Source organism: Euprymna scolopes, chromosome 46 (genome assembly GCF_053919585.1).
Source record: "Euprymna scolopes isolate OS-2025 chromosome 46, ASM5391958v1, whole genome shotgun sequence".
Classification (NCBI taxonomy): domain Eukaryota; kingdom Metazoa; phylum Mollusca; class Cephalopoda; order Sepiida; family Sepiolidae; genus Euprymna; species Euprymna scolopes.
Genome location: NC_136527.1, coordinates 61,074,130 through 61,143,910, shown reverse-complemented (window position 1 = coordinate 61,143,910; position 69,781 = coordinate 61,074,130). Strand labels below are relative to the sequence as shown.

At 33.5% G+C, this 69,781-nt stretch overlaps 1 protein-coding gene across 3 annotated transcripts; it reads right to left on the bottom strand.

The window, feature by feature from the left end:
• Positions 1–24,379: 24,379 nt before the first annotated feature.
• LOC145271018 (uncharacterized) lies at positions 24,380–60,976 on the bottom strand. 3 transcript variants are annotated; one of them, XR_013865656.1, is made up of 3 exons: positions 60,762–60,976; positions 27,357–30,812; positions 24,380–26,039 (listed from the first exon to the last, which is right to left on the bottom strand). XR_013865656.1 is itself a non-coding variant. In XM_080126579.1 (3 exons), exon 3 carries the CDS (start codon positions 29,900–29,902, stop codon positions 27,893–27,895), a length of 2,010 nt encoding a protein of 669 aa, XP_079982705.1. In that variant the 5' UTR covers positions 29,903–30,812; positions 43,180–43,268; positions 60,762–60,976; the 3' UTR covers positions 27,164–27,892. The 3 variants fall into 3 exon arrangements, 2 of the variants coding, with proteins under 2 accessions (XP_079982705.1, XP_079982704.1); XM_080126579.1 differs by lacking the exon at positions 24,380–26,039 and adding an exon at positions 43,180–43,268 and having other exon boundaries at positions 27,164–30,812; XM_080126578.1 differs by lacking the exon at positions 24,380–26,039 and having other exon boundaries at positions 27,164–30,812.
• Between the last annotated feature and the right edge of the window lie 8,805 nt (positions 60,977–69,781).

The window sequence follows — 69,781 nt, the reverse complement described above, 5'->3', positions numbered from 1 at the left end:
TTCCCCACAAAAATTGGCCACTAACAGAACTCCCGTCATATATTAGCTACATCATTTCATAAAGTAGTAAACTCCTACATTTCATTCAGTATTTGAAACGTTGAAATTATGAATTCAGCTTTTCCATATAATAAAAACGAAACTGATTCAAAGCTATGCATCGTTCGCGGCCGGATCGCCGGGAAGAAGTAAACAAATGCCAAAACACTGCCCTGCCCTGCATTAAATAAAAAACTACCATGTCATCGTAATGGACTTTTTAACCCTTTATTTTACATGCTTCTCAATTCATCTTGTGGTGGAGATGGTTAGATGGTTGGCTTTTTTTTACCTTTTGTTTCCACCTTCGCGTCAAGGCTTCAGGGTTCAATCCCACCTTCCTACTAAAACTTTTTTTCCTTTTAACGTCTTTTTTTTACACACACACCTACAAACACCGTGGCAACGTCGAGTACGCCCCGCTAGTTAGTCAATAAAATGTTCCCTTTTTTTCTTAATGATATTATCAACCAAATCAATTATTGTTTTTTTTAATCAATAAAATGATCTCCTTTTTTTAATAACATTAATAAAAATTCATAGATTAATCATTGTCTTTTTTCAATCAAGAAAAAATTTTCTCCTTTACAATAATAATGTCAATTATCAGTCAATAAAATGTGCTTTTGTTTTTCAATATTATCAATAAAATTAAAAAAATCAATCAGTAAAATGTTTTTCTCTATTCGGGGTAGTCAGTGCCCTCTCTTTATTGAACTAGCCTATCTTTCTCTCACCTTAACTGGTCACCATCAGAGCTCTCCTTGGTCCATCCATGGGCCGTTGCTCTGCGAAAAAAATCAAAAGGACAGAGAAGAAGGAGAGATCAAAGGCACTCTCAATGGCTCCACAACTCGTCTTCTGGGTAGATTACAACATGCACGGTGTCTTCCTCTGTTCTCTTATCGTCAGGAATTTGTTTATCTTCAGGTGGGGTCACATTGGCTGCAACCAATCTTGAGATTGCATCAATAACATGGTTATCATCACTGTCACTTTACGGAAGTTCCTGGTCCGTAATTTTCTTAAATCTACCTTACTTCTCTGAAGGCCTTTGCCAACCAGAACCGGGTCCAAAGTGGCTATTGGCAGACTAGGGGGTCTCAAAGTGTAGTGAGTTTTGCTCAGTTGGGCGTTTACCCATTCCACATTAGGCAATCTCAGCAGATACTCTTCCTCAGCCTGGTAATACATGGGCAACCCTATGCCCCTACCATCCCTTGTCTAATTCTACCATAGTCAAAGGTGGCATCACCTTAATTTTTTCAGTAGCTGCGTTGCCACACACCCTGAATAATTCCAACTTCTGTTGGGCGGATATCAACCATGTAGCCTCCACTACTGTCACTGCCAAAGGCACTGACTTCGCGTTCATAACCGCGACTACATTTGTGATTTACCACCCTATCATCCCTCGTAAACAGTCCCAACATGCACAACTCATGATCTTCTGTTACATATATCGGATGTTGGGATTGACAGATCCTCAGGCCATTATTTCAACATCTTCCCACTGGGTCAACAGCATGAATTTATCTCTAACCATATTGAATGCTATAGATTCTGGGTCTTCAGAGTCTGGAAGTATTGCTGTAGGAAAACTTGCCCCCTTGAGAATTCCGTCTCGATTCTACTGCAAAATTTCCTATTTTCCTGCATCTCTACCCTGGTAATATTCAATATCAACAGTCCTTCCTTTTTAACTTGTATTAACCTCTTCTGTCCCCTTTCTAGGTCTTCTACCCGTGACTTGATTAACCTGATGTGTTCTTCGGTGACCACTCTGAATAGGGTTTCTAGGGTCTTACCGATTATGGGAAGAACCACTCTCTTGCGTCTAATCTCTAGTTCTCCTTACCTTAGTAAATAGTTCCATTGCCCAGTCTACTGGTGGCGTAGTACTCGCAATTAATCCTCTAATGGATTTAATATTCGGTAATATTATTATACTCCTTTGTAAGTGCTAATTGATATTTAGTCTCATCAACCTTGTTGATTCCCCTCTGATGTCTACTAATTACTCTTTCATAAGGTGTTAAGTCATTCACCAGTGTCACTAGCCGATTTGATTGCGTTATCATTACTTCACTGGCTTTCTTAAGTATAGTACCCCTCCCCACTGTCAGTGCTCTGGCTATCCAAATCAACCCGAACAGATACACTATCCTGACCGTGTCCATTCCTGCAATGACATGAAGGAATCTTATTATTGCCTGATTTTACTTATTGGTCACCCTTTAACTATTACTTGCTTTAGCAGTTCTAGTTAATTAACGAACATACATAACCTCAGTACCAACAATCTAAGTGGCCCTACTAACGTTAATAGGGTTAACAGAAACCAGCCATTCCACCTCCACGCCTTGGGTGAATTATGACAGGGCCCTTTGCCGAAAACACCCAACATTAGCGTATAGCAGAATGACCAACACACAGCCCCACACTGGGATATTAATTCTCACGTTTCTATATTTTTTTCTTAAAGGCTTTGATTCACTTCCTTTTTCTTTTTTAAAACAATAATATTTTCCAAACTGTGAGACTAACCGTAGCCCTCGGCGCAAGAGGGTCCGTGTGTGCCTGGCGTGCGGGGTGGTGGCTGATCCTGTGGTCGGGGCAGCGGAAGAAAGAGTTCCAAGATGGCGCCTGCCTGCTTTTATTAGAGACGGAATCTCGCAGGATCGCAAATTAGCTAGGCCATCTTGAGGAATAAAAATCGGTCCATTGGAGGTGCGAGGCGTTCGTGGCGATCAGTTCTGACGTTCGTGGCGATCAGTACAGTGACCGTTGGGTTCCGTTTCTATTCGTGCAGTCAGCTGAGCTTTGTTAATTACCTTCGCGCCGTGGCTGTCATTGTTTGTTGGTTCGCTGTGTGTTGCCGTGGTTCTTCAGTGAAACACTTCGTTGCCCACGACGAGACTCCCCGTCTCCTACACGTCGGAAACTACACAAGATACTCTTTCAAGCTATTTCGGCCCCCCACTCCGAACTTGGTTTTCTTTTCTTCAATGGCGGATAGGTTCGATCTAAAGTTGATACCGGAATTCGACGGATCCGACCCGGTACTCAGCTGGGTTGAGAAGGTCGAGTTACATTGTCAGTTGTCCGGCGTGAAAAATATCGAGCGCATGATTCCTCTGCGGCTGACCGACGGGGCCTTCGCTGTATATCAGCAACTCAGCGCTGAGGAGAAGTGTGACTACTCGAGTATCAAGGTGGCGTTGTACAGGGCGTTCGCCACTGACCCTGCCACTGCATGGGAGCAGTTTGAGACGAGGTCTATACGCTTGGGCGAAACTGTGGACGTGTATCTCGCCGAGCTTAAGAAGCTGACGGTGTTGTTCGGCGGTCTTCCCGAGAGGGCCCTAGCCTACAAATTCCTGTCAGGACTCCCAGCTGGAGCAAAGCAGCTCCTGCGAGCAACCTCTACCATGTCCTCACTACCGCTGAGTGACCTAATGGACAGAGCCAGGACAATAATGAAGGATGACTCGATGGTGCAGGAACCGGTAGTCGCCGTCGCACAGGCCCCACCAAGTGGCGAAGGACCATCTCAGGGACCCAGCCCGCAAGGTGATGTCATCTGCTACAGATGCAACGGGCGGGGCCACATGGCAAGAAATTGTAGAAGGTGGTCGACGGCTGTTCGCTGCTACCGCTGTAACAAGACTGGGCACATGGCCCGAGACTGTGCGGGAAACGGGGACGGGGACAAGGTGCCAGTGCCGACCTCTTCCCCGAACAGAAAATAAACAAGGTGCTCCCTGTCATTCAGGTCCGAGTTAATGACACGTTATGTTCAGCCCTCCTTGATTCCGGTTGCTCCCGCACCATAGTGTGTGCGGACTTCTGTCGGGCGTGGAAAAAGAAGAACGTCAGGATAACTACCATTACTGGAAAAATACGAATGTGTTGCGGCGTGGGTGTGGTACACATTCGCACAAGAACTGGAAACTCGGCCAACGTCGAAGCGCTGGTGACACGCGAAAAGCCGCTGAGTTTCGACCTGTTGCTAGGCTACGATGCCATCAAAGCCCTGGGCGGCGTGCGCATAACGCGCACTGGCGTTGTAGAGTTTCAGAATAGGCCCCCGGTGTGCGCAGCACTAAGAGTCGACCAGCCGGACTTCAGTGCGGAGTTCGACGACCAACAGAAGGCGTAGACCGCCACTTGGAGGTGGTCAGAAGACAAGGAACCGGCCAAACTACAAAACAAAGTGGCAGAGTACCGTATGCCCGACCAGATAAGGCCTGCATACGAAAGCGAGCTCCGTGAATGGATTAAGAATGGTTGGCTGATTCCATACCCCTACAACAAACTTGGACCCCCCAAGGGCCTGATACCGCTGATGGCAGTTGCCCAACCTAACAAGTCAAAGGTGAGGCCGATAATGGACTACCGCGAGTTGAATGCGCACGTTGATGCGTTCACAGCGGATGCCGACGTCTGTGCCAGCAAGCTGTGAGAGTGGCGCCGGCAGGGGTCCAATGTGTCCCTACTGGACTTGAGAAAAGCATACTTGCAGGTCCGGATCGGCGAGGCGATGTGGCCTTTCCAGACAGTGATGTTTTCCGGGAAGAGATACTGTCTTACGCGACTCGGATTTGGGCTAAACGTAGCACCCCAGATAATGAAGGCTATCGTCAATGCCGTGTTGTCACAAGAAGAATGGATCAGAAAGGGAACATTAGCGTACATTGACGATATATACATGAACGAAGATATCGTGTCATCTTCGTGCGTAAGATCCAAACTTGCCGAGTTTGGTCTAAACTGCAAGGACTCTGAGCGGCTTGAGGATGGCGCCCGCGTATTGGGCTTGAGCGTTCAAGAGGAGCGAGGGATCCTGAAGTGGAGGCGTGGAACCGCAGTTCCCGACGTACCCGACGTTTACACAAGACGTGCCGTGTTCTCCCTGTGCGGAAAACTTGTGGGGCACCTTCCAGTATGCGGATGGGTTCGTGCGGCGACAGGCGTCATAAAAAGGAGGGCAAATGCGGTCACCAAAGGCTTGGGACGATGAGATAACCAACGAACTATTGGTTCGAATGTTAAAGGAGACCGTCACTAGTGTGAAAAAGAATGACCCCGCCACAGGGGACTGGTGCGTGCAGGGAGACGAACTAAGCGTGTGGGTGGACGCAAGTTCTCTAGCGATCGGTGTAGTTTTGGAGAAAGATGGGGCCGTAGTTGAGGATGCCTGCTGGCTGCGACTGGCGAATGATGCTGCCCATATCAACCTGGCAGAACTCGACGCTGTAATAAAGGGCATTAACCTGGCACTTCAATGGGAAGTGAAGAAACTGCGTGTGCACACTGACTCACTTTGCGTGCACCACTGGGTGTCGGACACACGCACGAGCAAGGCCAGGGCACGCACCAAGGCAGCCAGCGAAATGCTGATAAGACGGAGGCTGGAGACTGTGAAAAAACTGGTGACGGAATACAACCTGTCCGTAGACGTAGTGCTCGTCACCTCGGACTACAACCTCGCCGACAAGCTCACTCGGGTACCACGGAGATGGTATGAGGCTATGAAGAAAGAAGCTAAGCCATTGCCTCTGTGTGCTGCCTCCGTCGAGGAGGACGGAATCAGGAAGATACATCACGACAGTGGGCACCCCGGAGTACAACGGACCTACTACTTTGTGAAGTTGGCTAGACCATCAATACCAAAAAGCGCAGTAAGAGCAGTGGTCAGGGAGTGCCAAACGTGCCAGTCCATCGACCCCGCCCAAGCCAGATGACGGAAAGGACAGCTGGGAGTGGACGCGACCTGGAGTCGGTTGGGTATGGATATAACCCACTACGGCAGCCAACACTTCCTCACGCTGATAGACTGCGGGCCAACGAGGTTCGCGATTTGGCGCCAATTAGCGAGGCAGGATTCCACCAGTGTTATCCACGAATTGGAATCCATATTCTACGAAAGGGGGCCGCCTGAGGAGATCCTCACGGATAACGACACGGCGTTCTGCAGCAGGGAATTCAGGTATTTTATGGACAACTGGGGGATCTGCCTTCGACACCGATGCGCGTATGTGCCGAGCGGCAACGGCATAGCGGAGCGGTGCCACCGAACCGTGAAGAGGATCGCGGCCAGGAAGAAGTGTACGATCGCGGAGGCGGTTTACAGATACAACACAACGCCTAAGGACGCCGTGACTGGCGGCAGTGCGCCCGCTGATGCGATTCATCACTACCACGTGCGCGTCAAGGACGTTGAAGTGTGTCTACCCGACCAACGAGAACCCCAGGGGACGTACCAAATGGGAGACACCGTCTGGGTGAAGCCACCCGGCGGCTGGTGCACCAGCAGCTTTTGGAGGGGGCGGGTCACCGGCGTCATCAGTGAACAGGCCATACTAGTCGATGATACTCCGCGCCACGTAAGGGATGTCCGGCCCACTCTAAGCGCTGACCAATCGGCGAGCAGTGGAAGTAGCGAGTCATCCGACGATGAGCGATGGATCCAACCCGTGCCCCACGAACCTGGTGACTCAACTGCGAGCAGTGGAAGGAGCGAGTCATCCGACGATGAGCGATGGATCCAACCTGTGCCCCACGAACCTGATGACTCAACTGCGAGCTCTAATGCTGATGCTGATGCTTCCGATGCCACTTCTGAGAGCTCCGATGAGGAAGTCCCGGCAATGCCCCTCCGCAGGAGTGCTCGAATCAAACGGCCACGTCCGCCGTGTCACGTATGTGATCTGGAGACCAGGGGGGAGTGTGAGACTAACCGTAGCCCTCGGCACAAGAGGGTCCGTGTGTGCCTGGCGTGCGGGGTGGTGGCTGATCCTGTGGTCGGGGCAGCGGAAGAAAGAGTTCCAAGATGGCGCCTGCCTGCTTTTATTAGAGACGGAATCTCACAGGATCGCAAATTAGCTAGGCCATCTTGAGGAATAAAAATTGGTCCATTGGAGGTGCGAGGCAGTCGGGTTCTGATGTTCGTGGCGATCAGTACAGTGACCGTTGGGTTCCGTTTCTATTCGTGCAGTCAGCTGAGCTTTGTTAATTACCTTCGCGCCGTGGCTGTCATTGTTTGTTGGTTCGCTGTGTGTTGCCGTGGTTCTTCAGTGAAACGCTTCATCGCCCATGACGAGACTCCCCGTCTCCTACACGTCAGAAACTACACAAGATACTCTTTCACAAACCCTTTTTTCTTTTTCCTAAGAATCCTCTTAAATAACCTTTAATTCGATATACATTTTAGAAGAACACATTTTATTCATACTGTATCCATAAACCCAAGGAATCACTTTCCTAAAACAAATCATTCTTTTTAGTTTGTACAAAACATCTGTTCACTGTTATCGATATATACATGCACGGTGACTTCTCCTCTTTCCCTTTCTCTCTTCTGTTGCTCCGATTCTGTTTCCATATTACACACATTTTCACATGACATTTTCACATGACAACAGCAAAAAATTCACTAATCATTCAAAAACAATTAAAAACAAGTTTTTTTTTGTTTTTCACTTTCAAACACAAGTTTAAAAAACGATTCTTCAAACACAACTCATAGATTTTTTTTTCACACCAGAAAACAAATCTAGAACCTCTATCATACGCAATATCCTTGTGCGTGTCCACAAAGCTTTGTATGCACATATGCACCCATGAATGTACTTGACTTGCAAAGATCTCTTACCCTTTCTTTCTCTCCCTTGCCACTCACACGTGCCAAAATATTCGTTCCTTTCTTCCCTTTTCTATCTCAACATATGCAACTTTGTTTTAAGTTATCCACCTTTGCTAAAATCATAATGACAAACAAATCCTACCAAACTGAGGCAGCTTTTTTTTTTCAAGGGACACACAAAATTATGTTAAATTCATACAGAAAACTATCTCTCACAAACATAAGGGCTTATTTGAATAATCTCCATTATAATTTAATAACACAGAACAATTCAACTATTTTTCCATAGGGGAAAATACTATTCCTCTCTCCAAGGGCTAATTAACAGCCAATAGTTTTGTTATATATTCAATTCCTAATTTCTTATGTCTCGCCATCATTGGCACGTTCGAAAAAAAATTATCGCTGCCTCTTTACCGACTGTCCTACCCAGGTGCAAACATTACACTAAACGATCCACGCCTCAAATCCTCATCTAAAAAGAAAGTTTAATAAAAAAAAACGAAAATTTTAAACAAATGAACCATATTCCCACCATTATTCTCTTTCTGTCCCCCAAAACCGGAACATTCCTTAGCATTATCTCTACCTCGCATGAGAAACATCATGTGGATTTCTCCTCCCCTCGGAGTTAATTAAACTATAGTTTTTTTTTTGTTTTTCAAATCATGAACTTCAACAACTTATAATCAGGTCAATCGAGTATGCAGTTTTTTTTTCTGTTTAATTCGAAATCACAAATGTGAACGTCTTCAATGTAAAAACTTTTTTTTGTTTAAATTTAATTCCAAGTCACAGACTAAACACATTCTCCATAGAAATTTTTTTTAACTCAATTCACTCGCCCCCCCCCCCAATCACAGTCCCGATCAGCAAGTTCCAGGTAATTCTCGCTTTTTCACTAGTAATCTAGGTCTGACAGGTCTTCCTCACAACTCATCCACTGGGAGTTAAGCCGAGGCCGCCGATATATTATTAACATTAAGGCCAATCCATTCAAACATGACGTCATCATAAGAGTATCATTCTAATTAACGTTAAGTTGAAGGGAGATAATTTAAAGGGGAGGTAACTCAAGATACTAAAATGCTGTTAACAAAAGCAAAAAGATAAAACAAGTGTATAAAAAAACACAATAACAAATGATAATTTTAGTGAAAGGTTTGTAATTTTCTTTTATTTGAAGAATTTATTTTATTGTTTTCCACGCCACAAACATTTTTTAAGAGAGAATTTGTTGATGACCATAGGAACATTTTTTCTAGTTTTCTTATTTGATGATTTTCATAACAAATGTCAAATTCAAACAGAAGTCCATTATCCGACAAAACCTCTAATGTTGTTGTAACTGCTGCCTTTGGTGCATAGACTGTAGAAAAGAAGAGTTTTCTAGTAATTTTTTTTAACAACATAATTATAAAGAACAAGATTTGCAGTAGTGTCATTCGGATGAAATAAAGCACCTCTATTAATCCCTTGGAAATAATTATTCATTTCAGGTTTTTGTTCCATATCATCTGTTAGTGTACCTGTCATTAGATTTTTGCAGCTGTTACATTTTATTTTTTTGAAAACTGCATGGCAACAATAACCCGATAAATATATTATAATCGGGAAAACTACATTTATTAAGATCATCATCTGTTATATTGATGTCATATTTATGGTCTACTATTTGTACCTCATCCATTCCTTCCCAGTTAGTGTCTCCTATATCTGTAAGATCGATACTTTTGTTGTGTATTGGTAAATTTAATTTCAATACTGACATCATTCTAATTTTCTTTTCGCATTCGAAAACTTGACGTACACTTATATTATATGGTCCACCAGAAAATTGCCGATACTGTCCAAATCTTGACTCAAGATGATCTGTCTGGAATTTGCCTGGTAAAATATATTTCATGTTTAAGTCTTCTATGCAATAATCAGTTAGTTCTAAAATTGCATGAGTGGCGTGATGTAAGGCTGTATATGTTTCCTTAGTTAGTTTTTCAGAATTTCCTGAAATATTGTTCCAACGTTCTAACCAATTATAGAATTTTTTGAGAAATATATAACTCATCATATTTTGTGTTTGTAAGTGGATATGCATATTGTTAAGTCGATGGCCTTTAAATGGTGTTTTTACATTTAATATTGTTCACCCAGTATTAATAATATTTATGTATTCTGCAACTTTTTCAAATTTAGATATACTTTTCTCTTTACCTAAGGTTAACAATCCTTGAATTGTGTAGTCATTAAAAATTTGTATTACTAATTTTACATTTTGTTTTTCTAGATTTGTAGGTGAAAGAGCCTTTGTAGTTAATTTGTAGCAATATTTTAAGAGTGATTGTGCTTCAAATTTTTGAATGTCTTGCAAAGTTGTAAATGGGGCTTCTAAAATATCATTTGTTTGATTTCATTAAAGCTAGGAAATATCATGCATTTGTTGGCATCTTTTTGACCGAGCCAGTTATTTCTTATACATCTTAAAATGTGCACAGAATCAAATATAAAGAAAAGACTTCAAAACTGGATGTGCATATACTATTGACAGTCTTGGTGGATAAGTGAATAATGACATGGCTTTCTTATTAATAGCATTGGTATCTGTTATAACAGATATTACTCTCCTCTAATCCAATTATAATTTCTTTTAGAATTTCAAATAACGATTGTGCTTTTAGGCATTTAGTAGGCATAATATGCACAACGTCTTTATATTTTGAACAGATACTGCTCACCATGAAAGCAAAAGCACTTTTTGCAGCCTCACAAGTATTATACGCTGATCCAACAATATTCCCTCCTTTAAAGTCAAAGTATGGCTTTAAATGAATTTCATCAACAAGTAACGATACTGTCTCATCTTGTGATAACAATTTAAATTTATTCTTAATATACATAAAAAATTTGTCATGTTGCTCAACTACAGGATCCATGTATTTTGATAAAGTTAACCTCCTGATGGTAGAAGGACAGGTTAAGATGAGTTTATTGCTGTCTCTTAAAAGTTTGTATCCTTTTGGAGAGCAGTTGTAAAATAGTGAACAAAATATCAACATTTCTGCAGAATAATCAAACCTATTCTGTGTCAGCAGTTGTAACTGCTCACATATAAATTTTAATACTTCACAATATTTTTCAGTTACATTTAAAAGGTTGGTTCTGTGTTCCTCTATATCCAGTTTTTCCATGTTTTTGAGGACATTTTCTAAGGTGATGATGTCACTTACATGAGTAGGAATTTTATCTTGCCCTATCATATGCATTTCCACATCATTACAGAAAACCTGTATTGAACAATCATGCTCAATCACTATAGAAAGAGTTATTTTGGGATTGGGTGATTTGTGACATATCATGAGTGTTTTGTCATGTTTAACTACAGTCCAATACATCTGGTCCAGAAATGTAATTTTTCCTTCTAATTCTTCAAGGCTTTCAAACTTAATATTCTTTTTATATGCCACATCGTCGCCAATGCTTTCAGCCAAAGCATGTTTTACGGCCTCATTTTCTAGCCGCATTCTTTTGGCATTATGAGACTCTCTGTTAGATGATGACGGTTGGGTTACACATACTTGTGGAATTGCATCTTTCCGCAAGCGTGGATATTTTAATTTTGCAGTAAGAGTCACTCCAGTTTTGGGGTCGTAACATGAGGTTTCATGCATTATATCACATTGAATGAAAAAATATAAAATAAAAGTGATAAGTTATACAGTAAATGAGTATACCATTAAATTAGGTAAAATAATAAATTTAAAACTGATGGGAATGTAAAAAATGTTTAGTCATATTAAAATTTCAAGATTAAGAATTAATAAACTCTATTTAAAAAAAAATTCTTATGCAGTTATACTATTTTGTACTTATGCACAGAAGGTAAGGTCCGGAAATAATGTTATTATTTAGAAATATATTCTTAATATGAAGAAGTAGAATGTGTTTTGTAACTATTTTATACTTTCACCAAACAATGCAATAAACAAAGGTACCATAAAACGTGGACTTAAAAATACTATTTAACAAATAGCATGGTATCTTCTCTGAATAACCAGTTTAATATATATATACATATATATTAAGGTATATATATATATATATATATATATATATCTTCCTTGTGCCATGGATTTTTTTAAAGCCTCTTCTTTTCAGATCACTTTAACGATTAAAGTTCACAATGGAATTTATATACTGGATAGGGTCCGTAATCCTGGTCACAGCACCAAAGTGTGACCTCTGATCTCGTCCAAGTCAAAATCCTGATCGACAATGACCAGATGTGATCTTTTCAATGCAATAGGACCCGTTGGTTGCACTGGTCAGTCTTCAATTCATGGCCAGTGCTTGTTAGTTCCTCTCGCATCAGGATTGATATGCTGTCATCTCGCTGGTCAGACGCATGCTGTTATAACTCGGCTATCTCCATGGGGAACTGTAGAGATATGATCGCAACGATAATAAAAAAGATAATTTTTTTTTCTTCTGGGATTAAAATGTAAATAAGTAAATGCGGGAAGGGATTATCCAAATTCTTCAGAGACAACGGTAAAACATAAGACAGAAAAACACAACTGAAACAACAAACAAAAATAAAAATAAATAAATAAAAATGCCATTATTTTGATAATTTAAAGAAGTAATGCATGAAAGAAAATAAATTGTCTTGATCGAGAGAGAATGTTCAAGAAAAATGCCAGATCTTAATACATTTTCATACTGGTTATTGTCGTCTGCTCAGTTCAAACAAAGAGAGAGTAAGAGAGAGAGAGAGAGAGAGAGAGAGAGATTTTGCTTCACTCACTGTCTTAGCGACTTTGCTTCGTTCTTCTTATCCGATTTCCTTTGAAAAAAAAACTGGCTCCAAATATATCAAATAGATTCCTTTTCCAATGTTTATTAAGCGCACCTCCTCGACTTTTATCCACTACAGTATTACTGCTAATCATATATCTGTTCTCAGTGTCGCTGTTGTCGGCTGCTTCCCTCAGCAGCGAGAAGCAGACTGTCTCTTATGTCCTTCATAAGTGCGCAGGTTAAAACACCCCCCTCTCTATACAGCCTGCCAGCATTCGCTAGCTGGTTTCTTTCTTTTTTTCTTTCTTTCTCCTCTACTGTCAGCACTCGTTAGCTATTCTTTCTTTTCTTTTCTTTTTTTTCTTTTTTTTTTGACCCCTATTCATATCCTCTCTCATGATTGTTTTCTTTTTTTTTTTGACTGAACGTAGACGACAATACAATTGATGAAAATAAAACAAAAACAAACAAACTCCTATTCTATCTCGATTTTGAGCAGCATATAAAAGAATAATTACATTTTTTTTACTAAAAATGTAACAACGCTAAGGAAAAAGAAGCAATAATTTACAATTCGCCTTCTGGCAGGAAAACAACTCAATTCACAGGAAAAAATAAACACAAACTCAGCTTTTTTCTTGTCCACTGATTAATTTTCAAAAAAAGATATGTAAGTACAAATTGTTCTTTACAGTTCACAAGTAATGAGTCTGTAAAAGTCGACAATTAATCTTTATGCTTTCTCTCTTTCTTTTTTTAGCAATACGGTGATACGGGGCATCGTGGAGAAGGGGGAAAGGGATAATTTAGTTCTCAAACTCGATCAATCTCAATTCTAACTCTAAACTCCAAACTGACGTTTCTTGGCTCTGCACATAATTATATATGTCAGGGCAGTGTCAACTTCTGCCATGTTTTGATTGGTCCCCTAAGAATTTTCACACGAATTGCACCTGCAAGGTTGCAAGCGGTTTATCAGGCCTCCAGGGTCACACTCGTGATCCCAGGTCAGGTGAGCTGTCCTCGAGGTGTAAACATTCATTCTTCAAAATATGAATTCTAATTATTTGCACCGAATATGTTTTCACTCAATCTTTAAAATGACTTTTTTGTTGATGTATTAAACAAAGTTATTTAGTATTTTTTCTTTTCCCTCATTTTTGTTGTCGCCTGGCGCACCATATTTAATAAAGAGCCACGTTTGCCCATTTTCTCTATTGACTTCATCACTTCCAGAACTCCGGATTTCTATGCTAATTGGATAAATAAACTTGTGTCGATTTTGATGGTTCTTATTTCGATTTTTAAAGTTTCTTATGAAACTATATTTTGAAGCTGAACGTCAAAAAACGACATTATTTTTGCACCGGCCTAATACCTTAAAAAAAACTTGTTTTTGGGTGGTCAGAAAACAAATATCACATTTAAATTTTCCACAAATAAGAAGTTTTCTGGATTTTCAGCATTTTTTTCGAAGCCGTCTGTGATCATTCAAAGAATAAAATTTTATATAAGAACTCATCATCTGGGCGAGTCGATCACAGATTGATCTGATCGAATTAAGTACTTGTAGAAAGAGACAGATTTCAAAGTAAACTATTTGCATAGAGGGACACAATCACCTTTGACAAGGACCTAAATATAGCGGATAACATGGCGTCTGCTTTCAAACATTTACACGACATTCAAACAAAAACAATGGAAGAAAAAAAATTTCCGCACCGCTGTGTAGGTGAACTGAAAAAATAAAACAGGAGCTTGTCACGCTGTGTTTGCTCGTGTTGTGTGGTTGGTTAATAGAGAGAAACGAAAAGACGCGTGTTGTTAGTTTTAAATATAAAACATGGAGGCCTTTATTTCCAGTGCGCATGTGTGGTTGTTACAAAACAAGGATTGTCATGAAACGAAATGATAACGTTGTTACAAAACTAGGATTGTAACGAAATGAAACGATCACATCGTTACATCCCCCCTTTACCAATATGAAGATTATGATATTGAGCATATTCAATATATGAGAAAAGGTAAGGGCTAATTCAGGGTAGACTGCCTGAATAGCTACAGTGAAGCAGGGGATTATTCTGCCCCATGAATTGCTTGCTATACTTCTCTAGAAAATGTTCACAAGTTCATTTTTGATGGTGGTCGTACCATCCTGCCACTGCAAGTGTATTGTTGGGAGTCTCTTTGTGGAGACTGAGTTGTACATGCAGGTTGTTCTGCAAATGTTACATGCTTTGGCGTTTGTGGTGGTGTTGGCCTTATTGGAGCACTCCTAATATGCTGCCGGTTTCTCCGTATCATATATCCGTTTGCAGTTTGTAGGAGATATGATCGGGGACCATCTGCTTGAGAAGCTACGGTTGCTAAGTCCCAGTTTCCGTGTGTAGGGTTTTGTGCTCTTACCCTCTGGCCAGGATATAAAGGTGGTAGGTCTTCCTTGAGCGCATGCTGGTCAAAATATTTCTTTTGCTTGTGTTGTTTGTGAATCCAATCCCCAATCGCAACAAAAATAGAAAACAACCACCAAGATCAGGATCAAATATATGATGCTTTTAAACAAATTTAAAAGCATCATATATTTGATCCTGATCTTGGTGGTTGTTTTCTATTTTTGTTGCGATTGGGGATTGGATTCGTCTACCCATGAGTAGCTGTGCGGGGCTGGGTATGGCGTTTGAGATAGGTGTGCAGCGCCAGTGCAATAATGCAATTTCGGGTGTTGTCCTAGATTGCTTGGCCTTTTTGAGGATGGTCTTGATGGTCCTTATCTGGCGCTCTATGAAACCATTTCCCTGTGGTCTTCGAGGTGAGGTGGTCTGATGGTTGAAACCCCATTCTGTGGCAAATTCGTGGTAAAGGGCGCTTGAGAAGTGCGGCCCGTTGTCACTAACCACTTTTGACGGTATGCCAAACTCCGCGAAGGTTTGTTGCGTTATTTTTATGACAACACTGCTTGGTGAGTGGGCAGGTAACTGTTTGATAACAGGGTACTTGGAGTAGTAGTCTGCTATGATCAGCCATTGATGTCCATGGAGCTCGAAAAGGTCTGTTCCAACTACGTCCCATGGCTTTGTCAGAATGTCGTGCTGCAGAAGAGGCTCTGACATTTGTGATGGCTGATGTTGTTGACAGATGCTACATGAGCTTGTCAATTGTTCGATGTCTCTGTTTATATTTTTCCAATAGACAGTGTCTTTGGCTAGGAGTTTGGTTTTCTCCTGTCCTAAGTGAGCAGTGTGGAGTTGCTTTAGGATATCTTCTTGGAGGGTCTGAGGAATGACAATTTGTTGTCCTTTAAGGATAAGGCCGTCATCAATTGATAGCTGATCTCTTAGGCTCCAGAATTCTCTGATATCGGTAGGCAGTTGCTTGTCTCAGGCCATCCCATGACAATGGTATCTCTTAGCTGGTTAAGCAGAGGGTCAGCTGTTGTGCAGTCTCTCAGTTTTTCAATGCGGTCAGCAGAGAAACGAATGGTGTCAACTCGAACATCCAGATCAGTAGGGTCCGAATTACCAGGTGATGGCAGGCGTGATAACCCATCAGCCAATATGTTTTCGGATCCCTTGTTGTAGGATAATCTGAAATTATATCCCTGTAGCTGGATGAGCATTCGTTGTAGGCGAGCTGGAGCTGAGGTGAGAGGTTTGTCAATGATCATGACAAGAGGTTTGTGGTCAGTGACAATTTGGAAACCATGACCGTATAAATATGTGTGGAATCTATGTGTGCCAAACACGATTGCCAGTAGTTCCCGCTCGATACATGCGTATCGTTGTTCTGTTTGTGTCAGATTCTTGCTTGCGTATAAGACAGGCATTAAATTGCCAGCTGAGTCTGGTTGTAGAAGCTCTGCTCCTATTCCATGAAGACTTGCGTCACAATGTAAGTAGATTGGGCGCTTGGGGTCAAAGTAGTGAAGCAGGGACGTTTCAGACACTTCACTCTTCAGGTTTTTGAAAACCGTCTGGTGGTGTGGCTCCCATTGGAATTCTGACTCTTTGTGAAGTAAGTCACGTAATACAGTGGTTTTTGAGCTGAAATCCTTAATAAAGCGGGATAGGTATGTCATTACACCTAGAAACTGTTGCAGTTCTGTTTTATTGCGTGGTTCTGGCATTTCCTGTAGGTCTCGTACCTTTGCTGGGTCAGGTTTCATTTCAGAATGGGTGTATATATTTCCGAAGAAGGAGATTTCCTGGCGTTTTATCTCGCATTTCTTGGAATTCATTGTGAGGCCCTCTTGTGTGGCGACTTCCATGAGGTGCCTTAGGTTGTTGTCATGTTCACGTTCTGTTGAGCCATATACAACAATATCATCCGCTATACCGCATGCTCCTGTGCACTTCTCAAGTATTCTGTCCATCTCGAGCTGGTAGATGTCTTGGCTCACGTTTAAACCAAATGGAAGTCGTTGGAAGCAGTACCTTCCAAATGGTGTTTGAAAAGTGGTCAGGATCTGGCTTTCCTGGTCAAGCTTTATAGACCAGTATCCTGCCTTAGCATCCAGTTTTGAGAAGTATTTTGCACCTACAAACCGGTGATTGAGTTCCTCAACTGTTGGGATTTGATGATACGGCCGCATTAGGGCTTTGTTTAGTGCCCTTGGGTCTAAGCAGACCCTTATTGTGTTGTCGCGTTTGGTTACATATGTAAGGGAGCTTACCCAGTCAGTTGGCTCCTTAATACGACGAATGACATTCTGTGACTCCATCTTGTCTAGTTCAGCCTTGATCTTCTCCCGCATGGCTATTGGCGTTCTTCTTGGTGCGTCTATGTGGATGTGTTAGGGTTGAGAGCTTGTGTGTTTTCTTGAACTCGCCAATGCGGTCGAATCTGTCGAGGTATAAACGCATCAGATCATCTATGCTGTTGATAGGTTGTTGCTGAACGGATATGGCACAGTTCATTGTCACAACGTTGAAGGCTACAGATGTTGGCAGGCCCAGTATAGCTGGTCCTGGAGTGTTGACCACATAAAATTGAGTGTTGAGCCATGAAGAGTCCTTGTATTTGCACCTGATGTTTGTGGTGCCATGGCATTTTATTTCAGTGTTGTTGTATGCTGTCAGTACGCATTTCGTTGGGTTTAGTGATCCAGGTATTGGGTTTCCGTCTTCGTTTATGGCGGAGGGGCACATACTGCGGAATATGCGTAAAGGTAGTGTGTTTGCCTGTGCACCCGTGTCTACCTTCAGTTTGAGGCTGTGCGTACCTGGGTGGTCTGTCAATATAACGTTGATATTGACAAACGCTTCATTTTGTGTTGTTTTTTGTTTGTGCAGTGGATGTTCACTGTTAATAGTGCTGAATGTGAGGTGCTCCATCGCCGCATGTAGTTTTGTTGTGGTTCGGTCGTCATGTTCAGCAACGCTGTCGACTTTTCGGCCTGTTCCATGTTGTCTGTGCCTTGGCTGGCTGTGGCTTTTGTGCCAGGGTTTTTCTTGTTTCCTGGGTCTGAGTCTCGCTGAGAAGCACAATTTGGCCCAATGGCCCATTTTCTCGCAGGAGCTGCATATGTCGTTCTTGGCAGGGCAATGCTCCTTGCCAAAACGGTGGTCCCGTCCACAATTTTTACACAAGTTGCTGGTATTTCTGTTGCCTTCCTGGCGTTCGCGACCACCGCGATTTATGGTGTCTATCTTTGACAGGCCATGTAGTTGGTGTATTTTGTTTATATACACGGCTGAAGCCTCATATGTGCGTGCTAATTTCACAGCCTCTTCTATTGTGTAGCCCTTCGGCTTGTTCAACAGTTCTTTTTGTAAGTCCGGTATGGGCGTGTTGGCTATCAGTATTTCTACTAAACGTTCGTTCATTTCATGGGCTGTGAAATCGCATTTCTTCGCCTGTAAGCGACACCTGTTTAGAAATATGTCTGTCGTCTCGGTAGGTTTTTGTTGGTATCTTCTGAGTTCGAGCCTACATATACGGTGGTTGGTTGCCGGTTCCAGCTGCTCCAAAAATGCGTTGAAAATTTTGTTGGCGTCTCTCCGGTCTTCGTTTGACATAGACCAACTGTTGTATCTACGAATTCCTTCCTCGCCAGTTGCGAGTAGAATGATAGGCACTTTCTCTTCTTCTTTAGTTCCCTTCGCTGTGAAATAAAGTTCCAAACGTTGTTGGAATATCTTGAATGACTCTGCAGTGTTAGGCGAGTCCCAGTCGAGAATGGGAACTGGTATCGATATATTAGCCATAGTAGTAGCAGTGTTGTTGCGAGCTTCAACGAGCGTGTGTGTGTGTGTGTGTGTGTGTGTGTGTGTGTGAGTTTTACGAAGTTTTGGTTCGAAAAGAAAAGAGAAAAAAAAATATATAATGTCTTACTTTTATCGTTGTTTTATTTTATTTTTCCCTTTATCTCGCCGCTGTCACCATGTCACGCTGTGTTTGCTCGTGTTGTGTGGTTGGTTAATAGAGAGAAACGAAAAGACGCGTGTTGTTAGTTTTAAATATAAAACATGGAGGCCTTTATTTCCAGTGCGCCTGCGTGGTTGTTACAAAACAGGGATTGTCATGAAACGAAATGATAACGTTGTTACAAAACTAGGATTGTAACGAAACGAAACGATAACATCGTTACAGAGTTCAGACTGGGGGAAGGGTCGGAAGAAAAGTATACCGATTGTATATAAGCAAATAAGTGTCCTTTTAGATATGCCACGGATCATTACTCTAAGAGACAAGGACACATAGCGGATAAATGTTTTAAATTGAACATGAAAAAAATAAAAACGCCGATATTGTTTAAAAAAAAAGAAAGAATTTGGTGAGGTAAATAGAAGCGGGGGGGTGCAGAAGTTTACATCTATTTAGAACTAGAGCGCCACTGTAAAAAGTGGACCCCTCAATATTTGTGACAAGTGGACCCCTCAATATTTGTGACAAGGTGTCTATGGAGTAACGATAATGAGACTGAAATCGTGGGATAAAACTAACAAAATTAACAAATTTAAAAAATAAATAAAAAAATTAAAAAATTAAAAATAAAAAAATTATTTTTAAATTAAAAATTTAAAAAATTAAAAATTTTAAAAAATTTAAATTTAAAAAATTTAAAAAATTAAAAATTAAAAAAAAATAAAAATTTAAAAAATTAAAAAAAAATAAAATAATTAAAAAAAAATAACGTTGCTGGAGGCCACAAAAGTATGTCTCAAGTCTTATGCAGGAAATTGCATTCATGTAATTTGACAAATAAAAGTTCCAGTGCAGTTGGGCAGTCGTTGCTGAGAACTACCATTAATTGTGATGCAGGGGGATTCGTCCAATACTCCTGGGCAGAAACTGGCTGCAATACGTGAAGTTGCTGTGGAAGAATATTTTTAAGGTGCAGACAGTGACGAAGGCAGACCAAGATAAACTAAAAACATGTTAGCAAATTTTGAGGCTGTATTTATCGGAAGTGAAATGAAGCGAACTCATGTGCCATTTTGTATGTCGAGACAAAAGATGCAAAACGATTTCTGATGAATCTGTATTTGTGATACAAATTATGAAAATAAAGCCAGTCACTAATTTGGATAATTATCCAATATCGAAAACGGAAGATCCGCATACAACATTGGGAGGAGGTGAAGTTAGATTCAAGTTAAGCTTACCAGCAATTATTGCTGGACGATACAATCAAGGAAATTAACTACCATCAATACTCATAAAGGCCTTTTCATGTACAATAGGTTGTGCTTTGAGTTGAAATCAACCTCAGGAATATTTCAAAGAACTATGGAAAACATTTTGCAAGGAATTGAAAATGTAATTATTAGAATTGATGGTATTCTACTGTTGTGGGGGCCGGTCGTCCGGAGACAATCGACCGAACAACTAACAAAATAGACACAGGCAAAAGGCAAACAGCAAAAAAAGGCAAAGAAGAATGACAGACACAGGTTGTTTGGTTTAAAGACGAGGGTTCGCCTTTTATTTTGAATATAAACAAAAATCGTTCAAGCCGGGTGCTGGTCGCACGTCACTGGAGGCAAGGTCTGGAGGTCCGGACTGGTATTCTGGACGTAGTGTGGTTCAGAGGGTGCTCGCTTGGTATGGAATGGTCAGCTGGGCTGGGCGTCAGGGTGATCCGGAACGCAAGGTGAACACTGAGAGCTCGGGGATCAGTGTTCGGAACGGACGGCAAGTAGGGAGCCAGATAGCGGACCAGAGGTGCAAGTGAGGTAGCGGACCGGAGGTACGAGGTAGCGGACCAGAGGTGCGAGCGAGGTAGCGGACCGGAGGTGCTAGGTAGCGGACCAGAGGTGCGAGCGAGGTAGCGGACCGGAGGTGCAAGCGAGGTAGCAGACCGGAGGTACAAGGTAGCGGACCAGAGGTGCGAGGTAACGGAACGGTGCAGGAAGCTGAGGGTGCAGTGCAGGAAACTGAGGCTGCAGGCAGGAAATGCAGGTGCAGTGCAGGAAGCTGCTGGCAGGAGATGCAGGAAGCTGGATGCTGCTGGCAGGAGCTGCAGGAAGCTGCTGGCAGAAGCTGCAGGAGGTGCTAACAGAGTAAACAAAGGGGTAGGTCTTTCGTAGGAACCTAGCCCTGAAAAGGGCTCTTTGAATACTGCTGTAGCTGCATCGGCGCTGGTCCTGGAGTGGTTCTGAGGAGGGCTAACAGAGTAAACAAAGTGGTAGGTCTTTCGTAGGAACCTAGCCCTGAAAAGGGCTCTTAGAATACTGCTGTTGCTGCTTCGGCACTGGTTTGGCGCTTTATTTGTGGAGACAGGGTGTTACAACTGGCGTCGGTCTCGGAAAAAGGATAAATGAAAGTCACTAATTCCAGACGAAATGTTTACAAGTCAAACTTAGTTTGGCAGTTTGAGAGTTGTATTTAACTTTATTCCGTCTGAAACAAAAAGACAATCATTTAGCTATTAATCGTAGACAAAAAGACAATCATTTAGCTATTAATCGTAGATTAATTTTTATGAGTCCCTTTAACAGCTAAGATGCTGGGGGGAAGGGAGACATAAGTAGGTCAGCTGCTGGCCTTGCCTTAGGTGAGGCTATTCGTCCATTCGCCTCTCTTTTCTTCCGTCGCTCATGCTAGAGATGACGCGTGCTTAAAAACGGTGGAGTGGGGGAAGGTAGTTTTCTTGCCCCCCACGACACTACTGACAGGCAAAACCAAGAAAAAATACTTAGAGATTCTGGAGGAAGTTTTGAACTGGCTGGAAATATATGGAATTCGGTTAGACCGGGAAAAATGCAAATTTTTAGTTCTCAAGGCCACACAGTAAACAGGGAAGGCATAAAACTTGCAGAAGAGAAAGTGAAATTTATCAACAAATCGCCACGACTAACATTGGCTACATTTTGTGGTGTGCCATTTGTACTGCAATCAGGAATGCCCCAAGCATCTCTTCTACCTTGGGTGGGAAATTTCACAGTCAAAAAATCAGGTACAAAATGAAAAGGGTGATACAGCCTGAATCCACTGGGCATATATCAGACGCTTGGCCCATCGACCGCCACACCTATGCAGTAGACTCCCACTTTCCCGCCATGTACCAACCACCAAAATCATACCACACAGCAGCCGTCAAATGACCCAGCACTAACTCACGACATACATCCTACAACAGTACAGGATGGCAATACAGACAGAATTCCACCCCCAGCAAGAATGAGAGGAAAACTCCCTGCCTGCTTCAAGGACTTTATCATAAACTAAAGACATTCCACAAATGTAGATTACAAATCTGATTGAGACCTGACAAGCAGGACCGACACTATATATATAAAAGATCAATCACTCAATTACTGTATTATCCACTCTGTTAAGAAAAAAGTTCAATTGCGCGCATTTCACCTCACATTAAAATTTCAGTCACGTACACAATTTTGATTACGCCTAAGCATACTATGTGAAGAACAAAAACAAAACTGCTATGTCCAGGCGACATACCATGTGATCAGAAAACACAACTTACTAACCAATCAGAGACACAAAAAATGAAATATTTTTTGGATCCGATTCAAGACAAAAACCGATTATAAAAGGAATCCTTCGACCATAAGGCAGTCTTACCGTCCGTGGGGATCATCTCGGCATCATCATTAATGACATCAACACACTACAAATACATTGCTGATGACGACGACACCAACCTACTGTGAATATCACTGCCGTTGTCGCCTACACCACCCTGCTGCATATAACTCGCGCTGTCATCGTCATCGCCGACGCCATCATTAACTTATTGCGAGTAACGACATCAACCAGACTAATTACTACTGACGACGACGCATCTACTGCTATAAATCTGATTCGGTGAGAATAAAATATATTTAATTTTATTCAATTGTCTGTATTTTTCTTGCAACCATACGCTTTTCTATTACAGAAGATAAGATCTTACCTTTCTGCAATGATGACAAAGGCTTTAAAACAACACGAAGAGATGGTTTACATTTCTGGTGAGAATGATGGGAATTCGATGCTATATTAGATTTCTACATTTTGTCTTCCCCTCTCTGCTTCACTTTTGAGAGAACTCAGATTTCTTGGTCTATTTCTTTGTGATGTCAGGACATGGCCAACATGTGCTTTGGCAAAACAAAAAAAACATTCCTTAATTTCCATTGTTTCATTCTACCTGCTCTGACCTTTGTTGTAAAATTATTTCTACTATTATTAACTGTTAAGTTTGCAGGTTGAAGCAAGTAACATAGAAAGCAATACAAATGACGACTCAACAAACAAAGGTAGATCAAATAAGAAGTGTATTAGGAAAAGGTATATTTACAGGATATTTACATAATGGTGTCAAATAAGAGTCTTTGCTGGAGAAACATATCTGCTCTCGGCGGCCTTCGGTGGCTTCTGGTGAACACACACTCAGACTGAGTCTTCCTATTTATGTGTAATTACTATCGACATATGCAAATGAATGTGTGCCACCACAACATGAACAATTCACTGCATTCCTGGAATCGCATCTAAATCGCAATATGTATTCTTTTTAACTTCTGATCACTACGTTCGATTCCAGCATTCTCCTTTAATAAATTTTATTTTCGATCTTAATTACTTTTTTTCTCTAAATACCAGGAGCTGTCTCCTTCAATATACAACAGATATTCGAATGTTCCATTAAAGTTTTTTTATCTCTCAAACATTGAGTTAGTAAAGAAATTGAGAGGATAATTTTCTCACCCCAATAAATCATTTTTATACGTTGTAGTACATCTTTCATTTCAGTTCTTTGGTTTTACTGGATTCCAGGACTAGAATTTATCTAGTCTGGTAGAGTATCCAGCTTTGTGCTATTACTTGAGGTAACATCACTTGAAGAAGCTCATAAAAGCTAAATATGGGTTAGCTGTAGATATCTTGAGCAGTGAATACCATGTGGTTTTGAATATTGATCTGGATTTACTTCTAAAGTATGTTTATGCCAGGTTCTTCTGACAAACCCATATACAGAGAGACCTTGTATAGTAAGCATTAATTTCTCTCCAATACAAAACCCTTAACGTTCGTCACGCTCATCCAGACTAGTAAACATGACGTATAGATTTATAGTCAACTAAGTCTAATGACTGGTTACTCACTTTTGAATCATAGAATATAAATGAATTCTTGATCGTCTGATGCCGTTTTTTACTGATTTACATTTAAAGATAAAACACGACTTTTAAACATTTTAATTTTCATATGTCAAACTTGCCTACGTGTTTAACTCATGTTTGGGTGAAAAAACATCTATTTTACTTAATTTTCATATGTCAAACTTGCCTACGTGTTTAACTCATGTTTGGGTGAAAAAACATCTATTTTACTTAATTTTCATATGTCAAACTTGCCTACGTGTTTAACTCATGTTTGGGTGAAAAAACATCTATTTTACTTAATTTTCATATGTCAAACTTGCCTACGTGTTTAACTCATGTTTGGGTGAAAAAACATCTATTTTACTTAATTTTCATATGTCAAACTTGCCTACGTGTTTAACTCATGTTTGGGTGAAAAAACATCTATTTTACTTAATTTTCATATGTCAAACTTGCCTACGTGTTTAACTCATGTTTGGGTGAAAAAACATCAACACTAACTGCAACAAATGCAAACATTTTCAGGTTTTTTATTCTAACAAATCAACACAATAAGATTGCAATAATTTTGGAAAATACCAAAATGGTGTTAACATGTGAAAACATTTTATGTGAACTTTTTTACTCACATATCTATTTCAGATGATTATTCTGTACGTGAATGTTTGCTAAAATGAAAAAAATGACGATTTTTATATTAATTCATCAATGTAGACACATCATACAGAATATTCTATGTTCAGTTTGCATGTGATGATTTAAAGATTTTTGTGAAAATGATTTACAATAAATTTGACAGACATTTGACAGTATTTTTTACTGTGTTTGCATGTGGTACTCTTTAGAAAATACAACACATTTGACAAGCATAATGCTCTTGTTGAGGGTCTCTGTGAAAATGTTGAAAACACTTTATAAAGTATTAACCGGTATGTGTTCACATGTATGTTTTTCTTTAGAAGAGATAAGGCCTATGATGTTAGTTTCTTATAACAAAATGTCCATGAAATTGTCACCTGAATATGGATTTATATGAATAAGTGAACAGCAATTCGTTGTCTTATGCCACATTTGTAGTTGAACAGGCATTTTTTATGTGATATTTTAAAGAGGTTTTATATGGAAATGCAGAACCACACACTTCACAAGAATAAGGTTTCTCACCAGTGTGTGTGCGCACATGGATCGTTAAAGAAGATTTGACTGAAAATCCTACGCCACACACTTCACACACATAAGGTTTTTCATCTGTATGTATCCGCATGTGGATTTTTAAAGAAAATTTCTTTGAAAATGATGATCCACACAATTCACAGGAAAACCGTTTTTCTCCAGTGTGTTTCTGAGTGTGGATTTTTAAATCAGATCTTCTTGAAAATGATGAGTCACACACATCACAACTATAAGGTTTTTCGCCAGTGTGTGTGCGAACATGTTTTTTTAAAAGGTATTTTGTTACAAAAGCTGAACCACATATCTCACAAGCAAAAGGTTTTTCTCCAAGGTGTGTCTGGGTGTGGATTTTTAAATCATATTTCCTTAAAAATGCTGCATTACACACGTCACAACAAAACGGTTTTTCACCAGTGTGTGTGCGCATGTGTTCTTCAAAACGACATTTCTTTTGATATGATGAGCCACACAATTTACAAACAAACGATTTCACAACAGTGTGTGTATTCATATGGAATTTTAAATCAGATTTTTCTAAAAATGACGAGTCACATTTTTCACAAGAATAGGCTTTTATACCAGGGTGTGTTTTCATATGGTTAATTAAAAGATACTTTTCTGGAAATGCTGACTCACACACTTTGCAAGAATGAGGTTTTTCTCCGGTGTGTATTCGCATGTGTCTTTTTAACTTTGATGCATATGAAAATGATGAACCACAAACAATACAAGTGCAAGTCTTATTCATCGTATCTATTTCCATTATTTTTATTCAATATTTTTAAATTCATTCAAGCAAATAATCTTCATACATTTGTCTTGATCCATATTCACTGTAAATGAATAAAAGATTTAATTAGTAAAAAGTCAGAATTAATAAATATTATATCCACACAATGTTAAGTTTTCAGATTTAGTGGTATTTAATATTTAATATTATTCGACCTCATGCATCGCAATTGTAAATAAAATTGAAAATACATTAAAGTATTAAAATACAGTGGCGTCCTTAGAATTACATGCACTGATTATTTAAGATGTTTATCAAATAAACATATATACAAATAATATATACATATATACACATAATATATTTAATATTGGAAAAGTAACAAAATATTTAAAAAACAAATATTAACTTGAAAAAAAAATGATCTGTGTTTTAGTTAAAAAATGTAGATTGATTATTAATAGGAATTGATTATAAGTTTGTGATATTATTAATATGAATTCCATCCTTTAAAAATTCAGATTTAAAAATTTATGTTAGAAAATTACATTAAAGCTGTATATAAATTAAATTTCGAAAGCAGAAAATATTTTACGTTTTTATGTTGTCAATTATTTTAAAAAGAATTAGAATGCATACGAAACCTTATTTTGAAGAAGACAACAATTTTATATTGAAAGTGAAAATCGTAAATATATTGAAAAAATTCATGTGATAAAATTTATTCAATAAGTGTTATATAAGATTTTATTACAAATCTCAGGCACTGACATTAGATATCCTAAAAATTCAAACTTAGAAAGAATTTTTGGGTAAACAAAAAAGAGATGTCTTTATTTCCATAAATTATTTTATGTAATATTTAACATTAGCGTTACAATACAATTTTCAAATTAGAGGTAAAAAATATATTAAATATATTTCATATTTATAAAATAGAATAGAACATGATTTTTAAAATATAAGATTTTAGCATAGAAAGTGATTTTTAAAATATAAAAGATTTTAGCATCTTCAATAGATAAGGTTTGAATTATAAAATAAAAATGATTTTATATGTAGATTTTTAATATAATTTGAAACAATGAAGATTATATGATTTTATTTAATAAATACTTTCATATAATAAAAAACATTCATAATTTAACGATTTTATATGAAATAATGACATTTAATGATTTCATGTAATAAAATAAACAACATAATTCAATAATTTTGTATCATGAAATAATGAAATTTAATGATTTTATATTTACACACTACTGAGCAAATATGCAAAAAAACAGATTAACCTTCATGGTAGAATTGAGACACCGATTTAGTGACTAAAAAACTAGTCATAAATTTGATCCCAATAATGACGAAAGGCCTGCTTGCATTTATGCCCCTGATTAATAAAAGCTTATGTTAGAATATCTACCTCTAAGTTAGGAAATGTCCAATTTCTCCATTAGCCCGTTTCTATGTGTGTGGCTGTAAAAGTACTTGGTGTCAAAGAGCCACATTTTCATGCAAAGTTCAACTAGACACAAAATGCAAATCAGCAGAATCCAAGGTAATCTGAAAACTGAAAAATTATAATAATGCCAAAACCATGAGCTTTCGTGATCATAATCAAATATCATTCATACAAATGAGGAAAACACTGACTCCAACACTTTTTTTACATAGGCATCACCACCTATCAAGGCCAAGAGGCCAATCGAGGATAAGGGTTAAAGAGTGTACAGTAGAAATTGGAAATGGAAATTTGGTAAATTTGTTAACTTATATTGAACGGTTCATCAAAAACTTGTTTACGTTAGACTTGAAGACAACCATATTGTAGTCAGCTGTAAGGCAGGAAAACAGAAGATAATTCCACAGGTGCGCAGTTCTAAGAAAGAAACTTTGTTCATGGAATCTTATTAAGTACACTTTCTTCACTGTGTGTGTGTGTATGTGTAGAAACCATCTTCATACTAAATCTGAAGATTGTGAATTCTGTCGTTTATGAATTTTCATATGCCGATACAAATGTGATTTCGCTGAAAAAGAAGTGCCACAAATTTCACAAGAAAATGGTTTTTCCCCAGTGTGTATTCTCATATGAATTATCAGATAGGATTTCTTTGAATAGGAACCGTTACAAACTTTGCAAGAGAATGGTTTCTCGCCAGTATGAGTTCTCATGTGTTCAACCAAATATATCTTCTGTGAAAAGGAAGTTTTACAAACGTCACAAGAAAATGGCTTTTCTCCAGTATGTACACGCATATGTACAGACAAATCTGACTTCCAAGCAAATGCGTGATTACAAATCTCACATGTATATGGTTTCTGCCCAGTGTGAGTTCTCATATGTCCAACGAGATATGACTTTTGTGCAAATCGAGCTGTGCACACCTCACAAGCATAGGGTTTCTCTCCACTGTGTATACGGAGATGTGCTTTCAACTTGGAATTTTCTGCAAAAGATGCCCCACATACGTCACAAAGATATGGCTTTTCACCAGTGTGTGTTCGTATGTGGACAATGAGATCTGACTTGCGAGTGAAAGCTGAACCGCATTCGTCACAGGAGTTTAACTTTTCACCAGTGTGTGTTCGTATGTGCCCGACTAGATGAGACTTGGTTGAAAAAGATTTTCCACAAACTTCACACGTATATGGCCTTTCTCCACTGTGGATTCGGCTGTGTCGATTTAAATCAGATTTTTCAGCAAAGGCAGCATTGCAGATTTCGCAGGAATAAGGTCTCTCGCCAGAGTGAGTTCTCATGTGTCTACTTAAGATGGACCGTTGAGAGAACGAGGAGTTGCATATCTGACAAGAGTATGGCTTTTCGTGAGTATGGACACGCATATGCACTCCCATGTAAGACTTTTCAGCAAATGAAGCCCCACAGATGTCGCATGAATAAGGACGTTCACCTGTATGAGTTCTCATATGCCGGGTAAGCTTTGACTTTTCTGGAAACGATTTATCGCAAACCTCACAAGAATATGGCTTTTCTCCAGTATGTCTACGTATATGAACCACCAAATCTGATTTCCGTGCAAACGATGAACTACAAAATTCACACGAATGGGGTTTCTCTCCAGTATGCTTTCTTATATGTTCAGCTAGATGCGACTTATTTAAAAACGAACAGCTACAAACCTGACAAGAATAAGGTTTCTCTTCAGAATGCGTCTTCATATGTTCCTCTAGATCTGAGTTTTGTAAAAATGAAAACTTGCAAATCTTACAGGTATGAGGTTTTTCTACAGCATGCGTTTTCACGTGCTCTATTAAATCTGGTTTTTGTGAAAATGAAGTGCTGCATACAACACAAGTAAAAGGATCATCATTGTTGTGCGTTTGCATGTGCTGACTCAGCTTGGATTTCTTTGAATATGGTTGATCTCCGCTATGCGTGCGCAGATGTTGGTTTAAGATTGTCTTCTTAATAAAAGCGCAACCACAAACTTCACAAGAGAACGGTCTCTCGCCAGAGTGGATCCGCTTGTGTACAGTCAGATATGACCTTTCGGTAAATGAAGATCCACAAAGGTCACATCGATATGGTTTCTCTCCGGTGTGTGTTCTCATATGCCGTTTCAACTTTGATTTCTCTGAGAATGAACGATCACAAATCTCGCAGCTGAATGGTTTCTCTCCAGTATGGATTCGGATATGAATGACCAAATCCGATTTCTTTGAAAAACTAGATCCACAAACTTCACAAGAATGTGGTTTCACTCCCGTATGTGTTCGCATATGTTCCGGTAGATATGACTTCCGGGCAAACGAAAGGTTACACACTTTACACATATAAGGCTTCTCACTAGCATGCATCGTTTGCAAATGTCGGTTTAACTTTGCTTTCTCCGTAAAGGAAGATGCACACTCCTTGCATTCATATATCTTCTTTGAATTGTCTTTTTCTGCATTGGAAATCTCATCACGTTCAGAGGAATGTTTCTCTTCAGTAGAGGACTCCATTTTTTTCTCAATTGTTAAAAATGTCTCTTGAAACACTTAGAATATTATTTAGAAACGAAATCTCTCATTGGTGTCAAAGATGGTGAGAAATTCATGAGATTCAGTAGTTTTCTATGTTTTATCATCCAAAAAATTCTGAAATAATAGTTTGTAGAATGAAGCAATCAGTTAACATTTACATGTAAATCCTGTCTCGCATGAAACACTTAACATAGTTTTCAGAAAAAAAATATTATTTCATATATGGCAAGAAACTTCAGGTAAATTAAAACTTCTATATGAGCTGATGTAATTTGATGACAAAATTATCTTCAGTAGTTTTTTCTATTCTTTCATTAGTTGTTAAAAAACAAGTGTTGATCAATATTTTGCAGAAAATATTTGTTCACGTGCAATCAAATATCATTACTTTTTCATATTATCATACAAAATAAAAATAAAGTAATCCACTCATAACATTGACCACATAAGTTTACAAAATATCCATCAATAATATTAATCTATAAATTTATAAAAATAGATGATACATCAATAATTTTAACCGTAGAAGTTTTAAAAAGATAATATCCATTAAATAAATTACCCCTTTAAGTTAATAAAAATCACAGGCGATCTACCAATAAAATTACCCCTATAAGTTTATAAAAATAAATCCATTAATAAAATTACTTTGGTAAGTTTATAAAAAACAAAAGTAATCTACCAATATAATTACTCCTATAAAAATAAACAGATGAGATTCATTAATAAAAAACAGGTGATCATGTTGATACAGTAACTTATTTCGTTTCAGTTGCTTTATGTACATCTAAAGCCAAAATGAAAGATCCAAAATATTTCTTTCCATGTTTTTTTATGATGTGATTTCTGTTTGCGTCTCATTTCAGATCATCGGTTTTAGTCGGACTACCTGAAAAATGAAAAAAAAGATAATTTTATGTTTCTGAATTTTGGAAATGAGGATTGTTTATTCATATTAGGATATATAATCTACTCCGGGTTACACCGGCATGTTGAAAATTGTGATTTTGCTGTGAAGAAAAAAAGAGTTCAAACTTTGTAGATTAGGTTGAAGATAGCACCTGAAATAAGTCATTCAGTGAAAGAAAATATAGAAAGAAAGAGGGAGAGCATAAAAGAAAGAGAGGAAGAAAGATATCTTTTCTCTTGCAGGCAAGTTCAGTCTGGTTTCTGAGTTCACTTGTAGATGAAATAAAGTGATCTTTGCTAGAAAATCACGTTTTTGTCTAAGATGCACGTTTTTGTCTAAGATGCACGTTTACAGCTGGCAAAGTAAGAGACAAGAAGAATCAATTTGAGAAAAAACAGAAAAACGTGTTCTTTGTCACAAAAATATACACACTAGAATTATCACAATTACATATTATGTGTGTCTCTGTTTGCATATAAGATATATACATGCAACAGGCAAAAATCCTCGCCCTGCCACACTGCAATTATTTCGACTACTATTCTCATCGAGTGTCGTTTTCACAATGTTTCAGTCTGTATTGTCAGACTTGAGAATTTCAATATATTTTTCCCGTCGCAGTAAACCACCTGATGAAGGCCAGAGGAATAGTTGGTCAAAATGTTGTGAAGCAACAACTATAAAAATTAGGATAACAGTCTGCAAGTAAACAAATAACAATAGAAGGTTCTGTTCTAATTTTTCCAAGTTGTCTAATCCAGTGATTAGACTACATAGAAAAATTCAGTTGTAAAAATTCCATAAGGCTCATTGTTTAGAGTGCATGGCTGATGTAACAATACACACAGATTATAAAACACTTTGGATAATCACAGAATAGTCATATTTTAAAAACCAGAGCAAATTAAATCTTCAAAATACTTTGAAATCAACTAACAAATAATAATGTAAATTATATACTTTAATAGTTTTAAGCAAATAAAGTGCTAAATACTTGAGAATCATAAAATAGCAATTTCATGATTTGTATTACGAATTTTATTCCAAAATTTAGAAACCTATCAGAATATATGTCGCCTGTGAAATGTCCAAAATACTTTTGATCACTATTTTTCGTTGTGTTAAAAAGACTTCAAGATAACAAGTATTTAAAATTGTGAAAAGATTTTCCTCAGACATCCACTGTTAAGTGGTCTCTCTTTTTACTATTTTTATCCATTAAAAGTATAATTGTATGTTGTTTTCTCTTGTGATGCCTAACAATTTAAATAACGATATGTTGAAAACTTAGTTTGAATAGAAAAATGATTTGTAATAGCAGCAATAGTAATACTATTAGTGATAGCACAGCTGTAAACAAACATTTCTTTTGTTAACTTTTTTTTATTCCAGAATTAATATATATATATATAATTATAATTATATTATATATATATATGTATTATAATTATAATTATAATATATATATGATCCGAATCGAATCTTGAAGTTCTGTTAACAGCAACAACTTTTTTTTTAAACAAATATAAGCGAATTTCATTCCAAATTCCCCGTTTAAAAACGACGATTTTAATACAAACAAGTAGACCAAACTGCATTCCAACACGTTCATTTGACGACGATAGTTAAAGAAATCCAATTAATCCCACTGGGATTAACAAACAAAAAGACAAAAAAGTCAGACTCGCTTCATATCTTCAACCTTCGCAGTTCGACATGACTCATTCAATTCTCTCTTTGACAACGCTTTTCAATTTTCAACGCGACTTTTAATTTTTCAGGTTAAACGCAAATCATTTAAAATTTTCCATTCTATCTCGGCTGCATTGGTTACATATTTAATGCCAAAATAGTTTCTAAACAAAAAAACAAAACAAAACCTGGACTCGGTTCTCAGCAACACTCTCTGCTCTAACTAGGTTCTATCCGGTTCTCGAGAACTCAACGCCTCGACCCTCTAAAACATCTTAACTCCCGGCCTTATATTATCTCATTTATACAAATTAATGTGCAATCAAACCTGCTGATTCGTAGCCTTCTCGTCTCCCATCGCTCGGGTGTCGAGTTCACACATGCAACCCACCTCCGTGATTGCAGTAACACTCAATTTTCACTACACTTTCATTAAAATTTTTCAGGGTGTACACACGTAATTGTCTAAAAAGGTCGAATCACATTTTGGAGAAGTAATCAAATGAGGGGAGTCAATCTACAACAATACTAAAGATATTCATTTGTATTCATTTCCTGAATTTAGATTTTAGTTATTTGGTACACAAAGTACATTACAATTAAACTTTGAGTTCTCTAACTTCTTTTCTTTTGATGGATACATGCCATTTTTAAGGAATTGCAGCATATTTATGTAATTGTTTTGGTTTACTTACCTCCCTATGAGGTCAGAGTAAGAAACAAGGTCGGTTTTTAATGTGGGGGGGGGGGACCAGCTCCCCAAAAAGAGACATTCTCGTAAGAAAAATAAGAAATGTATCAGTCATGAAGGATTTCTCCACTCACTGAGACCAAGAAAGTGAAATGAAAAAAGTGAAGTGCAGTATCCGAACAGATACTACACTTTGATCCTGGCCCGAAGGCGAAGAACCTTTTTTTCTTTATGTGCATTTACTGCAAATTATTTGGAAACCGTTCATTTCTGGAGATTTTCAGTAGAATATTCTATTTCCTTGCATGAAAATACACTTATTTGGTAAATTTCATTACTTAATCTTGTTTTTAACAAACATATAGCATTTTTACTGGAAAATTCCTATAAAAAAACGTGGCAAAAAGAGAAAATATCCAAATGTGTGAGGTACAAAAAGTCATAACTTCCTTAATTTTAATCGGATTTAAAAAATTTTTAAAGATTTTTTCTCAGACCATTAAGCTCTTTGTATATATATGCTATTACTGAAATATTTTAATCCATTTCAATTTTTTCATGTCCTTGGATGGAACATCAGTTCACAAGTTAGCATGCTAACTCCGTGAATAAAAAAGGGTTTTGTTCAAAATTCCATGCAGATTTTTAGTTTGACAGAAAGATTCCTGAAGGCAGACAAGATACACCTGAAGAAGTTACAGTCAAAACACTTAAGATGAGAACAGTAGAATCCAAAGAATCCAATTAAAAACTGATAAATTATTGGCCTAGGTACGAAACATCCTTAAAGAACAGAAACTAAGTTTAAAAATGTCAGGCAGTTCCCATAAACATTTACTTATCACTATGTACTATCAGGTTGACAAGAGAATTCTTGCGGTTTTAACTTAAATTCAGATGAACATATCTTGGCTCAAATAAAATTGATCAAAATAGACACCATCAGAATCAAAATACTTTTGCTGATGCAAAACAAGTGTTTTTATGCCAGTAACATAAAAATCTTGCATTCTGGTGGCAATAAAGTTGCTGAATGCGTTTTTGATATCGTTGACGTTTTGGAAGCATTTCTCACACAGAAAGTTGTTGAGATGCTTGAAAAAGTGGTAGTCGGTAGATGAGAGGTCTGGAGAGATGAGGAAGAGTTTTATAGTCCGATTTGTTCAACCTTTGCAGCTCAGTTTAGCAATGTGTCAGACATTGTCATGGAGGAGAATTAGATCTTTTCGGTTGACTAATGCTGGGTGTTGTTGTTGAAGTTTCTGATGCATTTCATCTATTTGTTGACAGTACATCACCGCTTGGTTTCGCCTGCATTCAAAATATTGTAATGAATGAGACCTGTTGAAGTCCATCAACAGTCAGCATGACCTTCTTTTGGTGCAACCTTGGCTTCATTACCATCTAACCACTGAGTTGAGTATTACCGGCTGTTGTAAAGAAACCACTCTTCATTGCAAGTGACAACTCGGTCAAAAAAACAGGTCGTTCTTGTTGTGTAAAAGAAGGGAAGATGACACTTCATAACTGCGTTTCTTTTGTTTAATTCATGAGGCACCGATTTATCAAATTGTTGCCTTTCCAATCTTTCTTAAATGGTTGGATATCGTCGTATACATTACGTTTTATTTAGAAACAAGTTCTCGAACAGTTGTGGCTATCCACAACGGGCTTGTACTAAGGCTCTTAATTTATCATTGTCAACATCCGATGGCCAACTAATATGCTCATCATCTTAAAGACTCATTGCCACCACAAAATTTCTTAAACTACCATTATGTTGTAGTGGTTCTTGGGCCAAATAATTTGTTAATATCACAAGCTGCTTCATCAGCTTTTCATTCTACCTTGAATTGAAATAAGAAAATTGCACAAATTTAAGTTTTCATCTTGTTCTGAAAAAAAGACATAATTGTTTTAAAACGATTGTTATATAAACAATCAGAGCAAAAAACGCTGTTTGAAATGACATATAAAGTAAATGAAATCTGGAAAATAAATCATTTGAATTCAAAATAAAAATTTCCAAAAACCTCAAGCTAAGTTATATACTAATTAGCTACTAATAATGACTATTATAATAATTATATAATAACTATTATAATAATTATATAGTAATTAGCTACTAATTATATAATAATGACTATTATAATAATTATATAATTATGCCTATTATAATAATTAGCTAGCAGCCCAGTGTTGCCCAGTCATACAATACGCTTAATCATGATATTTTTAATTTATATAGATTGCACATGTATTATTATAGAATCAATCTTTTACTGATTATTTTATATTACAAAGAATAATTTGTTTGATGAACTAATTTGCAAAAATAAAATTTTCTAAAACAACGATAAAAATCATTTTTCAAATTCTGTGTGTGTTTGTTTACAATATCACATCAACTGATATTTGGGTTTGACAACGATTGCCCTAGAAAGGTCACTTCTGAATAATGTTTAGCTTTAAAATATGCAAACGTGGAAATGATTTGCAGCAATTTTAAATGGTACCTTTTCTTTTATCATAACTTGAACTTATTAATAAGAAAAGATTGTGTCAAGACAGCCTAATGATTATCCTATTTGGCTCGCTGTCTTTAGGTTTTGGTTTCGATCTCAGCTTTGACTTACAAGAAGTGAAATGCTTAGGAAAAACATGATACTTGCATGCACATGTCTCAGTTTTTTTGGGTTTTTTTTTTAGGAATTTAACATTACATTTAATGCTTACTGTATTATATTAAATAAGAAATCTGCATTAATATTTATGCAAATTTTATGACTGTACGACCTGCTAGTATAGATATATATGTGTGTGACAACATTACCGCAACGTTGACACGTGTGCAAGATGAGATAGAATGGGAGGAAATCACTGATGCAATATATACATATCATTCTTTTTTTTTAATCACCTGCGACTGGGATTGTTGCAGAATTGGTTAAGTATTTATTGAAATTTTTATTTATTTTAAATTTCTCTGATGCACATATAGAAAAATATCACATCAGAATATTTTTATAGTTAATTTAAAGAATTATCTAGATTCGTCTGTACTTAGATTAACATATGCATATACAATCTACAGATATGACGAAGCAACATATTGGTTAGCATCAACAAAAATCTTAAATACTGTAAAAGTAACATTCATTTTACATGCTGACATGTATTTGATGGTTTTAAACTTTAGAAAAACTGAAAATCTATAAGAGACAGCAGATCAGAAAGCCAGTCTTTGGATTTCAAAGAAGATGGATTAACTAATTTCTCATGAAAGAAGGCAAGAAGAGCCACATGGAGATTGAGATCATAGCAAGAAAAAGAACCCATACTCTCTTAAGGTAGTGAATTACACATCGAACCTGTGTCGACACAGGTTCGATGTGGTAACAGTAATGGCTGAATAAAAACCAATTTGTCCAGAAAAAACAAAGACTCACGTCTATCGTTTGTGTTTTCAAAGCCAGAAAGCAGAGAACAGATGCAAGGCTACTCATGGAACAGACATGAATCCTCATAAATAATCAAATTCCACACAATTTAAACCATTAATGGTTACTTCACTACCACCCTACATTCATTACACACCACTTATCAAGACTCAAAGGCCTCTTTAGGATAACCTAAAGAGGCCTTTGGGCTTTGATAAGTGGTGACCCCTAAGTAAAATGAAAGCATTTATTGTATCTTTCTTTATCCCTCTTTCTCTTAAATCCAGTTTTAGACTTTAGTTAAGCATTGCACTTTGCTTACAAAGCCATTTGTGAAAGTGTCATCAGATAAATTTTTAGGTACAGATGACCAAAGCTATATATAATGTATTTTTTATGCACATATAAAAATAGAAGTTTTATTAACCATCTAATTGTAGTTAAGGTATCTGCTGTTTCTTTTACAATGTCTTTTAAAACTGTATTTGTGATGCACAAATCTGCTGTTGGCATCAACTGATTTTTTTATGATTTTTAACTTGATTTATGACTTTGAAAGAGGACCTCTCATTAAACAAATCATATGATGTTTTTACAAATATGCTTACTTTTTTTTAAAATATAAACTTTTTTTACTTTTATAATAAAAATATGTTTAAGGACTGTTTTTCAAACATAAAAATAGAACTGTTATAAACAAAATATTTATCAACTTTTTTAAATATATTTATGAACTGTGTTGTTACAAACATAACAGACCTTTTTTGAATATATGAACTGTGTTGTTACAAACATAACAGACCTTTTTTGAATATATGAACTGTGTTGTTACAAACATAACAGACCTTTTTTGAATAAAAAATAAATTAGAACTTTTTTCTGTACTTTTTTCACCTTACATAAAAGATGTAAAAATAGAATTTAACTTGAAAACTACAAAAAAGCAGGGTTCATAAACTGCAGATCATTTTTCCATAAAACTAGTACAGTTTAGTTTTTTTCTATTGGTACTTTAGTGTTGGGGTTAATAAAGCGCATTTTTTTCTTGAAATAATAAATTAGAAACAAAAACAGGTACTTGTAATGAATGGACATCCAGACGATTTCAGTTGGGTTAGGAAGTTAGTCCTCAGTATGGAGAAAGAGATTCCTAACTCGGGCCCAGAAATGGGTTGCAACAACCAAAACATTAAAATAACACCCAAGATCAGTGCACAAGTAGCTTGTTCTTGTTCTGTCAGCTTGGTCAACATGGTAACTCCATCCACGCAGTCACATTAAATTATAAATGAAAGCAAAAATAGAGGGAGATTTAAAGAATACAATTTTCAAGACATTTTAGAAATAAGAGCTATTCAAGGCAAAATTCAAGGATTTTTAAAGCTCCTGTGAACCCAACTCAAGATCAGTGCACAGGCAGCTCTATCTACCTATTATGTATCTCTATCTACCTATTATGTATCTCTATCTACCTATTATGTATCTCTATCTACCTATTATGTATCTTTATCTACCTATTATGTATCTCTATCTACCTATTATGTATCTCTATCTACCTATTATGTATCTCTATCTACCTATTATGTATCTCTATCTACCTATTATGTATCTCTATCTACCTATTATGTATCTCTATCTACCTATTATGTATCTCTATCTACCTATTATGTATCTCTATCTACCTATTATGCAAAAAGAAATTTCTATGTTTTTGAATTCTTTCCCTATGGACTCAAAAATAGCTGGGCCGATTTTTATGAAATTTCACATAAGTAGCTATGGTTTCCTTACTCCCCCACTTTAACATCAATATGTATACTTAACCTTTTGCATCAAGTTAAATGCACTCATAGTCATTGCCACCCTAATCTCCGACCGCCCCCTTATGATCATACTCTCTATATCATAACAGTAGAAACTTATAAATATATTGCTGCATATTACCTTTCAGTTTTACAATCTTACATAACCCCCCAAATTAATCAAAATTACCCACTTCATAGAAAATAGACACCCCACAAACCGTTAAAATAAATTACCACACAGCAACAATATACCCCCTATTTAACTATAATACATATACCCCTTAATCTCAATACTATGTTAAAGACCATATATTCTTATATATCATACTATATATGATAAGCTTCTCCTTATTTATTTAGAATTCAATAAAGTTTCCCCAACATTCTATAATTCCTCTTAATCTTTTTCATCCCTAATGAACCTTACGCTAGACGCCGCATCTCCCCCATCCTACCTAGCACCTTCTCTACTCTTTTGGCATAAAGAGTCCCTTCTATCCCTCAAGTTTTGCCTGTATTCCATTATTCAATAAATGATCCATTCTATATCTACCTATAGATAGTTTTGTGTCTTCATTTCATACTCGTGTTGTCCTATTATATATATATATATATATATATATATATATATATATATATATATATATATATATATATATATAATAAAGTGGCATTCCTACTTAGAAAGTTAGTCTTGAGTATGGAGAAAGAGATGGTAATGCAGAAGTTCCCTGAACCCTTGCAATTATATTAACATGTGCTCCATCCTGTACCTAAATGGTATCATCAAGGGTTACTATGCAGAATATGAATGATGCTGAAATAGCATTATTATTTAGAAATCCATTCTTAACATGAGAAGAGGAGGGTGTTTTGTAAATATTCTGTGTTTTTTATCTTTTTTTATTCCATTTTCACCCCAAACAAGGAACAGGGACGTAGGGGGCTACTATCTGGGGCATAATTTGCAAGGATACTTTGTAGGGAGTTGAGCAGCAAGGTGTCTGTTCATATTACACTCAAACTTCTGCATGTCAGTAAAGTCATCGAAGCAGAGAGCTGGAAGGAAATTCCAAAATCTAACAATCCTATGAAACGATAAGTAGAAGATATGAACTCAAAGTTTTTCAAACAAAATTCTTCAGACAAAATTCAAGTTTTCAAAACAAATATAAAAGTGTCCATATGAAAAGGTCTGGAAACTTATTGAAGGCTAACCCTAACCCACCTTGTAATATGAGGTTTTGTAAGAAATACATCTTTTGTTTGAACTTTTATAATGAATATAAGTTTATGAAAAGAGGTTTTAAAAAAATAAAACTATTTTAGCTTTTGACACTTGTGCACTAAAATGCAAAGATACAACTTTTTTGGTGTTCAGTTGGAACAATTAGAGAGTGCATAGCAGAGTCACAAAACTTTTGTTATAAGTTTCTTTCATTTTAATTCAATAAATGTGAAATAAGAATTTTCTAAAATTAAAAACATTCGAAAAATTCTGAATTTTGTTACAAAAAAGAAAACCAACATCTTGTTTATCTTTGTTTAGGTATGATCCCAAATAGTAGCCACTTATGTTGAAATGGCGATATGCCTTGTTACGGGTGAACATGAGTTAAAGAAAATGTTACCATAGCCAATAACAGTTACTTTGCAATTTACCTGCGTCAGTTTTTTTTTTTTTTGGTGTTTTGAATGTTTTTGATTTCATCTCAAATATAAACTATTTTTACAGATTCCAAATATCCTGTAAAGCTGTACGTGTGATAATGCATGGGGAAAAATAGCAGCAGCAGTGAAGGATGGTCAGCATGCAAAGAGATCAGCAGCAGCAGCAATCAAAAAACTGCATATGCAAATTAGGAAGTGTGTGCAAGAAGAGATAAACAAGGAGAAAAACTATCACACATTCTTAGAGAAGCAAAGCGGGCGGCAAAAAAATGGATGCAAGAAAAGTAGATGCAAAAAATGTAGGAAATGGCTGATATCAGAAGATAAAATGGCTAAGTGATAGCGAAAGTAAAAATTAAGAGACAAAATGTATTTTTATTTATTTCTATTCCTGTTTTATTTGTTTGTATATTTGTGACGTAATGGCTACATTACATTCCAACCAAAATGACTGCCATCTTGTCCATTTTTTTTTGTCTGACCAGCCTCATTTTTATACTCCCATCCCCCAGAAAGTGACAAAAAAAATTGCTAATGTGATACCTAGGCCGAATTTTTCTTTTTTATCACAAAACTACTTCTGGTGGTTTTGTGATAAAGGTGCATAACTCTTGCATCTACAATACTACGCAAATTCATTTGATTTGATTTTCAATATTTAAAAATATTTTAAGTGTATCTATTTTATAGCATTTATTTCGATTTTATTTTTAATATTCAGAAACAAATTTTTACATAAAGAATACAATTTTCAAAACATTTTCCAGAAATTTTCCAACAATTTTCAAGGTAATAAATAGAAATAAGGCCTTTTCAAGCAAAAGTAAAAATTCAAGGAATTTTCTAGTTTCTGCGAACCTGCTAAATTGTATAATCAAGGGCTACTTATGCAGAATATGGACGATGCTGACATAGAATTATTTAGAAACCCACTCTTAACACGAGGAGGGCATTTTGTAAATATTCTCTACTTTTACCTAACAAAATTTGTTTTAATATTTAATAATTAGTTGTAAATTTTTAATAGTAGTTTAGTAATAGAACAGTTTTAAGTATTGTGTTTGAAAATATTATAAAGTTGATTTATTTTACTTTACATTTATTTTAATCTACTTTTTATAATTATTATAATCAGTATCGGCTGTATTTAAAAACGGAAGAGTTCATTTAATCCACGAGTCATTTCCCTTTAAGTTATGAGATTTAATTCGTTTAAATTTCATACATAAAAATGGCTGTTTTATGCTCCCAAGAATCAAAAATATTGTCAACTTTAAACGTAAATATCTCTATCTATCTATCCACTGTACTATGCTGAAGAGTGTGGTTATCTCCTGCTGCAATCAGGTGGCCACTGACAGACCATTCACACAACTAGCAATGCCAACAGGTTTCCTTAAGAGCATGATATTCCATGTTTGGATTGGCCTGCACAATCTCTAGACCTCAATCCTATTAAAAACATATGGCATTACATCAAGCAAAAGCTACGTAATTATAAAATTTCAAATCTGGAAGAACTTTGGACAAAAATTAAAGAGAAGTGGTATGCCCTTTCACCATAGTATAACCACAGACTAATTCAAGGAATACCCAGAAGATTGCGGACTGTCAAATTGCAGAAGGGCTATGCTACTAAATTTTAACTAGTTCATTGTGTTCCTCTTGTACTTGTGTTATAGAAATGTTCTAAAGTTACATTTAAATAACAATTTTCCATTGAGCAGAGGTTTGTCTTGCATTCTCAATTTGAAGTTAATTTTTTAAATTGAAGTAAAATAAAAGGCAGATCAAATGGGTCATTCTAACAGTTTCATTCAATTAAATTTGCGGATTTTGAAAAAATTACAAGTGTGGACGCCACTATACATATACATATATATATACATATATATATACATATATATATACACACACACACACACCAAGTTAAAGGTATTTGGGAAGGAAAACTCATGAATTAAAACAACGTTATTAAGGGTGCTCAATAAAAAAAGAGCAAAATATTGTTTACTTTGTAATATATATATATATATATATATATATATATATATATATATATATATGATAAAAGAAACAACCAAATTGTATGTTCATCAATGTTTCGTCTTTATTGTAAGACTTTTCTGGATAATTAAATTGAAGAAAATAAAATACCACGACAATATTTGAAAATCTATTTGTTGTGAAAAGTATGACTAAAATTACAAAATTCAAACTTGAATGGCTTTAAGACCAAAAGTAGCGTAGACATTTTTTTTATAAATACATATATTAAAGAAATTTAAATTCTTCATCAGAAAAATCCAGGTTTCTTTTATTTTCGTTGTATTGTGGTGATAATCCTGGGACATCTTCAGATGTTGTTGAAGTCTTGAATGTTCATTACAGTGTGTCAGTCAACAGTGTTAATGTCATATAATGTAGAAATTTGTGGGAATTGCATTTCACACACAGCGACCACATAGACACAAAACCTGTGACACATTATTCAAGCAATATAGTTTTTGCCACAATTTTGGGTCATTAGCAATTCATGCTTTATCTTCTTTCTCTTGCTTCTTCCTCACAGAACAATGCAGATGCACAAAAACAATGTTTCCCTATTTGCTACACACATGCAAGTACTCTTCATACCTTGATATGGTATGAAACCGTTTCTAACTATTGTATCCTTGCTGTAAATATTTCGTTGCATCGTGTATCTCGGAAGTCCTGTGGTAATCATTCTTGATTAGAGGAGCAAGAGACTTTTAAATCCTCTACAAATTCATTGTTTAAAACAAAAGAAAAAGAAACCAAAATTTTCCTGATGAATGTTATAATTCGAAATACTGAATGTTTTAATAAATAAATTTATTTATTAAAAAATTGTCTTCACTAACTGTTAAAGTTTGAATTTTGCATTCATATATCAACAGTGCTTAAAGAACAGTGAATTCTTTATATATATATATATATATATATATATATATATATATATATATATATATATATATATAGATAGATAGATAGATATTAGTATATAATAATTTTTAAATACCTACAGACACTAATGTTTCATCCTTTCCGGTATCATCAGTGCAGGGTGGCACGTTACTGCTGGTTGGGAGAACCTCAACCATGAGAAATATTGCTGAAATTTAGACATTTATTTTTTTTAACTGTCGTAACATCTGATGATTATAACATTATGATCTGCATGAGCGACCAACTTTCACTTCAACTTAAGTTCTTAAAGGGCTGACATTATTACTTTAATTATTTTCTAAATACCTATAGATAGTAATACACATGGACGATTAAACGGTTTGGATAATCACAGATTTCAAGGTAATTCTACTAAAATAGCCATATTTTTTAAACCAAAGAACTTCAAGTCTTCAAAATACTACTGTTTTGTTCAGAAATGAATATGTTTTCAAATAAATTAATAATTATGAATGTACATTATATATTTTAAGAGTTTTAAGCAAACAAAGTGATAAAAATGTGAATGTCATAAAATGGCGTTTTTTGCAAGGTTTTGTAATTTCTAAAGGCTCGTATCGCGATTGTATGAAGAATTTCGTCATGAAATATGAGAACCAATCAGAAGAGGTGTTAATCTTCTGTCAAGTGTCCAAAATATTTTTAACCATTTCTTTTTTGTCATGTTAAAAATAAGACTTTAATATGACGAGTATCGAACATTTTGAAAAAATTTCAAGTAAGTAAATCAATCTTTTTATTATCTTTATCATTAAAAGTATTATTGTATGTTGAGAAAGACCACGGTAATTAATAATAATTTAAAAGGACCTACCTGAAAAAAAAAAAAGTTTCTATTTCTCGAGTTTGGACAAATGAAGTTAGTATTAGCAGCAGCTGTAGTATTAGCAATAGCACAGTGTAAACAACACGCGTTCTTTAATTTTTATTCAAAAATGAATTAAGAAAAAAATGAAAATATGAATATAAATGTTCTTACATGTTTAATTAGAGCTATTTTGTTATCAGAATAACATTAGTTTAAGAACTATTCGGTTTTCAGAATCCCAACCAATTCAGCATTATGAATCCATTGCAATTTCTCAATTCAAAAAAAAAAAACTTCAACATGACGAGTTTGGAAAATTTGGAAAAAAAATTTCTTCAGACACCCACTGTTAAATAAATAAATCTTTTTATTACATTTATCCGTTAAAAATAAAAATGTAACCGGCTTTATCTCGTGGTACCAAATATGAATATAAAAAAATATGTTCTTACATATTTAGTTAGAATTCATATTATTAGTACATAATTAGCTTAACTAGAGCTATTCGGTTTTCAGAATATATAATTTTAAAGCAATACGGCGTTATTTTTAGACAAATTTTTAAAATATAGTTGAAAAACAAATATGTAACGTGTGCACTTTTATCCATTACATTAGTTTTTAACGGTGAATTGAACAGCGTTTTGTTTAAAAGAAAAAAAAATGTGAAATTCTTTTGCTTCATGTGTACGAACAGTACCCTCCTCTCCCAATTTTTTGTTTTGTTTATTTTTACAATTTTTTTCAGCGGATTATAATCGAATGGACACTAATCTACCCAATTATACAAAAAAATACAATTTGCTCAGTTTCTAGTCAAGTTCCTATTTACTTGCCTCCCCACGAGGACAGTTTTTAATGCGAGGAAAATCCAGCTTTCTGGAAAGGGTCAATCTGGATAGAGACAAACATGAAAATTGTCTCAGTCATGAAGGATTTCTCCTTCACTGACAGAGAACAGAAAAGCCGAAGTGTAGCATCAGAATACTACACTGTGATCTTGGCATGAAGTCCAGGTAGAGAAAAAAAAACGTCTTAAACTGGAAAGTTTAATGAAATAATGTGTCACTCGGACAAGAAATGTAATTGAAAATAAAAACCAAATTTATCAAAAATTTGTGAATGATTTAGCAAAAAATGTTTTCTGATATTTAAATAAGTGGGCAAAAATACTTAATATGTTTTCCAAACGTCACGTTTTCTGTTAGTGACGTCACTTGTTTTATCTTTCATAATTCTTGTAAAGTTTCACACCCCTTAAGAATTATGACAAACAAACAAAAATAAATTTCATATTTAAAAGTAATTTGATGTCCAAAATCTAAGACATAACGTTTTCAAAGGCCAATAATTATGACCAACTATTATGGGGGTCAAATGCCTTAAAAAAAGAAAAAAACTCCCTTAATCCTACCTCTAACCCTAGGTACGAATGGCAAGCCTCCTCCTCTTAAAACCTTTAGCCCTAACAATAACACTAAGTCTAAGTGGCAAGCTCCTCACCAAACAAAGTTTCTTGGGAAGCTTGTCTAAAAAAAAATCCTTCCTTAAAGAAAAGTGCACCATTTATCACCCATAAAAAATAAATTAGTCAGCTGTCCTAAAACGCTAGAATGGTCTCGAAATAGTGAATTATTTTACATTAAATTTATGTGAAACTAACCCCCACTCTAAATTCTAAAAGTGTTTTTGTTTTGTTTCTATCAAGTCTTCAGGATGTTCACACATAATTTTTCTTAGCTCTATCATTAACCCAAAATCAGAGTGGCAACTTCCCCACCCTCTCATAATTGCACAAAGACCATCTTAAAAACACACATAATCGTCTTCATAAAAAAAGGCACGCAGGATTTATCTCCGCTAGAAAAAAAATGGTTAACTGCCTTAAAACACTAAAATGGCTCAAAATGGGGAATCATTTTACATTAAATTCTAAAATAATACTTGTTTATCTTTCATGAAAGTTTTTTTAAGGTATTCACACGTAATTGCCTACAAAGGTAAAAATGCATATTTTGGAGAAGTGGTCAGATGGGATGGGGGGGTTAACGGAATGTATTAATCTACAATAATACCAAAGAAATATTGCAATATATTCATTTTTAAACAGTCCTAGATTTCGATTTCAGTTATTTGTTATAATGCATTACAATTCAGCTTTGAGTTCTTTAACTTCTTTTCTTTTAATCAATACATGGCATTTTTAAGGAATTGCAGCATATTTATGTGCATTTACTGCAGATTATTTGGAAACTATTAATTTTTGGAGATTTTCAGTAGCATATTCTAATTCCTAACACAAAAATACATTTATATGGTAAATTTCATTGCTTAATTTTCTGTTTTAACAAAGACTAGCGGGGGGGGGGGGTACCCGGCAATGCCCAGGTGTTTGGAGGTGTGTGTGGTGTTAAATAAAAAAGAACCCGGGGGCGGGGATCGAACCCAAAGCCCTGAGGTGAAGTTTGAAAATAAAATCGGCCAGCCAGTATGAGTTAGTGAAAGATGTTTGAATTTATTTAAGAACCAAATTGACAGGTGCGCGGCCGAAAGTCGTCGACCGTTATGACGACAACGTAGGTTTGTTTGTTATAAGCGAAGTAAAAAAAGAAAACAACGTTAACACTAAGTGGGGAAAAAAAACACAAAAAAAACTAACGTAAGGCAAATGGACGATGAAAACAGAAAAACGAACACGTGAAAAATGGCTTAAATAAGCCTGTTTCGATATTAAAATTTAAAAAATCAAAAAAAAACCATCTCACACCACAATTCAAACCCAAAACGTTTAGATAATGAAACAAGGCCCTGAGCTAACGCGACGTACATGAAATTTGTTCGGTTTTTCAACTATTTAAAGTAAATCAAGTCCATACGTCATCTGACGCGTAGAATCGGTCATTGTCACGAAAGGACCGTTTTTGTTTAATCCCCCTGTAGAAAATTGTCGATTTTAGGGTGAAAAAGTTAACGTTTTTGGCCAATTTTTCGATATTTTTCGAGCAAAGGATGGAGCTTCTATGTGATACCGAGTTTGTGAATTTTTGTTGTGTCTGTCGAAAGTTTTTAGCAGATATCCAAAAATACACACAAACATACATTTTCGCTTTTATATATATAGATATAGCATTTTTATTGAAAAAGTGTAAAAACCATGTGACAAAACGTGTATGGTTTTAAAGAGGGTAAAATATCCAAACGTGTGAGGCACAAAAATAGTCATAACTTCCTTAATTTTAATTGGATTTTAAAAATTTTAAAGATTTTTTTCTACTGAAATATTTTAAGCTATTTCAATTTTTTTTGTTCATGTGCATTGCTACTACAGACACTAGTGTTTCATCCTATAACATATCAGTTCTTACTCAGATCGGCACTTATGGTAACAATTAAAAGTAAAAAAAAAATATAGAAAAACTCTGTATGATGTATGCCCTCATTACAGAACGATGATGCCATATTCCAAAAATCATATAATTTGATTAAGTATTTTTTATTAAAAAAAATCAAATTTTACGACTAAGCAGGTTGGAGTCTTTTCGTCATCTATGATGAAATCCGATGAAAAAATAAATGGGGAAACAACTCAAATCGAGGTAAAAAAAAATCAGCCTTATGCTCAATAGTTTAGTAGTAGAATCATAAAATTTGATTTTCTTGAATAAGAAAAACTACTTGATCAATTTACATGATTTTTAGAATGTGCTATTGTGCCATATTTTAAATAGTATTTTCAAGTTAAATTCAAGTTTTATCTTTTTATATCAAATGGAAGTAAATGTTATCAATGGCATGATAAGTTTTTAGTATTTTTACTTACTTTAAAATGTTTATTCGGTTTGAAAAACAACTAGTTCGATACTAGTTGTTTTTCAAACCGAATAAACATGTAAGAACAAGAAAAAATGGTACCTAAATATTTGCAGTTTCGATAATGACTTAAGAATAAAATGAAAACAAAATATGGTGCTTATGCACTTATGTTACCATGCTATTTTTTACAATAGCATTTATAAGTTAAATTCAAGTTTACGATATTTTATTAAATTGTAAGTTGAAATTACAGAATAATTACAAAACATCCTCTCCTCACCATGATGTGAATGGCTTTCTAAATAATAACATTATTGTTTCAGCACAGTACAATAAGTGAATAAAAACCCCAAAATACCAAGAAACCCAATAAGTGTTACCTTTGTTTCAAACAGTATTTTGTTTATTTTTTTATTTTTAAGTCATTATCAAGACAAAGAATTTAGGTGTCAATTCGTGGCCATTTTTCTTTTCTCACCTAAGGCTCAACACTACTTCTTTTCAAAACAAATAAACGTTTTAAAGTGAGTAAAAACACTAAAAACTTATCTTGCCTTTGGTAGCATTTATTTGTCATATTTTTGGTTTTTGACCATGTTTTCATACCTCTGTGTATTCTAAAACAAACCCAAAATATATTTTTAATAACAGGAGCAGTGGTTCCTCTTTATTTTTTTATTTTCATCTTTTCTCATTTTTTCAATGGAATATTATCGAATGGACATTAGTTTACCATATTACCAAAAAAAATTTTATAAGTCAATATTTAAATATCTGTAGGGGTGCTCAGTTTCTAATACAACGTTCTAGTAAATCAATCACCCATTTTAGAACAACTTGATGTTTTTAGGCAAAATTTCACGAATTAAACCTTTTTTAAGATTATTTGGTGCTTGCGCACTAGGAACCTCCAACCGATTGTGAAGAACGAAGCAGAAAATCAGTGATTTGTGTTAACTATACAAATCAGTGATTTGTGTTAACTATACAAAATTTTTAATAAGTATGGAACAGGAGACGTGCTTTAAAGATTAAAAAAAATTTTTTTTTTGGAAACTGCAATTAATTAATCTTCGTTATAATTTTGTTAAGATTTACAGTTTAATGATTAATAATATATTTGTATATTAAGTCTATACTCCTATAAATTAGTTTTTTTTGTGTTTCTATTGTAATACATATATATATATATATATATATATATATAAACAGACAAGAACAAGTGAATTTATAGGAAGCCTGGAAAAATCACGGATTACAATAGAAAAATGCGAGCATGAAAAGTAATATGGTTAAGCTTAAACATGGAAAAGTAAAGGACTAGTTGTTAAAACTGGAAAAGAAAAGGACAAGATATTTTAGTAAAAAAACTAATAAATTTATAACATAAAATATTGCAGCATTAAGAAATTTTTTAAATTCAATTTATAACATTATATAATCTTAAACGTATTACTTTTCATGCTCGCATTTTTCTATTGTAATATATATATATATATATATATATATATATATATATAAATATATATATATATAACAACTATTTTTAATTATTCAGCTTGAAAAACTTGAAAAATACTGTAATTTTTATAAGCCTAAAGTTATTTTGTTTAGTTTTCATAGCATGAAATATTGGGGGGGGGGTAAAACACCTAAAAGAAATATTTTTCATACTTATAATATGTAAATTAATTTAAAAATGAATAAGCATAAAAAATTTCATGAAAATCTGACTATTAGTTTATTTTTGCTAGATTTTTTAAACATAGGTATGCTTACAGCTTCACAATGGTCACTACATAGAAACGTTTTAAAGCATCGATAAGGTAAACCTGATTTTAGTCTCGCATTTTCATTTTTTTCGTAAAAATTTTTTTGAAATATTAGCTATTTATTTGAAGCTTTTTCTTTTTAAAGAATACAAAAGTTAGGATGATAATCTTAAATTAGTTACAAAAGTTAGGATGATAATCTTAAATTAGTTGCATTGTATTACATATAGGGGGGGAAATCTATGGCACACATTGGAGGTACCTGTTGTGCATTTATTGAACTGCACTATTTTTAAATAGTATTTTCAAGTTTACTTAAAGTTTTACAGTATCCTTTTTTATTAAATTGTTGGGTGTAAAAAAATTATATGCAGTAATAATTGAAGTTATTTATAGTTGAAAGCAATTTTTATGGAAAATTGAGTAAAACCATATTTTCCTTAGACATTATAAAGTAGAGAGTGGGCGTTTATGCAAGGGATATAACTCCGACAAAAATATTTTAGATTACTTGTTCAAGGCTGCATTTTTTCTTGTCAATAGTGATAGAATTTTTTTTTTACTAAAAACACAACAATGTTATACGCAATGAATTTTCATAATTTTTTAATATATTATTCAACAATTAAGTATGTAATATTGCTTTTGCTTAAAACAATATATTTTTTTAAATATTGATGTGTTGACTATAGCTTAAAAAGCACCATATATATATATATATATATATATATATATATATATATATATATATACTAGCTGTGCGTTGCTGTGGCTCAAATTGGCACAATGGAAAAAGGTCCAAAATGAGAAAAAGCATGTTTCTTATAGGTTTAATTTTCAATTTCGTATGTGCACACAGTTTTTGTTGTTCCATTTTCTTAGCTGATATAGAGATTTTTTTGGTTTGCTGACTCTTGAAAACGTAACATAAATTGTCCATGTGAAAAAACAGTCAGTGTATAGCTGTAAGCCACACAATTGTAAAGATTGTTCCCTGAGCTTTGTTAATGATTATTGCAAATGACAATAAAATTGGAAAGTGCAATTTCCTAAAGTGTAATGATGTATCCGGTGGAATCATAGGAATGCATTGAATGAAGATACATTCACCTGTGAAAGGTCCTGTTAAGATTGTTGTTTCTATGATATCGTTTGTTAATATTTTTACTGCAAGCCATGTGCCATAGCAAAGCTTGGATTGGATTTCACAACATGATAATCGGTATGCCAATTTTCAGTTGCAGTACATGCAGTGGCATCCCTGGCAAATCTTGCTGTTGGATAATTAACCACTTTATCTGCTTCCGATGAATTTGTATTTGACTACCTCACTTGGAATTTTATGTTGAATAATAGCATTAAGTTCATGGACGTCTATGTATTGAGCTGCAAGCATAGCTCGCTCACTCAGTCAAGTGGAATCTGTATAATTAATTTGAATATCTGGAAAAACCTTGGTTAAAAACCAACTCTTTTTTTATGTAATAAAATTAAAGAAGTTAAGAGTCAAAAATTTTGCCCTTAACTTGGACCAGCCGGCACTTTTCTTTAACCAATTTCCCATAAGTGATGCAAAAATTTATGTTCAGATCGAGCAGTCTGCAACTGGACACACATATTTTGAGTTAAGTTTAATGTCTTCATATGGCACCAAAAAGTAGAGTATTTGAGGCAAGCATTTATTTCATCTGCTGCTGTTGATTTTTTTGAATTGCAGGTAACATTTGTCTGAAATCTCCTGCAAGCAATATTACTGCATTTCCAAATGGTCTGACATTACTATGCTAATCTTGCAAGGACCGACCAAGAGCCTCAAGTGATTTTTTGCATGCCATTGTGCATTCATCCCAAATAATGTTTGCATTTTTGCAATATTTTCCCCATACTGGATGTATTGGAGATGTTGAACATGAGATTTTTTAAAAATTGAATGTTTAATAGTAGTTTCTAAGTAAAATAAGTAGTTCTCCTACTTAGTAGCAAGGTCACAGGTATTCTACATGCAGCATGGGTTAAGGCTATGTCATTTTGTCACCGAATGGCTGCCAAAATCAATTTAATTAGAAAGGTTTTACCAGTTACTCCTGGTGCTATTCAAGGTAGCAGTAATTTCCAAATAACTTCTAATCTCACAGTCAGTAAATTAGGTGACTAAAATAGGATTTATCCATGTTTTGACAATGCCTGTAATTAATTTAGGAGCCTAAAATAGGATGAGGGATTGGATATGGACAGATAGAGAGGAAGATATATAGATAGAAAAGAGAAAGTGAGAGGGAAATAAAGAAAGAGAAGGAGATAAAGAGAGGGATTGAGAGATAGACAGAGAGAGGGAAGAGTTAGAAACAGAGAGGGAGCAAGACAGACGAAAAGAGAAGGGGAGAGAGAGGGAGTTAGAGAGAGGGAGTTAGAGAGAGAAAGAGGTTCAAAGAGAGATGGAGAGGGTGATATAGAGAGAAAGATAGATTGGGGGAGATGAATGGAGAGAGATATTAAGAGAGGAAGAGAGAGCGAGAGGGGGAGAGAAACAGAGGGTGAACTACACTTCACCGTTTATTTCCTCAATTAGTAGAGGAGAAATCCTTCAAAACTGAGGCAATTTTTATTTTTGTTAATATCCAGAGTACCCCTTTTTTCAGGAGCTAGATTTTCCACACATTAAAAACTGACCGGGTTATCTGTACTTTCACCTAACAATTGAATAAAGAAAAAGATATTGTAAAACTTGAATTTTACATGAAAATACTATTCTAAAAAATAGTATGGTGCGATAAGTGCATAAGCGCGACTTTATTTTAAATATTTATTTTCCAAAAGAATTGTTTGAATAAACATGACGTCAACAGCCGGAAAAAGCCGAGCGTTGCTGATGTAATAATAATATGAGAAAGAAGTTATAAAGTAAAATTTTAAATGTAGAAACAAAACATCAACAGAAAAAACACAAAAAACACCGTTCATTTGTATTTCTTATTAAATGTTTGTAGAAAATATCATTTTTTTTGTCAAATAAATAAATTTTAAGCAATTTTTGCAATAAATAATAGCAACTTCGTTAACTTTTACGACTTACCCCAGCATATTATACAACCTCCCCATGTTAAAAACGGCTTTCGGAATACCCCCCAACCTCCCCATGTTAAGAACGACTTTTGGGATTTGGGGGGAGGTTGTTTAATCCGAAAGCCGTTTTTAACATGGGGAGGTTAGGGTGTTTATAATACACTGGGGCAAGTCTTAAAAATTAACCAGCAACTTTCTTGTATTTTTTTATAGTTTAGAAAAAGTGAAACACATTTTTTTGTGTATTTTTTTGCAAGTATTTAAACAACAAACAAAACTGATGCAATATGCCGAATTCCGAAGAGTATTTTTTATTATTATTTTTTTATGCCACAGAGGAACATGTAAAGAAAAAGCAGGAAGGAAAAAAAACAAGTTAATGCAATTTTTTCTATAAAAAAAAACAAAGCAGGAAAAATGGTATACTTATTGATATGAAAAGTCACTGAATAATCGGAATAATGAAAGCAGATTCAATATAAACTGGAAGTATTTCCAGTAAGTAGCCTTGGCTGAAATTGGAACGGAAAGTAACAATGTCAAAAAAAGGTTTTTTAATATGGTAATATTTTTTACTTTTTAATATTTAAAAACACAGTTAGGTTAAATACTATCATCGTTACAAAATATAACCGCAAACAGATCTAGAGTTTTCTAGTTTAGGTAAGCCGAACAAACCAGATGTTCAAATTTTATATATATATATATATATATATATATATATGATCTTAGGCATTTGGACAATGTGAAAACATTGTTAATTCACTACCTGGCATGGCAGCAGCTAAATAGCGTAATGGTTAAAAGTGTCTCTGTAGTTTGCGGTTTGGATCCTGGCTGGAGGTAGTTGTTTGTCTAGCTGCACTGAGAAGTTGTGATACAGCAAAACAGCACTATATGTGGATATATAATAGAGAGAGAGAGAGAGAGAAATCAAGGTGGTCTCATCCTACTGAAAACTTATATGCAAAGTGTTACATTTTAGGAGTATTACCCCCACCGCCACCTGATGTTAAGAATGGCTTTTGGAATAAACACCCTCAACCTTCCCATGTTAAGAACGGTTTTCAAAATAAGCATATTTTGCAGGTAAGGCTACGGATACCATTATTCAAGTTTGCCACAGTGTTTGTTAGTTGTTTCTTTTTCTCATGACATGTTTCATCTGGAATAAATGCACTGGAGTTTATTCTTTTATTCTCATTATACATTACAGCCCCTGCTATCTAATAGGCCACACTAACCCACTTTTATTTGACACGTTAGGTGAAAACATAGAATAATCACATCAAATAATCAAATCCCCATGAGTTTATAGATACTAATGTCGTTATTTCGACACAATACATTTATTTTGGCCATGGGCACCATGGGCTAGTAATCCACTTACTGGGCCAGCAGTGGCTCCCACTAACAATCGTACTTTAATTGTTTTTTGACAGGGGGAGAGGATACTTCACTGAGCAACGTCGGTATACAGGTCCTGCTAGTTACTAATAAATAGTGATATTTACAACTAAAAATATTTATTCTAGAACTGTCCGTAAGAATGCAATTGGAAAAATCAATTGTAAAAGTGATATTCTTCTGAAGGTTGAAAGTAGTCGGAAACAATTATGATAAACTTTCAAAACTTTTTTCCAGTACTTATTCATCCTTTCTGGGCTCTTCCTGGAACACAACATCAACAGCTTGTCTGTCGTAACACAGCAATCAGCCAATTACAATGCCATGCCCCGAGTTTCAAATCGACCATTTTTTACATCCAAGTCAGGAAGAGTAGAGAAGATCTAAAGAAAAAAATGAATTTGACACAAAAAAAATGGGCCCAACACGCATCCAGACATCCGGATGCCATAATAGAATTTTATATCAACAGAGGAAACTATGGAAAGAAAAAACAAAAAATCAATAAAATGGGCAACCTACAGCCACGAGTGCATCCCAGCAAAAACTGGGAGCATAACAGATATCTATGGCTGGAGATGTGGCAATGTTAAATGTCAACGATGAACAACAATACAGACTGGGACTTTCTTTGCAAAATCACATCTGAAAATCGCATAATTAAGCCGATATACTTGTGAGTGTTCAAGATAGCAACAAATAAAAACCTCCAGCGCATGTGTGGGTTGGGATCGGCGCACACTATAATCAACTGGAAGAATTTCCTGTGAGACATTTGCCAAGATTATTTTTTTTACAAATCCCGGCAGATAAGAGGCCCAGGCCATACGGTGGAGACAGACAAGTCTATTTTCAACCAATGCAAACATAACATTGGTAAACACCAATCTGGGTCTTTAGTGGATATGACCATGCTGATAAGGAGGGTTTCTTGGTAAGCATACACTACAACCCAAAATGCAGAAACCCTTCTTCCACTAATAAAAAAATATATTCTGCCGGAAACCAGAGTCATATCAGACTGTTGGAAGGCAAAGTGGGAGGAGAGGGGTATCACCATTTAATGGTGATCCACAACCTTCACGTTGTAGATCCTGCATAAATGCAGACAACTATGAATATAGAAGGAGGCAAAACAACAAACAAGAATGCAAAACCAGGAGCTTTTGGACACATCTTTTAGAGTTTACGTGGAAGCAAAAATTTTGAAGTGGTCCGTTTGTCTCTATACTAACTCACATTGTCGGAAGCTACCCAGTTGGTGAAGAGCTTCCTTACATGTCCGCTACCTCTTCTCAATCCACTCTGCCATCGTCTGATGCGATCCAAAAGTCTGAGTGGAAAGCATCTTCCTAAAGAAATTTTCCTGGCATAAGATTCCTACTCCCAGTCAATCAGTACAACCCATTTTTGTTGTTGCATAAAAAAATACTTAAAAAACATTTCAAAAAACACTCTCAAACAAAAGTTTGTTTCAATTTTTTCATAAAATAAATGATACTTGAAAAAAATATATCAAAGACATTTGCTTAAAATTATTTATTAGACAAAAAAAAAGGTACTTATGCAGAGAGTGATCCGTGCTGAAATAATAACATTATTATTTTAAAAGCCATTCTAAACATGGAGAGGGGAAGGTGTTTTATACCTAATCTGTACTTTAACCTTACCGTGAAATAAAAAAGGGGGGGATTAATGATTGCTCAAGAGAGAGAGAGTGGTGTGCACTTACCTTGCTTACTAATTGGGGGGTCATTGGGGGATGTTTCATCTAAACCAAGGCCTGGTCCCTCTTGAAGGGATTCTTCACTTCAGGCTAACTTGTTGCACTCTAGGTGGAAACTTCTCATGCCTCCCCCCTCTACCCCCTGTTTTGTGTGTTGAAGTCAAACTCTCTCACCTTTGTTTCATACTGGAGTCACAAAGCAAATATGAGGATCCACTTAGTGATTTTTCCCCCGACAGTGACGTGCAAAGGGGGTTAGAGAAAATGTTCGGGGTGGAGTCGCTGGGAATAACAGAACAAGGATTAACAGATTATGATGAGCGGAAGATTGCACTCTTCCAACAATCCATTTTGTTTAAAGACAACAAGTATTACGTCCAGTTGCCCTGGGAGGAAGATAAAATATCGCATGTCCCCTCCAACCATGCTGTCGCCTTGCGCATATTAGAACATGTAGTGTGAAACCTGAAGAGAAAACAGCTTTCCCAGGATTATCTGCAGGTTTTTCAGCAGCAAGAACGGGAGGGTATAATAGAGATTTTTGTGCCTCCTCAGAGATTTAATGAATTTATTTGGATTCTGCATAGACCGGTTGTGAAATCGGACCCGACTACGACCACCAAAATTCGGTCAGTATTCAACTGTAACCTCAAGGTCGGGGACTCTCCATCTTTGAATGAAGCTACTTACCAGGGAGTAAACTTAACAAGTGACCTGTTGGATTTGCTACTCACTTTCCGCTCCAATAATCATGTTGTGTTGGCAGACATCAAGTAGGCCTTTTTGATGATCCGCCTGAAGCTGGAATCAGATAAGAACAGGTTCTGTTTTTTTTGAAGGACGGCAAACAACTATGTTGTTTTTTTGGGTTTGCTTCCAGTCCTTTTATCTTAAAGTATGTTCTCTGATATCATGCTGCGCAGTTTCCTATGGATAACTGCAGATTTATGATGGAAAATCGCTTTTACATAAATAATCTCATCATGTCTAGTGATAGTCTAGAGGAGTATTGTGGATTATACACTCTCTCTCGGGAGCAGTTACATCCAGGAGGCTTCGAACTACAGTCTTGCAATTCTGACCATGTAGGAATTCGAAGCAAGATGGAGGAGTATGGTACACTGAGTGTCCATGGCAGTGGTTGGGAAAAGGTACTTGGTTATCAGTACTGTCTTCTCTCCGACACCCTTCGATTGGCTGTGGTTAAGTGCAACCCTGATGCTTTTACTAAAAGACAAATTCTCAGGGAGACCGCGAGAGTCTATGATCCTTTATCATTGTGTTTGCCCGTTTTATTGCGAGGTCGTATTCTGCTAAGCAAGCTTTGGGAGAAAGGATTAGGGTGGGATGTGCTGGTTCCACCTGAATTTTTTTCCTTATGAAAGAAACTTTCTTCAGATCTCTCTGGATTGGGGACCATTTCCTTTCCCTGTAACGCACTCAGTGAGAGTGAACCTGGCGAACTCTTCCTGTGTTGTGATGCCTCCCCGGAAACTTATGGGTTCGCGGCATATGTGGTTCAGAAGTGTCGATCTTGTTTGGTATTTGCCAAAGCTAAGGTGGCTCCTTTGAAAAGGAAAACACTTCCTTCTCTGGACCTCATGGCTGTGTTCCTAGCTATGAAGTACCTGCTTACAATTCTAAGAAACTTTGGATGATTCACTCCTTCTGAGATTCACATGACCACAGATTCTCAAGTGATCCTCTCTTGGCTTATCTCGGGGACCATCGCAAGCAAGAACCTGTTTGCCTGAAATAGGCTAAAGGATATCAAGCAGATGAGCGTTGAATTAGAAGCCACAATCAGCTTGTATCCCTCATTTCGGTATATTTCAACGGCAGAGAACCCCGCCGATTTGATCACAAGGGGAATGATGCTGGAAAGGTTCAAAACCTGCTTCCAATTCTGGTGCTATGGTCCAGGTTGGTTGAGTGGCGGCACCACTCCATGAGCTACTGAAGACTTGCCATGCCTCAACAAACACAGCCAAGATATAGCTCATGCGTCTTGGAATGCTGCAATCCTCCATGGAGAGGAACCACCTGTTCTGCCCCTGGAAGGGTTCTCTTCATTTAATAAACTTTTAAGAGTGACTTCCTTAGTCCTGAAATTTATCAATCGCTTGCATTGGTTAGAAGTTGACAGTGAAAAACTGGCAGCAGTTTTGCTTATGCAGACGATGCAATGCCAGGTATATGCTGAAGAACTGGAGTTTTTGCTGGATCCCTCAGGCAAGATGGTACCTGGGTTGGTGCGGGACCTTGATTTGTTTATTAATGATGAAGGTTTAATCAGGTCAGGTGGCAGAATTGGTAGATCTCTCCACTTTAGCAGGGAGGTTAAACACCCTATTCTGTTGGCAAAGAGTCACCCGATTACCAAGCTTATCATAATGGATGTACATGCTAGGTGCCAGCACTTAGGGATTGCATCCACTTTAGCGGAACTGAGACATTGTGGCTACTGGGTGCCAAAAGGCAGACAGGCAGTGAAGACGATCCTTACTTTGTGCTCACTGTGCCGAAGGTACAATGCCAGACAGGTCTTGCCACGCAATGTAGCTAACTTGCCCGTATCCCGTATTGAACTGGAAGTTCCCTTCAAGCATACAGGAGTGGATTTCACCGGTCACCTTTGGGTTAGGCAAGGTGGTAAGGAGGTGAAAATGTATCTACTGATCTTCACGTCTCAGTGTCAAAGCTATACACATCGAAGTGGAACCTGACATGAGTGTGTTGGCCTTTCTGCAGGCATTGGTGCGGTTCACGAACCTGTATGGCATCGCGTCTACCATCTACAGTGATAATGCTAAAACTTTCATAGGAGGCGGTCGATTGTTTAAAAGGTTGATGCTTAACCATGATTACCAACAGAAGTTTGGCTCCTGTTCTATCAAGTTCTGCCCCATTCCACTTTACTCACCTTGGGTGGGAGGTGTTTGGGAGAGGAGTATCCAGACAATTAAGAATTGTCTTTACATGGTGGTTGGTAGAGGTGAGATGGATTATTTTTCTTTAATTACCATCATATCGGATATCCAAAGAGCTATCAATAACCACCCTCTGACATATCGAGAATCTACAGAGACAGAGTTAACATGTTTTTACGGCCTAATAAGAGTCCTGGGTTGCTTTTAGATCTGAACGAGGAGGATTTTGCCTCCCACCCAGCCAAGAAAGGCTGCTCAGAACCATGCAGGTTCGGTACCAGTGCCTGGAGAATTTCTGCACTTTATGGTATAATGTACCTGTTGAGCCTCCCCAGGGACGTTCTAGAGTGCCCTTCCAAAACAGATTAAAAGTTGGGGATGTGAGGAGTTCACATAAGCCTAGGCCATTTTGGGTTCTTGGGGTCATTTTGGAGATGTTTTACGGAGACGATGGGGTAGTCAGGTCAGGAAGGATAATGGAGGGGGAGATGCGGTGCGTATCCACTCATTAAAAAACCTATTTACCTTGAATTATCCTGATGGATCCATACCGGCATCTGTTGATAGGCCTGAGGATGGGATTAACGCTATTCCTCCTCAATCAACACCTGCCAACGAAGTAATTTGGCTTTGTCCTATATGCGGTTCTCCACAGGATGATCAGGACATGATTTGTTGCGACGGATGCGATGACTGGTGTCACTTCCAGTGTGTGGGAATCGAGTCTCCACCTCCTGCCAGAGAGAAATGATATTGTCCAAGTTGTGCACCCCGGAGATGGCAGCGAGATAGATCTAGCCTCCTCCCTGAATAATTAGTAACCAACAAAAAAAAAAATAACCAAAAAATTATACTAACAGGTTAACTTCCTTGAGTAAGTGCATGCCTTATATTTTTTGTTTTCCTTCATTTTCGTTTTTTTTTCTTTCCTGGGGAATTTGTGAAAAAAAAGTGGGGGATTAATGATTGTTCAAGAGAGGGAGATCATCGGTGTGCACTTACGTTGCTTATTAACCAAAAGATATTGCCTTGCTTTCTCTGCCTTTTTAAAGTTTTTTTCCCCAGGTCAGGTGGCAGTTAATCACATGACCTTTTGGTTATTTAAAAGGAGATTCTCTCCAGTTGTTCAACTTTTTTTTTTTTAATGCATTTGTGGCTGGTGCCGGAAAGCTACTCTTGATTACCTCAGCTTTGCTGGCTAGAAACTGTTAACAGATTGTCACGTCACGGAAGGGGGCAATTCTTCCGCAACTTAAGATAGGTGCACATTGCTTCCTTTCCTCGACTGAGCAGTCATTGGATTTTAAGGGAAAATTAATTTTTTTCACATTACAATTAAATTTTAAAAAAATATCATAAAACTTTAATTAAATGTGGAAATACGATTAAAAAATAGCACGGATCACTCTCTGCATTAGCACCAAAAGACATTTGCTAACAATTATTTGAAAAAAAAAAAAAAATCGCTTAAAAATTATTTATTTGATGCAAAAAAAAAGACACCTTTTCTTCACATAATTAATAAAATTAAAAATTATTTATTTGACGTAAAAAAAGACACCTTTTCTTCACATAATTAATAAAAATTAAAAATTATTTATTTGACGCAAAAAAAGACACCTTTTCTTCACATAATTAATAAAAATTAAAAATTATGGTACGTTTTTACTTCTTTTTTCTGTTTATTACATTGAAAATTTTACTGTTTTCTTTTACGTAATGTTGTTATGATTTCATCGGCAACACTCGGCATTATCTGGCTGTTGACGTCATGTTCAGGAGAAAACCGAGCGAAGTATCTCAATACGTCTGGTTCAAAAGGATGCACAAGTACCTTTTTTCCGTCATTTTTGCCCATACCTACTAAATAATAACGTTATTCTTTCAGCACGGTTCAATAAGTGCACTCACTAGTACCGAAATTCAGTCCAAATTCCCGAATCCGACAGAAACATTCCCAAGTCTGATAAGCTACACCAGAAGAAGGCCAGTGTTTACACCGAACAAAACGTGAAAATGACACTCAAGATGGGGACAGTAGTCCGATGAAGCTCAAATAACACGAATAATTGTAATTAATTGACAAACAAAGACATTTCAATGTAATTTATATACTTACGTTTTTCTCCTCTCGATCTTTTCGTTGCATAATTATTATATTAAAACAATGAAGAAATATAATAAAATGCATAATTTGTACTGAAAAAAAAAATGGACGCGCCTTTTTCAATCGCTGCATAATATTACCCGGAGAGTGTCAAAAAGGGAGATAATCAACGGAAACTAAATTAGCTAATTCCCCTTTTTGGAAACGGTGTTCGACTTACGGTCGTCTTTACAATATTCTTTCGGCTTACCATAAGTAATAAATCATATTACAGTAAATAATAAATGTCATTATTGTAAATAATAAATCATATTACAGTAAATAATAAATGTAATTATTGTAAATAATAAATCATATCACAGTAAATAATATATCATCTTACAGAAAATAATAAATGTCATTATTGTAAATAATGAATCATATTACAGTAAATAATAAATGTGATTATTGTAAATAATAAATCATATTACAGTAAATAATAAATGTGATTATTGTAAATAATGAATCATATTACAGTAAATAATAAATGTCATTATTGTAAATAACAAATCATATTACAGTAAATAATAAATGTCATTATTTTAAATAATAAATCATATTACAGTAAATAATAAATCATATTACAGTAAATAATAAATCATCTTACAGTAAATAATAAATGTCATTATTGTAAATAATAAATCATATTACAGTAAATAATAAATCATATTACAGTAAATAATAAATGTCATTATTGTAAATAATGAATCATATTACAGTAAATCATAAATCATATTACAGTAAATAATAAATCATCTTACAGTAAATAATAAATGTCATTATTGTAAATAATAAATCATATTACAGTAAATAATAAATGTCATTATTGTAAATAATGAATCCTATTACAGTAAATAATAAATGTCATTATTGTAAATAATGAATCATATTACAGTAAATAATAAATGTGATTATTGTAAATAATGAATCATATTAAAGTAAATAATAAATGTCATTATTGTAAATAAAAAATCATATTACAGTAAATAATAAATGTCATTATTGTAAATAATAAATCATATTACAGTAAATAATAAATCATATTACAGTAAATAATAAATCATCTTACAGTAAATAATAAATGTCATTATTGTAAATAATAAATCATATTACAGTAAATAATAAATCATATTACAGTAAATAATAAATGTCATTATTGTAAATAATGAATCATATTACAGTAAATCATAAATCATATTACAGTAAATAATAAATCATCTTACAGTAAATAATAAATGTCATTATTGTAAATAATAAATCATATTACAGTAAATAATAAATGTCATTATTGTAAATAATAAATCATATTACAGTAAATAATAAATGTCATTATTGTAAATAATGAATCATATTACAGTAAATAATAAATGTCATTATTGTAAATAATAAATCATATTACAGTAAATAATGAATCATATTACAGTAAATAATAAATCATATTACAGTAAATAATAAATGTGATTATTGTAAATAATAAATCATATTACAGTAAATAATAAATCATATTACAGTAAATAATGAATCATATTACAGTAAATAATAAATGTGATTATTGTAAATAATAAATCATATTACAGTAAATAATAAATGTCATTATTGTAAATAATGAATCATATTACAGTAAATAATAAATGTCATTATTGTAAATAATAAATCATATTACAGTAAATAATAAATCATATTACAGTAAATAATAAATCATATTACAGTAAATAATAAATGTCATTATTGTAAATAATAAATCATATTACAGTAAATAATAAATGTCATTATTGTAAATAATAAATCATATTACAGTAAATAATAAATCATATTACAGTAAATAATAAATCATCTTACAGTAAATAATAAATGTCATTATTGTAAATAATAAATCATATTATAGTAAATAATAAATGTCATTATTGTAAATAATGAATCATATTACAGTAAATCATAAATCATATTACAGTAAATAATAAATCATATTACAGTAAATAATAAATCATATTACAGTAAATAATAAATCATATTACAGTAAATAATAAATGTCATTATTGTAAATAATAAATCATATTACAGTAAATAATAAATGTCATTATTGTAAATAATGAATCATATTACAGTACATCATAAATCATATTACAGTAAATAATAAATCATCTTACAATAAATAATAAATGTCATTATTGTAAATAATAAATCATATTACAGTAAATAATAAATGTCATTATTGTAAATAATAAATCATATTACAGTAAATAATAAATGTCATTATTGTAAATAATGAATCATATTACAGTAAATAATAAATGTCATTATTGTAAATAATAAATCATATTACAGTAAATAATGAATCATATTACAGTAAATAATAAATCATATTACAGTAAATAATAAATGTGATTATTGTAAATAATAAATCATATTACAGTAAATAATAAATCATATTACAGTAAATAATGAATCATATTACAGTAAATAATAAATGTGATTATTGTAAATAATAAATCATATTACAGTAAATAATAAATGTCATTATTGTAAATAATGAATCATATTACAGTAAATAATAAATGTCATTATTGTAAATAATAAATCATATTACAGTAAATAATAAATCATATTACAGTAAATAATAAATCATATTACAGTAAATAATAAATGTCATTATTGTAAATAATAAATCATATTACAGTAAATAATAAATGTCATTATTGTAAATAATAAATCATATTACAGTAAATAATAAATCATATTACAGTAAATAATAAATCATCTTACAGTAAATAATAAATGTCATTATTGTAAATAATAAATCATATTACAGTAAATAATAAATCATCTTACAGTAAATAATAAATGTCATTATTGTAAATAATGAATCATATTACAGTAAATAATAAATCATATTACAGTAAATAATAAATGTCATTATTATAAATAATAAATCATATTACAGTAAATAATAAATCATATTACAGTAAATAATAAATCATATTACAGTAAATAATAAATGTCATTATTGTAAATAATAAATCATATTACAGTAAATAATAAATCATATTACAGGAAATAATAAATCATCTTACAGTAAATAATAAATGTCATTATTGTAAATAATAAATCATATTACAGTAAATAATAAATGTCATTATTGTAAATAATAAATCATATTACAGTAAATAATAAATGTCATTATTGTAAATAATAAATCATATTACAGTAAATAATAAATGTCATTATTGTAAACAATAAATCATATTACAGTAAATAATGAATCATATTACAGTAAATAATAAATCATATTACAGTAAATAATAAATGTGATTATTGTAAATAATAAATCATATTACAGTAAATAATAAATCATATTACAGTAAATAATAAATGTCATTATTGTAAATAATAAATCATATTACAGTAAATAATAAATCATCTTACAGTAAATAATAAATGTCATTATTGTAAATAATAAATCATATTACAGTAAATAATAAATGTGATTATTGTAAATAATAAATCATATTACAGTAAATAATAAATGTGATTATTGTAAATAATAAATCATATTACAGTAAATAATAAATCATATTACAGTAAATAATAAATCATCTTACAGTAAATAATAAATGTCATTATTGTAAATAATAAATCATATTACAGTGAATAATAAATGTCATTATTATAAATAATAAATCATATTACAGTAAATAATAAATGTCATTATTATAAATAATACATCATATTACAGTAAATAATAAATGTGATTATTGTAAATAATAAATCATATTACAGTAAATAATAAATCATATTACAGTAAATAATGAATCATATTACAGTAAATAATAAATGTGATTATTGTAAATAATAAATCATATTACAGTAAATAATAAATGTCATTATTGTAAATAATGAATCATATTACAGTAAATAATAAATGTCATTATTGTAAATAATAAATCATATTACAGTAAATAATAAATCATATTACAGTAAATAATAAATCATATTACAGTAAATAATAAATCCTATTACAGTAAATAATAAATCATCTTACAGTAAATAATAAATGTCATTATTGTAAATAATAAATCATATTACAGTAAATAATAAATCATATTACAGTAAATAATAAATCATATTACAGTAAATAATAAATCATATTACAGTAAATAATAAATGTCATTATTGTAAATAATAAATCATATTTCAGTAAATAATAAATGTCATTATTATAAATAATAAATCATATTACAGTAAATAATAAATGTCATTATTGTAAATAATGAATCATATTACAGTAAATAATAAATGTCATTATTGTAAATAATAAATCATATTACAGTAAATAATAAATGTCATTATTGTAAATAATAAATCATATTACAGTAAATAATAAATCATATTACAGTAAATAATAAATATCATTATTATAAATAATAAATCATATTACAGTAAATAATAAATGTCATTATTGTAAATAATGAATCATATTACAGTAAATAATAAATGTCATTATTGTAAATAATAAATCATATTACAGTAAATAATAAATATCATTATTGTAAATAATAAATCATATTACAGTAAATAATAAATGTCATTATTGTAAATAATAAATCATATTACAGTAAATAATAAATATCATTATTGTAAATAATAAATCATATTACAGTAAATAATAAATGTCATTATTGTAAATAATAAATCATATTACAGTAAATAATAAATGTCATTATTGTAAATAATAAATCATATTACAGTAAATAATAAATCATATTACAGTAAATAATAAATCATATTACAGTAAATAATAAATATCATTATTGTAAATAATAAATCATATTACAGTAAATAATAAATGTCATTATTGTAAATAATAAATCATATTACAGTAAATAATAAATGTCATTATTATAAATAATAAATCATATTACAGTAAATAATAAATGTTATTATTATAAATAATACATCATATTACAGTAAATAACAAATGTCATTATTATAAATAATAAATCATATTACAGTAAATAATAAATGTCATTATTGGAAATAATAAGTCATATTTAAGTAAATAATAAATGTCATTACAGTAAATAATAAATATCATTATTGTAAATAATAAATGTCATTATTGTAAATAATAAATCATATTACAGTAAATAATAAATGTCATTACAGTAAATAATAAATATCATTATTGTAAATAATGAATCATATTACAGTAAATAATAAATGTCATTATTGTAAATAATAAATCATATTACAGTAAATAATAAATGTCATTATTGTAAATAATAAATCATATCACAGTAAATAATAAATCATATTACAGTAAATAATAAATGTCATTATTGTAAATAATGAATCATATTACAGTAAATAATAAATGTCATTATTGTAAATAATAAATCATATTACAGTAAATAATAAATGTCATTATTGTAAATAATAAATCATATTACAGTAAATAATAAATCATATTACAGTAAATAATAAATGTCATTATTGTAAATAATGAATCATATTACAGTAAATAATAAATGTCATTATTGTAAATAATAAATCATATTACAGTAAATAATAAATGTCATTATTGTAAATAATACATCATATCACAGTAAATAATAAATCATATTACAGTAAATAATAAATGTCATTATTGTAAATAATGAATCATATTACAGTAAATAATAAATGTCATTATTATAAATAATAAATCATATTACAGTAAATAATAAATGTCATTATTGTAAATAATGAATCATATTACAGTAAATAATGAATGTCATTATTGTAAATAATGAATCATATTACAGTAAATAATAAATGTCATTATTATAAATAATAAATCATATTACAGTAAATAATAAATGTCATTATTGTAAATAATGAATCATATTACAGTAAATAATAAATGTCATTATTGTAAATAATGAATCATATTACAGTAAATAATAAATGTCATTATTATAAATAATAAATCATATTACAGTAAATAATAAATGTCATTATTGTAAATAATAAATCATATTACAGTAAATAATAAATGTCATTATTGTAAATAATAAATCATATTACAGTAAATAATAAATGTCATTATTGTAAATAATAAATCATATTACAGTAAATAATAAATGTCATTATTGTAAATAATGAATCATATTACAGTAAATAATAAATGTCATTATTGTAAATAATAAAACATATTACAGTAAATAATAAATGTCATTATTGTTAATAATAAATCATATTACAGTAAATAATAAATCATATTACAGTAAATAATAAATGTCATTATTATAAATAATAAATCATATTACAGTAAATAATGAATGTCATTATTGTAAATAATGAATCATATTACAGTAAATAATAAATGTCATTATTGTAAATAATAAATCATATTACAGTAAATAATAAATGTCATTATTGTAAATAATAAATCATATTACAGTAAATAATAAATGTCATTATTGTAAATAATAAATCATATTACAGTAAATAATAAATGTCATTATTGTAAATAATAAATCATATTACAGTAAATAATAAATGTCATTATTATAAATAATAAATCATATTACAGTAAATAATAAATGTGATTATTATAAATAATACATCATATTACAGTAAATAATAAATGTCATTATTATAAATAATAAATCATATTACAGTAAATAATAAATGTCATTATTGTAAATAATAAATCATATTACAGTAAATAATAAATGTCATTACAGTAAATAATAAATATCATTATTGTAAATAATAAATGTCATTATTGTAAATAATAAATCATATTACAGTAAATAATAAATGTCATTACAGTAAATAATAAATATCATTATTGTAAATAATGAATCATATTACAGTAAATAATAAATGTCATTATTGTAAATAATAAATCATATTACAGTAAATAATAAATGTCATTATTGTAAATAATAAATCATATCACAGTAAATAATAAATCATATTACAGTAAATAATAAATGTCATTATTGTAAATAATGAATCATATTACAGTAAATAATAAATGTCATTATTGTAAATAATGAATCATATTACAGTAAATAATAAATGTCATTATTGTAAATAATAAATCATATTACAGTAAATAATAAATGTCATTATTGTAAATAATAAATCATATTACAGTAAATAATAAATCATATTACAGTAAATAATAAATGTCATTATTGTAAATAATAAATCATATCACAGTAAATAATAAATCATATTACAGTAAATAATAAATGTCATTATTGTAAATAATGAATCATATTACAGTAAATAATAAATGTCATTATTGTAAATAATGAATCATATTACAGTAAATAATAAATGTCATTATTGTAAATAATAAATCATATTACAGTAAATAATAAATGTCATTATTGTAAATAATAAATCATATTTCAGTAAATAATAATAAATTTCATTATTGTAAATAATACATCATATCACAGTAAATAATAAATCATATTACAGTAAATAATAAATGTCATTATTGTAAATAATGAATCATATTACAGTAAATAATAAATGTCATTATTGTAAATAATAAATCATATTACAGTAAATAATAAATGTCATTATTGTAAATAATAAATCATATTACAGTAAATAATAAATGCCATTATTGTAAATAATAAATCATATTACAGTAAATAATAAATCATATTACAGTAAATAATAAATGTCATTATTGTAAATAATGAATCATATTACAGTAAATAATAAATGTCATTATTGTAAATAATAAATCATATCACAGTAAATAATAAATCATATTACAGTAAATAATAAATGTCATTATTGTAAATAATGAATCATATTACAGTAAATAATAAATGTCATTATTGTAAATAATAAATCATATTACAGTAAATAATAAATGTCATTATTGTAAATAATAAATCATATTACAGTAAATAATAAATGTCATTATTGTAAATAATGAATCATATTACAGTAAATAATAAATGTCATTATTGTAAATAATGAATCATATTACAGTAAATAATAAATATCATTATTGTAAATAATGAATCATATTACAGTAAATAATAAATGTCATTATTATAAATAATAAATCATATTACAGTAAATAATAAATGTCATTATTGTAAATAATAAATCATATTACAGTAAATAATGAATCATATTACAGTAAATAATAAATGTCATTATTGTAAATAATAAATCATATTACAGTAAATAATAAATGTCATTATTGTAAATAATAAATCATATTACAGTAAATAATAAATGTCATTATTGTAAATAATAAATCATATTACAGTAAATAATAAATCATATTACAGTAAATAATAAATGTCATTATTGTAAATAATAAATCATATTACAGTAAATAATAAATGTCATTATTGTAAATAATAAATCATATTACAGTAAATAATAAATGTCATTATTGTAAATAATGAATCATATTACAGTAAATAATAAATGTCATTATTGTAAATAATGAATCATATTACAGTAAATAATAAATGTCATTATTGTAAATAATGAATCATATTACAGTAAATAATGAATCATATTACAGTAAATAATAAATGTCATTATTGTAAATATAGGTACGTGCAAAATGAATTTCGATGCTCAAAATTGATCTTAATCCTTTTACTTAAAAAATCACCAAAAATCAGGAAATTAACCAATTTTAAGGAATTAAGTATTTATCAAATAATGATCACGGAATATAGTGAATCCATTATTTTTATTTAAATCCGTGGAAATATATTTTGTTTAAACGAAAAATACCTTTACTAAAGTTATTGTTTTCTGTAATAAAAAAATTTAAAGGAATTTATTTCTGCTTTTTTTTATGAAAATAAAGCATCGTAAAATATAACAATGAAAAAAATTATTTAATTTTTACAGGAACATTACGATAAAATCCGTATTATAATAGCAAAAAATATTTCTACTTTTTTTTTTAATTACAGGTATTGCATAATTTTTATATGTAAGATTTTAATATT

Excerpts from the sequence above, each read along its gene's own strand:
- LOC145271018 (XM_080126579.1), bottom strand. The coding sequence starts at position 29,902 with ATGGAGTCCTCTACTGAAGAGAAACATTCCTCTGAACGTGATGAGATT.